Raw genomic sequence first — 54463 nt, forward strand, 5'->3', positions numbered from 1 at the left:
CAATCTATATTAAAACTTTATAACAAACCGGAATTGGAACCCTAGCGAATTCAATACGGACAACAGCTCATGAGGGTAATGGAAATATTTCTACGAACTTAGTGATAGCTTGATAGTGAAACGCGTATACAAAGGATACCACAATGCGGGCAACATGCCGCAAGCTCTAAGTCACAAAAGGCCACTGAGCTGCAAAATTTTGCCACTACCCGATAGATCTAAATAAAAGATGTAAAGTGATTTAAACATCATTCTGTCCGATAACCATAATATTCCTTAGGACCACTTGTTCCAAAACCACGTGCCTAAGAACAAATTGTTGTTCTTAGGTATGTGTAGATTGTAGAATGTTTTAAAATAACCGTTTATAAACGGTTATGATATGGGGCAAGCCAGAAACGCGCATACTTACTTTACCGTTCTATCTATCATCAGAAGACGTTAAGAAGTTAAGAAGTTAAGACCGCCAAACGGTGCCCGCGGGGCAGCCACGCCCATATTTGGTCCAAATTAGGCCCAATTTAGCCAAATACCCTCAACATGCCCGAAACCCAGGTATTAGGTGCTCTACTTGTAGCTAGTGGTCCCCTGAACTCGTATATGTCTTTTCATTAAGATTGGACAAAAAATGACCGAGTTATGAGCCAAAAACCGTATGACCATATTTTGGCATACGCATCAAATTTGATCGATTTTGGCCCATAAATTGGTCAAATATCAATATTTTTGAATGAAACCAACTTTATATGGAAGGTAAGCCTATACTACACATCCTCTATGATTATCAGCTCAGTATCTACCTAACCGTGGATTCTGTGTTCAAATAATCGCAAATGAGCGATTTTGTTCATTTTTTGCAATTATTTGATTACAGAATCCACAGTTAGGTAGATACTGAGCTGATAATCATAGATTAACTCATCAGCAACAACAGTGAAATCATTGAATTAATCACGAACGAAAGTCAAGTCCACCTCACGAGAGTCGTTGCTAGATTTGCCACTACGTGTTTTAACAACCGCAAGAAATTCGTCGACTCTCTGGCCAGTACATGAATAATAAACATCACTGTACCAGCGCTGTTTCTTTTCGCGCAACAATGAGTGCAGAGTGACCTGGCTCAAGCATTACAGCATTACCAAGGCGACTGTAAACAAAATATTTATTGTCAAAATCTTTATTTTTCACTTTGGTTTAAGTTATATAATATAATAAATTTAAATCATATGATATTGTTATTATCTTAACAGTTACTATTGTAACTAAAGATTTTAAATTTGTATTCCTTGTATTCCTTGTATTCCTTGTATTCCTTGTATTCCTATTCCTAGAGGATGTGTAGTATAGGCTTACCTTCCATATAAAGTTGGTTTCATTCAAAAATATTGATATTTGACCAATTTATGGGCCAAAATCGATCAAATTTGATGCGTATGCCCAAATATGGTCATACGGTTTTTGGCTCATAACTCGGTCATTTTTTGTCCAATCTTAATAAAAAAAGTCATATACGAGTTAAGGGGACCACTAGCTACAAGTAGAGTACCTAAAATCTGGTTTTTGGGCATGTTCAGGCTATTTGGCTGAATTGGGCCTAATTTGGACCAAATATGGGTGTGGCTGCCCCGCGGGCACCGTTTGGCGGTTGGGGTCCCGGACCCCCTCAAAAGTTCGGTCACCGGTCCTAGTTTGTTGGTCAACTGCTATCTCGAAACCAAGTTTCACAAAAAAATCAGGGCGAACCCCCCCCCCCCCCCCCCCTTAAGAAGTTAAGAAGTTAAGAAGTTAAGAAGTTAAGAAGTTAAGAAGTTAAGAAGTTAAGAAGTTAAGAAGTTAAGAAGTTAAGAAGTTAAGAAGTTAGGAAGTTAAGAAGTTAAGAAGTTAAGAAGTTAAGAAGTTAAGAAGTTAAGAAGTTAAGAAGTTAAGAAGTTAAGAAGTTGAGAAGTTAAGAAGTTAAGAAGTTAAGAAGTTAAGAAGTTAAGAAGTTAAGAAGTTAAGAAGTTAAAAAGTTAAGAAGTTAAGAAGTTAAGAAGTTAAGAAGTTAAGAAGTTAAGAAGTTAAGAAGTTAAGAAGTTAAGAAGTTAAGAAGTTAAGAAGTTAAGAAGTTAAGAAGTTAAGAAGTTAAGAAGTTAAGAAGTTAAGATAAGAAGTTAAGAAGTTAAGAAGTTAAGAAGTTAAGAAGTTAAGAAGTTAAGAAGTTAAGAAGTTCAGAAGTTAAGAAGTTAAGAAGTTAAGAAGTTAAGAAGTTAAGAAGTTAAGAAGTTAAGAAGTTAAGAAATTAAGAAGTTAAGAAGTTAAGAAGTTAAGAAGTTAAGAAGTTAAGAAGTTAAGAAGTTCAGAAGTTAAGAAGTTAAGAAGTTAAGAAGTTAAGAAGTTAAGAAGTTAAGAAGTTAAGAAGTTAAGAAGTTAAGAAATTAAGAAGTTAAGAAGTTAAGAAGTTAAGAAGTTAAGAAGTTAGGAAGTTAAGAAGTTAAGAAGTTAAGAAGTTAAGAAGTTAAGAAGTTAAGAAGTTAAGAAGTTAAGAAGTTAAGAAGTTGAGAAGTTAAGAAGTTAAGAAGTTAAGAAGTTAAGAAGTTAAGAAGTTAAGATAAGAAGTTAAGAAGTTAAGAAGTTAAGAAGTTAAGAAGTTAAGAAGTTAAGAAGTTAAGAAGTTAAGAAGTTCAGAAGTTAAGAAGTTAAGAAGTTAAGAAGTTAAGAAGTTAAGAAGTTAAGAAGTTAAGAAATTAAGAAGTTAAGAAGTTAAGAAGTTAAGAAGTTAAGAAGTTAGGAAGTTAAGAAGTTAAAAAGTTAAGAAGTTAAGAAGTAAAACTGCACAGAAAAGTATTGAAGAGACGGGTGTGATGGTTATTTATTCTATCAGTATCCACAAGTATTATAGACATACAATGGATAGACTATTGTGGAATTGTGCAGTAGGTGAAATCAGTGTTATTATTGATTGCCACTTCTCAGATCTTCAGATACTTGTCACAAACGTTGTCGGATCTATAGTTATTGATTTGTGATTAGCTTGTTATTGAACTATTTATACTATTGAATGGACTGCTTTCTGGAACGTCCTGGAACGTCCTGGAACGTCCTGCGAACAAATTGCCGGGACCTTCGTATAGTAAACGGTCGGCCGTTTCAAAACAGTGCAATGAGACTGCTTCCGTTCGAGTGGCCATGAATTTGGGAAAGCGACGTTCTACACAGATAATGGGAATTTTAGATATAGCATAGAAGTTTTGATTGATGGAAAAATTTGATAATATGTCATATCTTGTTATTATGGACCCCCATCAGCATTCAGCCTGTGTCGGATGTTATAATTTGAGATCACATCATCATGGCCGGGGACATGAGCCGATAAAATTGAATATTTAACGAATATATTTCATTTAACTTAGCTCTGCAAAAATATTGTCTTTCGCCGTGATTTTCATGAGTGTTAAATCACTCTACATACAGTCGATTTTAGAAATTTTTCTAAAAGGGCCCCGACATATGGACTCTGATTCCGAATCACCCCCTATGACATAGGGTTAAAATGCTCCCCTGGCAAGATATTGGCGAAAAACTATCTCGATCACGTGATATGACCGTATAAATAATGAAGTTGGTCTAATTTCTCGTTAGGGTTAGGGTTTCAGTATATGCTTTTGTTAAAGACTGGGTTTGGGTTAGGGTTAGGATCAGATAAGAGGACTAGGATTTCGATCAGTCATTCAGAGCCATCAAGAGAACGTGTTTTAAAAGTCACGTGACAGTCGAGTGTAGAGTGATTAATCATCATCCCGTGATTTTCGTGATTTGGTGCCACTGGTGGAGTGGTGGTGCACGTTTCTGCGGGCGCCAGCACTGGGATCGGATTAAGGAATATTAATTATTAATATTAGTGTATCGGACTAATTATATTTGGAACATTAACTTTGTCATCAGTAAGGTATGTGCAAAAATCGGCTATTTCTTGCTCTGAGCTGAGTTCGACCCATGAAGAACCTTCGAACCGTAAAGTGGAAATTATAACCATTACATAGTTATACCACATCAAAAAATTCCAAAAACAAAATTAGAAGCAAGATATCAACCAGCTGATATACAGCTCCAATCCGGGAGTTGGTATAGAAGCATTGTAATAAACACGTCAATATCCCTATCACTATCAGAGTCATTTCACAAGAACTATCAACAATTTGAGTGCGAGTGTCTTAGTTATACTTAGTAACATTCGGTTTATTATATTTATAGTTGTATAATATTAATAAGTTATAATAATAGCAGTCGATTATCCACCTATTCACTGCATTACATGAAAAACTACTAATACTATACAAGTTGTATAATAGTTTCCCATGTAATTGTAATGGCAATGCAGTGAATATGTGGAGAATCGACTGCTATTATTATAACTTATAAATATTATTATTAATATTATTATTATATTATTTTGTGAAATGATGATTGATTTTCAATGATTATTGTTGCATCAAGTTACCCAATCAGTGACGATTAGTTGGTGATGTGGGTGACTCATAGATAGAATCTGATTGAACTAAACGTTAGCTAAATCTAGGTGAGAGTTCACATGACAACTAGGATTAAACAGGATTAAACAGGATTAAACATAAATTCGTCAATGACAGCCCTAACACTCACGTCTTAGTTAGTTAAACTTGCCTTATTATTTGGACGGACATAAATTGAACGCTGGAGGCCCTATAAACGTTCATCTTAATGTCCGTTCAAATAAAGTCCGTTTAAAATTTTTTTCCACTTCGAACTTTTTTTCCAAAATATGACAATTCTATGAGAACTTTATTGTGCCGTAAGTTAACGACGGAAAGGTCTCCTTGGTCTACCGGAGGCACAGAAAACTTTACTAGTATATGATGTTTTCAAGGGTCACTTGGCGGAAAAAGTCAACGAAATTATGGCACTCAACAACATAGTTCATGAGCTAGTCCCCGCCAACATAACAAACTTGTTCCAGCCTCTAGATATTACGGTAAATCGTGTTGCCAAGGACATTGTCCGACGTTGTTATAGTTCATTTTACTCAGGGGAGGTAATGGAACATGAGTGCTAGGAAAGCTCCACGTGATGTTAAGGTTAACCTTAAGTTGTCTAAGATAAAACCACTTCACGCCGAATGGCTTGTAAAAGTTAACACTGAAATGCAGGACCGGGGTAGTTTGATAAAAAAAGGTTTCCATAAATCTAGAAATCACTGATGCTTTAAGCATAAACTATTTCATGCACGAAAACCCTTCTTTTTTATGAAGATGATATGTAATATTAGACACTGATCATGTACACATATTTTAACATTTTTACTGCTTAACGACTGTTTTTCTTACTTACTGTATAAAAAACGGATTTAAAAATCATTTGCTGAAATAAAATAACGTCAAAAAAAAGAAAAAAGTTCAGATTTTTGATGGTTTTGAATGCCTTCTAGCGTTCATATTAATGTCCGTTCATAATTATGTCCGTTCATTTAATGTTCGTCCAAATAAGGTCCGATAAGGTAGTCAAAGCTAGCCGAGTTTCGTGTGTACGATAAAGTAGTCACTAGTCTGATTGTACTACTACTCATTATAGCATTAAGCATTGTTGGAAAATTATCTCTTATCACTAATTATACGTTATCTTCTGTGTTAAGCGATAAGTTTATTTGTGTATCACCATCCGGGGATGTAAAATATGGACCAGTGATAGAAGATGTGAGATAAGCTGCAATACAATCGCTTGTCGATGACATTCGTATGGTACTGGAAGTCTTAAGATATGATAATGTTTGCAACTTGCACAAGCAGCAGCTGAATAAGGATATAATACGTGCAATTTAACGAGTTAAACACTGATGATTTTAAAATTGCAGCTAGTTGTATTCTAATTTAAATTTTTGAGTCACAGTACAAGATCAGTCAGAGCTTTTAGGCTATAACTGTAAGAAGGAAAAGGTTGAAATCTTAAGTATTTCGGTCAAGACACCAGTTGAGGATTCAATTCAAGTTCGATTAAGACGTATAGTTCAGCTCTGAAGGATAATGTTAATGGTTCGCAGAATCATCTATTGGATCAGATTAAGATATGAAGAAAGTTCTTCAGACTGATTTTTGGAATGCCCAAGGAGCTCGACGAGGACCTTGATGCTAAAGTAAGCCACTCGTTTCAAGCGATGGTATAAGAGAAATCTAAAGTAGAGGCCCACAGAGTAGGCAGAAAGAACGCTATGAAATCATAAAAAGTTGTCACTTCTTGTTCCACAGTGGTTGACCAGATATTTTCGAAAGCAAGAAAGTTGAAACTCGTTAAGAACTACAAAACTGTTTTCATTAGCCCAGACCGCTCCCCCGAACAGAGAGACGAGCAGCGAGATTTGGTCGATATAATCTGAAGAGTCTTATAACTAAGAAACTGGATAAAAGAGACAATTATTAACAAGAATTGTGCCCGTTAGGCGGACGCTAGATTTCCATCCGCTGCACCTGGCGGCTGGCTCCGCCCTTTGAAATTGAATATTAAAATTACCGATTATTTCAAGTTCTACTCAGTCATACTCATAATACCTAGCTTGTTCAGAAATAAAGGGTTGCAATGTACTGTGTAGTGGTTGTACAGCTCAGCTGCGTCGTCCTAATTTTGAACCTACTCTAAGTCTTCGCACGTAATATAATAAGCATGATGACAGGTTGATTTATTCACAATTTATAACATTCTCCCTCAAATAACAAAAGCAGAGGCAACATATAAGTGCGGTGGGTGCGGAATCGCAATTCACACTTTGGCCTGATACCGCAAGAATAAGTATAACTATAAGTATATTATTATAAGCTGATAGAATACACTGCAATTACATTAGAGCTTTAAGAATTAAAATTGTCTGACTCTAATCAGACAAATAAAACAATAGAATGGAGTGAAATGGAGTGAAATTACTCCAGTTGTTAATCAAGTAATAAGCTCGGCGGGTGTACTATTAATCATAAGCTGACTTCAGGCGTTACATTGACGACGGAGCAGGTTTGTTTGAAGGAACTACAGATGAGTTCAAAATTTCGATTACAGATGTTAACTAAGCACTCCTCCCCCATGGCCTAATCATTGATGAATACCAAATAGAAGATCCTCGTAAATACGTATCTTTCCTTGATATAATGTTCACCTGCGCTTCCTTAGGCTCCCTCCAAACGGATTTGTTCATGAAGAAAATGGACTCTCGTTCATACCTACACTTTAAAAGCTCCCACCCTACCATATCTATTCCGGTATCGTGTACTCTCAAGTCTCAATGCCTTAGACTCAGAAGGATCATCAACTGCCAAGAACGCCTGAAAGAACACCTCACCAACCTCAAAAAAGCCTTCCTTGCCGCGTGTTACCCTAGGAAAATGATTGAGAACATTAGTAATAAAGTTCTCAATTCAGCAAGATCACTGTCACGCAAAGTTCAGGCTCCTGATGACCAGACACCATTACATCTTCCAATCAGGGTCATATCTACTTATGGTAGTGATGATGATCTGGTGTATGTGACTTAGAAGTATGAAGAACACCTCTCAAGAACAAGGAGTTTCAGTGAAAGTGACACTGCTGAAACATCCCAAGAGACCTCCTCAACAGCTGCCACGCCTAGGAAGAAAATATTCAGTTACACAAAGAAGACAGGGCCAAGCCTAAAATCTCGACTCGTCAAATTGAAAGAACTTGCTTTAGGAGCTAAAGGAACTTGCTTTAGGAGTACAACCAGCAAATGCCATATGCCAAGATGCAAATGCTGTGAACTTGTCAAAGGCACCCATGAATTCAAAGTGAACGGCAAGAAGGTTAAAGCTTCTCCTGGAAACTGCCAGAGTTACAACATCATTTATCTGTTCCAATGTAGTGTCTGTGGAAAGGCTTACGTCGGTCGCACTACTCGCTCTCTACGGCCGTTAGGACTGGAGAACATAGTGTCAAATATTATAAACTTTTAAATGGTGATAAGGTAGATGAAACAAGTGATGAATATAGTTTGGGCTTACATTTGTTGGATCATGGTTTTAGACAAATTAAAGGGAGGATTTTAACAAAAATTTTAATGTGTCAATTATTGATAATTCTAGTCCTAAAATTTTGGATGTCCGTGAACATAAATATACTCAACTACTCAAGACTTTAAAACCTTTGGGATTAAACACTATAAATTTTTTTGGCCTTCCTTTACTCCTAACATCTTAATTTTAATTTTATAACCGTTTTAAGACTGTCCAGGTTTTTAAAGGAATTTTGGGTTTTACTAACTATTTACAATTTTTAGGGCTTATGTCACTGAAGATGACGCCTTGCAACATGTTTGACGATAGCCTGTAAATTGATAGTTTGATCTCAGTATTTACAACAAATCATCTAGCTTGATTGATTCAAAGGGAGACAAAAATTCCTCTCAAGCTGACTTCAGACTTGATGTTTTGAGATTGTACAGTGTACACGTGTCCTGTTTCCTGTTCCCATGCTACACTTCCTAGTATTGCGCATCCTGTGATTGAAGTTATATTAATAATTAAACAATATTTTATACATGAAAAACGCTTCTCTTGGATCATATGATGATGGAGTCTCTTCGGCCTACAATCTATATAATTGAATAACAGTCATGTTACATCTTTCTGTTACTAAAAGTAAAACGTTAACAATATCAAATAAAAAGCTTGTAGTTGTAAATACAGATACAAATTAAACAATCATGATAAGCAGAAACTTCTTAGATCCTTCCGATTGAGGAATGAAAAAGTTGTTATCAACATAATATGTTGATAACAACTTTTTCATTCCTCAATGATTATTATATCTTAGAATGTGGTTGGGCTGTGATTTATCGACCATGAGTACCAAGAAAGCAGATATTTGAATTGACTAGATTTCCACTGGTAAGCGACTCGGAAAATCATGGGCCGGCATAGTGCCGGGGCGGGTATGATCCGCCAACCTCCGAGTTACATGCCTGGTGCTCTACCAATTGAGCTACCGGCCCTATTCAGCTCAGGAATTTCTTGCACGCCTATCAGTAAGCAATCGTGTTGTTATCTCATATCTGCTGCTATTAGTATACTGCATTATATGCAGCTGGGATACTCACTGCCATATTTGTGAGTGTGCATACTGCGTGTAATGTTTTTAATTTGCCCATGATTTTCCGAATCGCTTACCAGTGGAAATCTAGTCAATTCAAATATCTGCTTGCTTGGTACTCATGGTCGATAAATCACAGCCTAACCAGTAACCACATTCTTGATCAGACATGTGCATACGCCATCTGGGAGCCGTCAGTTGAGCTTGCTCTCTGACTCGTGGGTTGAAAACATCGTGTACAGTACTTCGTGAGTAGTACAGTACTTCACAACGATAATCCGCCTCCCCAATCTCAAATTAAAATCATTACACACAGTATGCACACTCACAAATATGGCAGTGAGTATCCCAGCTGCATATAATGCAGTGTACTAATAGCAGCAGATATGAGATAACAACACGATTGCTTACTGATATGCGTGCAAGAAATTCCTGAGCTGAATAGGGCCGGTAGCTCAATTGGTAGAGCACCAGGCATGTAACTCGGAGGTTGGTGGATCATACCCGCCCCGGCACTATGCCGGCCCATGATTTTCCGAATCGCTTACCAGTGGAAATCTAGTCAATTCAAATATCTGCTTGCTTGGTACTCATGGTCGATAAATCACAGCCCAACCACATTCTTGATCAGACATGTGCATACGCCATTTGGGAGCCGTCAGTTGAGCTTGCTCTCTGACTCGTGGGTTGAAAACATCGTGTACAGTACTTCGTGAGTAGTACAGTACTTCACAACGATAATCCGCCTTCCCAATCTCAAAATATTATATCTTAGTAAATATATAGACTATAGTGGGGAAAAATAAGTACTGAGACTGACGTCTACTTCCTAAAATGGGATTTTGTCAAATGCAGCGCCTTTGGAAAAGGGCATGTGATTATAAAATCTTACCTCTAGCGTTCATACAAAGACACCATTTATTCCCATATTTTCGTTGGGAACGGTTAAATCAGTGCACCTTCAAAACTTGTGTAATAATTAATGAGGCTTAGGATTACCACTACCAGGGGCTAGCAAATAGTATAACTATTACTTACTCCCATTTGTGATTGTCTATTTCAAGACACGCTCTTTAAATATATTACATCATTTTATTCAAGTTCCAGATGAACCCCCATCGTGCAAAGAAATCAGCTTCGCGATATAAAATCGGTAAATTTGTCTGTAACCATGATTTCATCGAAACTAAAATAGTTTTAATTTAAGGTTTGGTACCATAATGGACTTTATCGGAGCGGAAAACGTTTAAAAAAGGAGCCAATAGTTAGCGAGGAAATCGTCGTCATCATTGATATGTTCCGAGACCGGAACAAGGCACGTCATGACAACGTACATGGCAAGGCTTGCCACGTGACTTCTTTATTAAAGTACCAATGGAGATAACGCGGCTCATAAACTACTACCTTAACTCACAGATATAAGCGGAGCAGCTGAGTGGGTTAAAACATATGATCTCAATTTCTCTGCTTAGTGTTTATACTCTTATAGTTATACACAATGACAAAACTCACTATAAGCCACTGTGCTGCACTTATATGTTGCTATTTTGCATAGGCATACCACTAATCCGGTATTTTGAATTTTAATAATTAAAGTATAATTAATATAATATATTAAATAAATCGCACGTGTCATTAACATAACACATAAGTTTTCATAGATATTGTACAACAAGCATGCACATATTTCATAACAATATTCACATATTAGATAACAACTATAGGTAACTTAATATTTAACAAATATTCACATATTTAACAAATGTTTAACAGATATTCACGTATTCAACAAATAATTATCAAATATTCGCATATTTGACAAATATTCACATATCTAACAAATATTCGCATATTTGACAAATATTCACATATTTAGCAAGTCATGGTACTCTCTTCCTTCCTAAGTTCGTCTGCTGACCGGCTACTGGGAGTAATCTTCTGTGTTATTGCTTTCACCGGGTAAGTGGCAATACTGAAGTGAATAAATAGATAAATAAGTAAATTAATTTACTTATTTATTTAGTGATAAAACTCGAGTAAATATAACTGTTAACCTCCCTCAGTGTTACATCTAACTTCGCTAACTGTTAACCTCCCGCAGTGTCACATCTAACTTCACTAACTGTTAACCTCCCTCAGTGTTATATCTAACTTCACTAACTGTTAACCTCCCTCAGTGTTATATCTAACTTCACTAACTGTTAAGCTCCCTCAGTGTCACATCTAACTTCACTAACTGTTAACCTCCCTCAGTGTCACATCTAACTTCACTAACTGTTAACCTCCCTCAGTGTCACATCTAACTTCACTAACTGTTAAGCTCCCTCAGTGTCACATCTAACTTCACTAACTGTTAACCTCCCTCAGTGTTATATCTAACTTTGCTAACTGTTAACCTCCCTCAGTGTTACATCTAACTTCACTAACTGTTAACCTCCCTCAGTGTCACATTTAACTTCACTAACTGTTAACCTCCCTCAGTGTCATATCTAACTTCACTAACTGTTAACCTCCCTCAGTGTCACATCTAACTTCACTAACTGTTAACCTCCCTCAGTGTTACATCTAACTTCACTAACTGTTAACCATCCTCAGTGTCACATCTAACTTCACTAACTGTTAACCATCCTCAGTGTTACATCTAACTTTACTAACTGTTAACCATCCTCAGTGTCACATCTAACTTCACTAACTGTTAACCATCCTCAGTGTTACATCTAACTTTACTAACTGTTAACCTCCCTCAGTGTCACATCTAACTTCACTTACTGTTAACCTCCCTCAGTGTCACATCTAACTTTACTAACTGTTAACCTCCCTCAGTGTCACATCTAACTTTTCTAACTGTTAACCTCCCTCAGTGTTATATCTAACTTTGCTAACTGTTAACCTCCCTCAGTGTCACATCTAACTTCACTAACTGTTAACCATCCTCAGTGTCACATCTAACTTCACTAACTGTTAACCATCCTCAGTGTCACATCTAACTTCACTAACTGTTAACCTCCCTCAGTGTCACATCTAACTTTTCTAACTGTTAACCTCCCTCAGTGTTACATTTAACTTCACTAACTGTTAACCTCCCTCAGTGTCACATCTAACTTCACTAACTGTTAACCTCCCTCAGTGTCACATCTAACCTTACTAACTGTTAACCTCCCTCAGTGTTACATCTAACTTCACCAACTGTTAACCTCCCTCAGTGTCACATCTAACTTCACTAACTGTTAACCATCCTCAGTGTCACATCAAACTTCACTAACTGTTAACCTCCCTCAGTGTCACATCTAACCTTACTAACTGTTAACCTCCCTCAGTGTCACATCTAACTTCACTAACTGTTAACCTCCCTCAGTATCACATCTAACTTCACTAACTGTTAACCTCCCTCAGTGTCACATCTAACTTCACTAACTGTTAACCTCCCTCAGTGTCACATCTAACTTTTCTAACTGTTAACCTCCCTCAGTGTCACATCTAACTTCACTAACTGTTAACCATCCTCAGTGTCACATCTAACTTCGCTAACTGTTAACCTCCCTCAGTGTCACATCTAACTTCACTAACTGTTAACCATCCTCAGTGTCACATCTAACTTTTCTAACTGTTAACCTCCCTCAGTGTCACATCTAACCTTACTAACTGTTAACCATCCTCAGTGTCACATCTAACTTCACTAACTGTTAACCTCCCTCAGTGTCACATCTAACTTTACTAACTGTTAACCTCCCTCAGTGTCACATCTAACTTCACTAACTGTTAACCTCCCTCAGTGTCACATCTAACTTCACTAACTGTTAACCTCCCTCAGTGTCACATCTAACTTTTCTAACTGTTAACCTCCCTCAGTGTCACATCTAACTTCACTAACTGTTAACCTCCCTCAGTGTCACATCTAACTTCACTAACTGTTAACCTCCCTCAGTGTTACATCTAACTTCGCTAACTGTTAACCTCCCTCAGTGTCATATCTAACTTCACTAACTGTTAACCTCCCTCAGTGTCATATCTAACTTCACTAACTGTTAACCTCCCTCAGTGTCACATCTAACTTCACTAACTGTTAACCTCCCTCAGTGTCACATCTAACTTCACTAACTGTTAACCTCCCTCAGTGTCACATCTAACTTCACTAACTGTTAACCTCCCTCAGTGTCACATCTAACTTCACTAACTGTTAACCTCCCTCATTGTCACATCAAACTTCACTAACTGTTAACCTCCCTCAGTGTCACATCTAACTTCACTAACTGTTAACCTCCCTCAGTGTCACATCTAACTTCACTAACTGTTAACCTCCCTCAGTGTTATATCTAACTTCACTAACTGTTAACCTCCCTCATTGTCACATCTAACTTCACTAACTGTTAACCTCCCTCAGTGTCACATCTAACTTCACTAACTGTTAACCTCCCTCAGTGTTATATCTAACTTCACTAACTGTTAACCTCCCTCAGTGTCACATCTAACTTCACTAACTGTTAACCTCCCTCAGTGTTATATCTAACTTCACTAACTGTTAACCTCCCTCATTGTCACATCAAACTTCACTAACTGTTAACCTCCCTCAGTGTCACATCTAACTTTACTAACTGTTAACCTCCCTCAGTGTCACATCTAACTTCACTAACTGTTAACCTCCCTCAGTGTCACATCTAACTTCACTAACTGTTAACCATCCTCAGTGTCGTGGGCCCATACTTGTGCCGTGGGCCCATACTTGTGCAGGAGGTGCATTTTGCTCTCAACATCTGTGTTTTGGTGACCCTCAGGTCTTTTGATTACATACATTTTGTCGTAGAATTGTGTAAATTTGTATGTAATTGATCGATTTGAAAGATTTCAATAAAAACAAAACTTCACTAACTGTTAACCTCCCTCAGTGTCTCATCTAACTTCACTAACTGTTAACCTCCCTCAGTGTTATATCTAACGCTGTCATGACAGTTCACCTCTCCACCCTTTCCAAGCACCTGAGAACCCGGACCACCTCAATGCTCATTCAGATCTCTACAGCAGACTTTCTTACTTGTCTTACAGTGGCTCCTGTCGTTGCAGGTCAGTATTTTTTGTGTGATATTTTTAGAATTTAGATAATTACTTTACTCCGGTCTATCCAACAGCTGCAATCTGCATGGTTACATAGTTACTGGCAATTACAAATTTAGTTTAAACGTGTGATATTCAAATAGTGAATAGTCTTCAATATTTTTGCATGAAATTTTCGGAATCGAATTTTCTAAATCGCATTTCCACCTTATTGTAGGAAGCCGATTTTTAATTTAGGCCTCCACAAAATTTTGGCGGCCAAATTCCAAAATTTTCCCGGCAAAATTCAAGTTTGGTCACTGGTGTCCTAGTTTATTGGTCAACTGCTATCTCGAAATCAAGTTTCACAAAAAAATACCCATTGAAAATACTGATCTGATGTCTACCAATTCTCCCTCTCATATTCTCCATACTCTCAACAGTAAAACTCAATGCTAGTTGGGATGGGGAGTTCCAATCACTTCTAAGGATATGACCGAGCATTTTCCAGCGAGACTTAGCAACCCTCTCTGTTAATGGAGTCACCCCACAACGAGCATAAAGGTCTCGGTTACTGATGATTCGGGGATAAGTGGAGTTCATGATCCGCCTCAAATGTTTGCACTGACACACATCCACTTTCTGAAGGATTTTCTCTGGAGCGGCCAAGCTATTGCAGTTGTACAGCAGTACTGGCCACTGGGGTAACAAGGGCCTCGTATAACTTCACTTTGGTGTCCAGTGAAATTCGGGACTTTTCCAGCCAAACTTTGTTGTACTTTTCGAAAGCAACATTAGCTAGGATACAGCGGTGAAGTATGTCAGATTTGCTGCAAAGCCTGGATCCCAGTGACACACTCTTCCTCCATGGCTCTCTACCTCTTAATGGCTCTCCTTTCTCGTCGACATCTGTTTTGTCTGCTATATACTTATATAGAAACAGAAAAATTCAGTCTTGTCTTCGTTAACAAGTAGATCTCATTCAGCCAAAATCTCTCTGCAAATAGGCAGCATTTCACGCAGATTTTATTCGTCTTCATCACCGAAATCTGCATCATCTGCATACTCCCATTCTATTGGCAAGAGAGAGTCTGGGTCAAAAGGAGGGTTTGGACGCAGGTAGTGAAATGATAACACTACTCTTAGGTGGTACAGTGCGCCAGCAAAGTATAGAGTATAAGTAAAACATGCCCCTGAAGCTGCATCACATTGGAAAGATCTGTTGGAGGTTTCAAACTCCAAAGAGATGGTTTAGTCAATATTAATTCTGAGCTTGGTATTTGACAACAAATACCTTGCTAACCTGATGTCATCGTCACAGCAACCAGCTTCCTTTAGCAAGTCAAGAATTACTGGTCGCTTTATGGTGTCAAAAGCTGAGCTCCTATCGATGCCCGTTTTGGAGAATTCCCATCTTTTCCCCTTCATTACAGATATATATGGCGTTGGGTCCATACAATATTCGCACAACTGTGACCTGCCTTGTACGCATTTTGCCAGGGTCCAGTATACTCAGCTATCTGTCTCCTGACCCTGTGAAGTGTTATAAGGGACAAGAGCTTCCTAGTACCGTTGAGTAGACATAGGGGCCTGAGACTTTTAACTGGGCCTTTGGGTTTGCCAGGTTTCTGCAGCAGTGGTGCCAAATATCCCTCTGTAAAAGATGGAACATGTTCATTACGCTCAAAAGATCGGTTAATGAGGGTAGCATATTGTCTCTAGAAATTTTCAGGAGCATATTTTAGGAGTTCATTGGGGATCTGATCTGGGCCTACTGCCTTACCATTCTTCAACTTTGAGGCTGTATACTGTACTTCTTCACAGGTTATAGGAGTCTGAAGGGGTCTAGGAGGTCCTATGAAGGGTTGCAAAGGGGGTTCTGGACTGGCATAGTGTTGCAAGAACCATTCTCGGAAATGGCAGCCTTCTCTTCATCGTTTCCAACGAGCTGATTGTCTGCGTTGAACACTGATATTGGTTCTGCTTGTTTATCAGTGGCAAGGGCACGTGTGGCTTCAAACTTACGCTTCGTGTCATCAGCGTTATTGATAGCATCTGCTATCTTGTTAGCATGTTCTGTCTCAAGTTCTTTGAGGCGTTTGTTGATGTTGTTCTTGAGTTTGTTAATGTTTCGTCGCAATTCAGTCCTATCACGCAGCATGTTGTCATTCAGTTGAAGTATCAGCTTGTGTCTTTCATCTGACATGCAACATACTTGAGGGTCTGATGAATGTTGAGTTTTTCTTTTTTTCTGTCTCATACCCACTGTGTTAGACGCAGCAGTTTTAACAGTTCCAAATAACTGCTCAAAGCCTGCTTTAACGTTAGGGGGAGTGGGTAGGCTGTCTATTTGCTGTGTGACAGCTTGGTGAAACTGGTTCAGTGGTTCTGTAACTCCTTGATGCAGACCAGGGACGTTGTGTTGTACTTTACGGTCTGAGTTTTTCTGCTTTTGTAGAGCTTAGTTTTCTGCCTGAGATCTATGGTAGCTTTCACGATTTTTTGATCTGAGTGTAGTTTTGCACCACCATAAGCCCTGGCATCACTCAAAAATCAATCTGTGAAAACTTTTCTTGGTCTTTTTATCTTTGACCCAACCAGTTCTGGTAATGATGTGACGACTGAAATGGCGGAATGCAGTATTTGCAGCAAATAAGTTATTGAACACAAGAAAGTTCAACAACCTCTCGCCGTTTTCATTCCTCCCACCAACGCCGTACCTTCTTAAGGGGGGGGGGGGGGGGGTTCACCCTGATTTTTTTGTGAAACTTGGTTTCGAGATAGCAGTTGACCAACAAACTAGGACCAGTGACCGAACTTTTGCGGGGTACCCGGACCCCAACCGCCAAACGGTGCCCGCGGGGCAGCCTCGCCCATATTTGGTCCAAATTAGGCCCAATTTAGCCAAATACCCTGAACATGCCCAAAATCCAGATTTTAGGTGCTCTACTTGTAGCTAGTGGTCCCCTGAACTCGTATATGAATTTTCATCAAGATTGGACAAAAAATGACTGAGTTATGAGCCAAAAACCATATGACCATATTTGGGCATACGCACTAAATTTGATCGATTTTGGCCCATAAATTAGTCAAATATCAATATTTTTGAATGAAACCAACTTTATATGGAGGGTAAGCCTATACTACACATTATCTATGATTATCAGCTCAGTATCTACCTAACTGTGGATTCTGTGGTCAAATAATCGCAAAAAATGAACAAAATCGCCCATATCTCAGTTCGCGATAATTGCAAAACTGACTTCGCTCAAAACAATAGAACTCAATAGGGTTTCAATATTTTTACATGAAATTTTCAGAATCAACGTAGAATCGCATTTCGACCTTCAGTTTTGTATTGGAATTTTGAGTTAGGCCTTTAAAAAAATTTGGCGGCCAAATTCCAAAATTTGCAATGCAAAATTCAGAATTTGGCCGCCAAATTCTGAATTTGGCGGCCAAATTCTTAAGTTCTTATGAAGGCCACTGTTGTAGTCTTGATCTGACTGTTTACCAAGTTTTGCATTAAAATCCCCCAGTATCCAGAGTTCATAACGTGCGGGTACATCCACTGCTACTTGAAGTTCACGGTAAAACTGGTCTGTAGCTGCAGGGTTTGAAATTGTCTTTGGGTTGGTTGGGCTGTAACAGCAGATTTTGAAGGAACAAAAAACTCCATGTAAACAACACGATCGCTAATCTGATGAAATGAACGGAAGTAATGATTAACACGAGTATTGATAAGAAACCCCAGTCCACCATGATTTCCCGGAAGTCTCGAATCTGAAAACTGACGTACTTTAGTCTCTTGTAATCCAATAACGTCTAAATCATATCTGTCACAGTCCTGGGCAAGCAGATGTTGCTTGTCCGTTTTTGTCAAACCTCGAACATTCCGTGTAGCAAAGCCGAGTAGAGCAATGGTGACAAGGAGCGTAGTGATCTGTCCTACAGTGATCTTCCACGTAGCAGTAGATATTCTGGTTGTAGTAACCATGTGTGTCCATCACGACATCACGCCATCCTAAGAACTTGTATAAAGCTTTAAATTTATCCGAAAAATGCTCAGACTAATAACTAAGATCAATATAAAATCGTTATGAACTAATATAAGTGATTTAGAAATCTCCAATCGATGTGATAAATTAACTTCTTCCATTTCAGCGGGATTATTACAAGATCGGTATCTGCCCATTGAGATTGGTGGCGACTACGATGTTAACTCACCTTTAGCTAATATCATAGGTAACAATCGTTAACCGCAACTTATATTTAGTTATAAACTTAGTTCAACATTCCAGATCTGTTACATTTATTAAGTAAATGTGTTTGAAAGGTTGGATATATTTTAGCCTTGCTTTAGTCAGTTCAAATCCTGGCTCAGTGCCTCTCTTTGTCATGAAGAAAACAAATAGGCGAAATTTTAACCACAGACCAAATTCAGTTCAAATAAAAAAAAGCGGAGTAAGGATTGATCAAAATTGAACGTTTATAAAAGTAATCCGAAACCCTGATTTTCCAAGATTTTTGATTTACCAAAAAGATGAGCCCAAATGCGCCTCCCCGAAGAATCCTGGTAAATCAAGGTTTTATCGTATCATACTTTCTTTAATATCATACTACCACACCTCTCAGGTTTAATATCAACTGCCATGAACTCCTCCTCGCTTCTACTGATATTCGTGTTCAGTATCGACAGGTTTGTCGCTGTCTTCTTTCCTCTCCAACGTACCCGGATCCTCACCGCTAAAAGTTTCACTCTTCTCTGCTCTGTGGCCTGGATCCTACCCATAACGTCCAGCTTATACCCCATCTTCAAGTCCGGGCACTATTACTACTTCCCTGCTTTGGGTTACTACCTAGCCTACCTGGAGATTGACACCCACCTGGAACAGCAACTCCTCTACGCCACCAGTAACCTGATGGTGCTGGCTCCTTTCTTCCTTACCATAGGGATCAGCATTGCAACTGTGGTTAGACTGCAGAGGGGCTCGAGGAAAGGGAAGGATACCAGTTTGAAGAGGAACATGTGGTGGTCTGGCAACAGGGGAACAACTGGAGTGAGCACGTGCAACAGGAGTGGAACAACAGGAGTGCAGAGCACGTGCACCACAGGAGTGACCACGTGCACCACATCCCAGACTGATAAAGAGTCTTCAAGACGTGTCAACCCGCTGAATCTACTATCTAAACAGACCCAGCCGGACATCGTCAAGTCTCCGGACCTGAGATCGTCCTCTCAGACTCTCGGTACCAGAGAGAGTTTGACTGTGCTAAACAGCTCCAAGAACTCTGATTGTTTGGTGACCAAAAAGCGGGTAAAGGCTCCTAAATCTCGGCAAAACAAAACTAATGTTGTCGTGTTGAAGATAATTGGACTTTACATCCTGTGCCTGCTCCCTGGCAATTTGATGAACATTTATGACATGCTTGACACGCTTGATGCTCTTCCAGCTTCTGTTTCTTTTGAATATCTGTCACAAAAAGATAGTGTGCTGACTGCTTATCTTTACATGTGTTTGATATTTTCTACGCTGCTGTATACAGTGAACTCTTGTATTAACCCTTATGTTTATTGTTTTAGATCACAATATCAGCGCAAAATTATTTCTGAAAAGTTTTTGAGTAGTTTTAGAAATATTTTTGGTAGATCTTGATATAAAAATGATCGTTTTTGATGTCAGCTTGATGATTGATCAATTCAATTACTTATCTTAGAAATTTCAATTTTCCTTTAGTATTTTTTTCCGGACGAAGTGGTTTGTTATTGTTTTGAAATTTTATTGTTACTAAATTTCCATTTAAATATTGTACAAAGTGTAAAATGATTTATAAAAGTACATAGTCAATTAGTGCAAATATAAATAAAAACAGCAGAATTAACAACAACAAAAAAGCAACAACAACAGAAAAAAAAATGCTAAAAATCAATGTTCTTACTTATAATTGAATTTCGGAATAGTTGTTGTAATAAATACTTTGTTTCGTTGGTGGTAAAATATACTACTTGTTTTCTTCTTTAATAATATGGTCTGCTCATCCAAGTCAATTCATTGGTTTAGTCTGTATTATAACTGCTAATAATTCGTTGTCATAAACAGTGACCTGGTCAACGCTTATAAGAAACATTAATTTTGAAATTGACAGCCGATGACCAAGAGTGTTGGTTGTAAAATGATCAAATAGTTTGAGTAAAACTCAACAGTTAGTAGATAAAGGCATTGCAAAAGATTTAAAATTAAATATAGATCCATGTGATAATATTTGGCACAAGATAATAACTAATATGTAACAGTACGCAATAGCACGCCCCACATTGCCACAAACAAGGGCGTGGCAAGGATATTTCCAAGGTGGGGAGGCCCGCCGTGAGACAAGCAATAATAATAATTAAAAAACCGAAATTTGTGTCATCTTTTTGGGCGTTTTTATTAAGTAATAATTTTTTAATCGATTTTTAATACAGTAAGCAAGAAAAGTAGTCGTTAAGAAGTAAAATGTTAATAATATTTAGTCATATCCTGGACAATAAGTTCGTAGTGGAATACTTTTTGGAAAATTTTTTTACAAACTTTGACTTTGATGGACTTTATTTAAACGGACATTAAAATGAACGACAGGGCCTTCAGCGTTCAATTAATATCCGTTCAAATAATTATAAAGTCCGATAAGATACAAAATAAAAAAAATAAAATATACACAAATTTAGTATTTGAGTTCAAAGTGTAAAACTGTTTCTAATTGAATCAGGTTCGTGTCCTTTTGTAATGCTTATTAAATTTCACATCCATTAATATTTTACTTGACTGAAACTTCTGAAAAGAACGTGACTATCAGGAGAGCACTGAGCAGTGATGATGGCTGAGCTGCTAGTTAGGATAGCAACTTGTAAATATTCACAGCTAAATGTTGCTGAACAGTCGTCGTCATGACCATCAATACCATCATCGTTACCATCGTTACCACCATCGTTACCATCGTTACCATCATCGTTACCATCATCGTTACCATCATCGTTACCATCATCGTTACCATCATCGTTACCATCGTTACCATCATCGTTACCATTAGGCATTATCGTTACCATCGTTACCATCGTTACCACCATCGTTACCATCATCGTTACCATCATTACCATCATCGTTACCATTGTTACCATCGTTACCATCGTTACCATCATTACCATCATCGTTACCATCGTTACCATCGTTACCATCGTTACCATCATCGTTGTCATCGTTACCATCGTTACCACCATCGTTACCATCGTTACCATCGTTACCATCGTTACCAGCATCGTTACCATCGTTACCATCGTTACCATCATCGTTACCATCATCGTTACCATCATCGTTACCATCATCGTTACCATCATCGTTACCATCGACTTCTGGCTCAACTCCTAGCTCTGTAAATTAGATGCTAAATAATTAAACACCTGTGGAACTACCAATCGTTTGAAATCGTTCGAAACAAAAATGTATCTTATAAATCTTAGATTGAATCTTAGATTGAAAGAGGACGGGGAAATGTTTAGCCTACCAAAACTCCCGGTGCCCATCAAGATATTTTCACACGCAAGATGACAAATAAGATCATTTCTCTGTAACAAGACGTCTAACTATTTCGACCATTAAGTTCTCTCATTGTTTCTTACACGCTGACATAACTCACTAGCTGAAGTAGCTCTGATACGTCGGATTAGAACCTGTATAAGACTGGACTCCAGCTCGCCATTTTTGATATTCAAGCAAATCAAATATGTTCAAAGGGTGCAGGTTGTTCAGCTTGATAAAATACCAGTAGAAATAACTCACTAGCTGAAGTAACTCTGATACGTCAGATTAGAACCTGTAAGACTGGCCTCCAGCTCACCATTTTTGAGATTCAAGCAAATCGAGGATTTTCAAAGGCTGCAGGATGTTCAGATCGACAAAATATTGATGGAAATTATTTCGTCGGCCATAAAATGACTCCTGCAGATCCAGTCTTAACCTTAATTTGGACATAACTCACTTATAGCTGAAGTAGCTCTGATACATCGGATTAGAACCTGTAAGACTGGACTCCAGCTCGCCATTTTTGATATTCAAGCAAATCAAGGATGTTCAAAGGATGCAGGAAGTTCAGCTCGACAAATTACCGATGGAAATTATTTCGTAGGTGCAGATTTCAATATTACTAAACACCCTGGTCGATTAGGAAAGTTCGCACGAGATGGACCACGTTTTTCCCAATTTAACTTTAGAAGATTGTCACAGGAAGAACTTTTAAGATGGGCATATGATATTTCACATGTCTATAGTTCAACTAAGTGAGTTTCGTTTAATAAAATTTTTGAAGCATTTAGTCGAGGGCAAACTGAGGCTAACGAGTCATTTTACATTTTGTTTTCTAATGACAGCTTCCAAGCATGCAATTAAAGTTTAAACGTGTTTAATCGATTCATCAGATCGAACTCTTTCAGAATCCGAAGAGAAGAGGGAAATGTTTTCGCTAATTGAGGGAAAAATGAGGCCAACAAGTCATTTCTAATTTTTGAATTATGTTTGAACAATAACGTCCTTTAAACTATCCTTTGGCTTGGTATACATTATATGGATACTTTAGGTCGATGGTAGACTCCACCTACCCTTTCTGTCTTTTGATGGAGGGTAAAATAAGGCTAACTATCATGGTTTTGTTCATTACTTGTTCTACTGCTTCTTTGGACTAGCCCTTCAAATTGTTTCTGTCTAACCTGTATTCATGAATAGTCGACGATCATGTACTATAACCTGACATGAGTTTTGGGAGGGGAGATTGATGCTAACTCCTATCACGCTTCGGCTTATTGTGATATTTAACAAGTGATAGTTTTAATGTTGAATGCTTTTATTTACAGTAAGATTTAATTTTTGCTTTGACCAAAGATCAATAAGGTTATGGTTCCTCAGTTCAATGAGGTCAAAATGAGGCTAACTTGCTGACACTCTATAAAACATGCCTTTTATATTGGTATCTGGTCAACCATATTCTAACACTACATTTGATTGCGACACAAGTTACTCGATGGTTTGAAAAATATTATTCAGTGGTAGCTAATCAGCTGTTAGCCCCAATTTCGCCTCCTGGAGAGAGGTAGCCTCAATCCAACCTTACATAAATTATGATAAAGTCTCAATAACCTGCGGGCTACAATAACAAGTTTATTAGTGGGTCTATAACATGTTTCCGTACATTAAAGTAAAAATGCGGTCAAAACTCGAATTCTTTATTAGCCTCATTTTATTAGCCTCCTACAAGTAGACTCGGCGATTTCTGAAATGTTGAGCCTGAAGAGGATGAATCAATCTTTATTGTTGACACATTAAAAATAGTCACAATACCGAACCTGCTCGAAAATATACACAAAAGTATACTTGTTAGACTCATTTCACCCTCTCAAAAGGTGGTTAGCCTCATTTTCAACTCGAATCGGAATATTAAAAGCTTAGATCTCGATCAAGTATATTCACTATGGATTATACTTTCAACTTATATATATCATGGACGTAACATGAGAAAGTTCTTTATTTTAAAGTGATGAGGCTAATTCGTTACCTCAATTGTCCCTCGCAGTTCAATCACTCCTACTGAGTCTAGTGAGTAAGCTAGGAGGTCGCCGAACATCTCATTTTAAAGCCGTATCGATTTTCTATACGCATACCAAAAATAAAATGCGTAACTAAAACAGAAATAAAATTACAGAAGTTTTACATTTTTGTCAAAAAACGAACTTTTAGGGGTGTTTCTAATGACCAGGATGCCTCCAGCGTCTCCTAATACTCTAATAGTTACGCGGGTGCCAAATAAGCTATAGTACCAGTGCTGCATATTTTAATTTGGTGCCGCTAGTGCCCCTAAAGTGGTACTTCAAATGCCACAAATTGGTGCCTCATAAGTGCCTCAATGCCGCAAAAGTGTAACAAGGTCATCTCTTAATTTACCGTCAACGATTTCCATATTACGGCTACATTTAAACAACTCTAATCACGGCAGCAACTGAAGCCCTCCCCGGTCCCAAAGCTGAAGTTTCTGTCTGATATTAAATTGGATTCAGATCCTTTGTCATCATTTAACCCATTTTCTAATTTTCTGCTCGGACCGTAATTGGCTGCAGATAATGATACCGATACTAATACTATTTCTCTACTCCGTAATCCGTGACGTTTATGAGAATAACATTTACATTATCATTATCAGATACCGCTGGAGTAATTAGCAATTAACTAATTAACTGGGGATTAGTATGCCAGTATTTCTGCACAACATGTATTATATGTAAACGGTATACTCCTCTCACTGATCTTGGTATGGACATGTGGGTGGTATATACGTTGGGCTGGGCAGGAGAGGAGGAGAAGACGAGCACACAAAGGAGTAATCAAGGAGCAAGAGGAGAAGAGAACGGTCCCAAGTACGCAGGCCCTTCGTTCTAGCATTGTTTAGGACTGGACTGCTTGCTGACCGCCCTGCCATCTTCAAGCCCCAAGCTCTTCAGCCCTCGCTTTTAATTACCCATTAAAGTTACAAGAATAAACATCCTAAGATAATGGCGGTCATTAGGATCATTTACAGCACCCACGTGGTACAGGTTGGTGGTCATGGCAACACACACGTGCTTAGAGTAGTAACCCTATGAAAGGCCACGTGACCACGGGGAATGGTCACGTGCCCCAAAATAAGTCTGAGTTTACCCCTAATGACAACGCTTGATTGGGACTTGTAACCAGCAAGCGAGCAGTTCAAAATAGAGAAATTTGTTTGATCAGCAAATCTAAGCTTGCCTCCCTTGCATACATTTGCTGTAGTGCCGGATAGTACTCCATATTTCCATCCTCTACACTTCCCCTCTATTTCCCCCTTTACTTTTGTTTATTGATTCTCAAAAAATAGTCATCCGCTGCGGTTAATTTAACGTAAAGTATTAGTAAGTGAGGAGTGATTATCCTTTTTGTAGAGGTCACTAATTGCGGGCTAATTGTACTTATGATTGTCACCAGAAATGTGTTTATTTTGCTCTATTTTGTTGCATATATCTTCCATAAGATCCCTTTACGTCTCCTCCGGTCTCTGATTTTGTTAGCCTATTTAAGAGCTAGTCAAGCACGCACGCCACACTGACATGCTTTAGAATAGTCCGAAAGTGCGGGTTAGTCTCACTCCAATCAGTAGAAATGGTGAAGTCGTGGGAGAGTTTTTCACTGAAACGACACTGAAATTGAGATTAACAATCAATTTACGCTCTTGTCCTGTCTCTGGTAATAAGCCGGATTGTGGGTTTATTTGCATTTCAGTTGTTTATTTTCTCACTTCCTAGACCATCGCTTCCGGCATTTACCGTCTAACTCAACCTACCCGGGTTGCAATTATTACTGCCATCACCCTGACAACCCCCAGTAACCATGGCAACATCACCCAATTTTCCCGGCAGTTAAGGTCGTTGCTGACAAAAAGGACGTCTCATAAGTACCAGGTGGTGCTAGGAAGATTTAAAGTTGAGACCTGCCGGTTTTTGGAGTTTTCACCATGTTTATTGGCCGACTTAGGGTCATAATCACGTTAGGAGAGATCAGTGGAATTTCTCTATCTTTGCTTTTGTCTCTTGGAAGTGATAATCATGTTAGAGATCAGTGAGATTTCTTTGTGAGACTCGGAGTTTTTGTCAGCTCTTCCTATAAAACTAACAGTTGTTAGATGGGGAGTTGTTGGTTGTTGTATGTCATGAGCTGCTCTCTTTGATCAATATAACTAATACCTAAGTTATGGCCGGGTACTGCTATTATAGCCATAGTATAAGTTATAAGATACTTAATTTCTATTGAAGCTGGTCTGGAACAGGTATCTGTATTTATAGAACAGGTATCTAGAGTTGATGGAAATATAACCCTCTTTTTCATGGCTACTAAATCTACCGGCCGTTATAGAAATGGACCGTTCATCCTTGTAATATGTACTGTACTACCATCATTTCACTATAAAATCAGTGCATTTGGAAACTTACCGTGGCTAACTCTCAATATGAATATTTTCGTCCGAATCCCTTTTTGTGCTAAGCAGTGAAAGGTTGAATATCTAGGGAAAATGATTAGCTTTAAAAGACCTTTACACACTATGTTCCGGATTTTGAACGTAGGTTTACGGTCCTGATGATAAGGCTGTCGGAAATAAATACTCTGTGTATTTGCAATGTCTGTGTATTTTTAATGTCGTACGGTAAGTCTGGAATTAAGCTAGTCCGGTTACAGTTTGATCCGGAATTTGTGGCAGAGTATTTCACAATGTTTCACTATGCGACCATTAACTCTGGATCTAAAACCTATTCGTGCACAAACCATTACTCTAATCCGGAAAATTAATCGTAAAACATAATTCTAAATTTTCTCCAAAATAGTACATGAAATGTAAAACGACGTGAAAGACAAGTAAAATCCAGAGGGGTAAATAATTCCGTGTGCCATAGCAAATGCTGAAGTTCATACCCAATTTATATCAAACGTTTTCCGGCCGAATATCTATTCCGGTATGAAGATTCCGTCAATACACAAACGGAGCTCTTACCTCATTGTCAATTAGGACCACTTTTAATTCTTTCTTCTTGAAACTAACTTGCTCTAACTAGTTTTACACGATTTGTAAACGACTTACCAAAACTTATGACGACTTTTTGTGCTGCGGCAGCTGGCGCAGGTCTGTGTATTTAAACATTTGTCAAGCAGCCATTGGAGAACATAGTCTCATAGTATTCGATTGTAGGAAATACTTCCTTCTTCCGGTATAACTAACTGTAAACTAATATTATGCCGAATATAAATATATTTTAAACTCGGTGTAAATGTTAAACACCGTTTCAATTGTGTTTGGCTGAATTATTAAAATCTTCTTCTCTCTCTCTCTCTCTCTCTCTCTCTCTCTCTCTCTCTCTCTCTCTCTCTCTCTCTCTCTCTCTCTCTCTCTCTCTCTCTCTCTCTCTCTCTCTCTCTCTCTCTCTCCTCTCTCTCTCTCTCTCTCTCTCTCTCTCTCTCTCTCTCTCTCTCTCTCTCTCTCTCTCTCTCTCTCTCTCTCTCTCTCTCTCTCTCTCTCTCTCTCTCTCTCTCTCTCTCTCTCTCTCTCTCTCTCTCTCTCTCTCTCTCTCTCTCTCTCTCTCTCTCTCTCTCTCTCTCTCTCTCTCTCTCTCTCTCTCTCTCTCTCTCTCTCTCTCTCTCTCTCTCTCTCTCTCTCTCTCTCTCTCTATCTGTGAGGATCGTCTGAATGTATAATGTTAAAATGTTGTATATTGGGGCCCTTATCTGAAATATTTGTGTTCTGTAGGTTGATAATTTTCAGATAGCCCATTTTCGAACATTTTTCTTTCAATGTTACATAGTTTCCAGCAAACATTCCGTTGTAGGGTGCTAACTATATTGTCGCGCTGTTAAATCATATTGTTACCAATAGATCAGATTTAAGAATGATTAAATGTAAGCTGTAATGAATGTAAACCTGTTCCGACTATCAAATTGCTTGCAGTATTTTTTTCGCATTCTTTATTTCAGTAAAAATAAAGTTTAAATTTCGAATTTGCTTGAATTTGATAACCTGGGGATTGGGGTTGGCATTTCTCGCCTTTTTCTCGACATAAAACTGCTTTGCTGTTCACATAGAAGAGGACAACGAGAGATGGTCGAATGTGGTTGGGGTAGAGGCAAATGGGATTTGGGATAAATTCTTTCTTCTCCGTTAACCGTATGAACCATTCAGGAAGGGAGCGCAACATGGCTGCAGTGATAGCACCAATGACTGGATCACTCTCCGAGGACAAAAAGTTCAGCACCAGAGCAGCACTTCAAGACAAACAAAACGGCTCTGATAACCTTGGTAAGTGGTGGTATTTTTAATTGGTAGTTTTAATTAGTTACTATTAGTTAGTTGTAGTTAGAGTTTAATATTTTCAAAATAATAGGATTAATATCTTCATTTATAGTTTATTGGCGAAGATGTACGTTTGAGATTTTCATCCTCTTGCGCCTGCCAAAACATATAAAATTCATTTAAAATTATGTAGTTCGATTACGGGAGATATTCCAAGCCAAATGTGGCTACCTCTAACTTGTTATGTAGCAACGTTTTCCATCAATCTACCACATTTTTAAACGTATGAATCTACACAGTGCAAATCGTTTTATGGCGTGGTTTCCCGCCATATTAAGACCATATATTACTGGTTATATAGTCACTATACTCATTTGACTCCATTTTCTGCTTCTAAACAGCCACATTTGTAGTTAGGGTAGTTAGCCAGTAAAAACAGTGCAGTTTTTAAATTCTCAAAAACATCGTCATCAATCTACCCAAAATCAAGTCGGTTACAATTAATAAACAATTTCACGAAATTTCACGATTTCTTTGCAAAGAAATCGTGAAATTTCGTGGCTGCTCTAACCATTGACAGTCATGACAGTCAATGGTTAGAGCAGCCATAACCTTGTTTATTTAGCGAACTTTTATTCATACAAATCGTGTTTCAGTTTGTGTTATCGAAGAGTTCATAAAGCAAAAAGCTAGAGAAGTCCTCAAATCAGAGCCGGTAATTCCTTAATGTATATTTTGTAAACCTCTGGAGATTTGAAATACGATATCTTCATCAAGGACTCTTCTTGGAAATGGTTTATTCTTGGACCCATTCAAAAAGGGAAATAATAAACCCATCCCTGGATTTGATGAATGATTAAATTTCAGGATGATGGTTTTACTAGTATAAAAGAAGATTTTACAGTTCCTAAACAGGAAGACTTGCCTAATAAGAGACAGAAAGTGGAACTGAAGGATGAAATCGAGGGTAAGTCATGATCCTCACACTTTCCATTATAATCATAATGTATATCATTATATATCATGATATATAATTGTATTGTATATGATATATAATATAATATATAATAGAATCCCTTATCGTTATTCTTAGCCTCGAACGTTAAATTGTAAGCTCAAAAGCAAAACCCTGGCTTTCTACCAGCGGTAGGGGTATACGTGTGTTTTAGGTTTTAATCTTAACTTCAGCTTTACCCAAAAACGCAAAAGATCATCTTTCGTAACATCTCTGTAATAACACTCTACATCACTTAGTATAAATGTCCGATGATCGACACGCTTTGTTATTGTTTATCTACACTCGTGTTTAGCTGCGTACACTTACTCAAACGTGCGGTTTACTACACCTTTTTATACTATGTCTGTGTGAAAACGTGGTGCTGGGTTTTCTAGCGTATTTATTCAATTTTCTTCGTATTTTTCAGGGTTCTTTTCAGTTCACCTTTTTTAAATTCGCACATTTTCTCCTCTTTTTTTTGGTATTCTTCTATTACTCACGGAATATCACATTGTATTTTATTATCGATGTTTGTTTGGTAGTTCTGCGGTATCCATCATTAAACTATTACACAATAAACATGAAGCTGTTTGTCACGTGATAGTGATTATCAAATTATCTCCTCCAAGTTGCTTTTTAGAAACTCTAAACTAGTGTCTCCATTCAGTAGTTTCGTTAATTCTGTCAGCTCATCTCCTCAAGCACTCAAGCAGAGTGTTAAGAAATTTTCTGAGAATTTAGCAAGATCCTGAAAATCCTGAAAACATTGCATGATCCTGGTCATTCCTCTTGCTTGAAAATCAGCCATGAGCTTCTTTACAATCACGTTTTTTTCGCAAAAGCAAATCATCTCTTTAATTGATAATATGTTCCATTTAGAATTAGTATTAAACTTAAAGCCATAAAGGTTAAATCGAATTTTAACATATCTTACGTTTTATTGAATTTTAACTTGGAGAATTAGATGAAACCTGTGCGCTATTATAGCAGGGGCACCTAAGCGTAGCTGCAGAAATTATCTTATCTTAGTATAAATGTTATGTGTTATATATCTTATTTGTATCTTATCTTAGTATAAATGTTATGTGTTCTATATCTTATTTGTATAAATGCAGCTCTCCGGGGCTTTATATATACTTCTAAGAAATATATAAGAAATTCTAAGAATTCAACGAATGTACTAATCGATCAATATGATTTGATAGACTTTATGAGAAACAGCTTTTTTTTGTAAATATTCCAAGAAAATAGCGATCGAATGGTTCAGTAAAAATGAACAACTGTAAAAGTGTAAAGCTTGCTAAAGTCATCAGTAGTACAGACGTTCGAAGGATCATCTATATGCCCATAAAAGGCATATATATAACATAATAACTTATTTGCACCATCTATTTAGTTTTTGGATGTTGCCTCGCTGGACTCATTATATTAATAATAATTAATTTCAACTGCAGGTCGAACATAATGCGTAATGTGGTGGTTGTTTTCGAGGTCATACCCCGTAATATATAGTGGGTATAATGTAGGGTTTCCACTTTCCAACTTTCATTGAAGAGCTTAGGTAATGATTTTTATTTTTATTAGTAATACGTTGACACACGCTGCAACCCCTTTTGATCGCGCGCAAAAGGCCGGCCGAGAGGTGCAACGTGTAGTGTAGCAAGTAATAAGGTATTATGACTTATGTTGTGGCAAGACGTTCTGATTGAATGGGCTTACAACTACAAAACTTTTCGGGAGAACTTAAAATTAATTATTAAAAATTGAAATCCCTTGCAAATAGTCGTAAATGATTAAGTACGTTAATGATGAAATTGAGCTTGGATATCTATGACTTGTATCACAATTGCAGAATGTGATTGTGCACTACTTTCAATCTGTACACAGAGTGCATAGTTGATACAGCGTGCAAGCGCAGCAGCTATAACTCGCAACTTAGTTTGTTAAATCATAATCTAAAAACATTTTTTGCTATTCAAATCTTGCGATGAGTCGAACGTGCTGATTTGGTTGGTTGTTTAGTGATCACGTGACCTCGTTTCAAGATGTTCACAGGTGAGTTACATGAACGTTACATTTTTATGTTTCATCGTTTCATTTCACAGTTTCATGTGTCATTTCATCTTTGTAGTTCGAACTTTATCGAGATAGACCTTTACTGACCCTGACTAGCATTCTGTCAATTTTAGATCTAGTCGATTCTTTATATTTAGACCAAGCAGCATTTAGTCCAGATCCTGTCTTTTCGTTTTTTGATTAAAGAACGAATGCCGCCACTTTAACGAGCACGTTGGCACATGGGGCGGCCGAAAAGGTTCAAAGAGGTTCTTTCGCCTAATCAGAAACGATGAGTGGCACGTTTTACTGTTTTAGAGAAACTAAAAATAAATAACCAACCCACTTTCCCATATCTTCTACGCAAATTTCTTTCCCTAGTTTCTGCCTTTCCCGAAAAGTCGCAACTTTTGTTAAATTGTGAAAGCAATTACCAATTAGGAACCAGCAGCGACCAAATCTAAGAATGGATGTCACGTTTCTAAACATATATTTTACCTCCCCACCAGTATCTAACTCATGTGTGTGACGCAATGTAACGTGGTTTTTCATAACAAGGGCAGCAGGATCTAGCTGAAAAAGTCTTCTTAATGCCTTATTATTTACACTACGATAATGCATGACCGGCTATTGTTTATCATATTATTACCTGCTTCATAAGTTTTATAAATATAGTTGACTTTTTTCTCTATTCATTTCTTCTCGTGATTTTTTCATGTTCATACCTTAAATTCTGCAGAATAAATCGATCAGAAAAGTTATTGAAGCTTTAATTAATATTTCCAGAGGATGAAGTTTTTCTTGCACTAATATTCTCTGCCAGGAAATTAAATTTTACGCTATGGAAACAAGCCCAGCACAAACTTTATATATGTCTGTGCTGGAACACAAGGAAACATATCCCCGCTTCTAAATGTCATCATGCAGTCAGGTGAAAGACAGTAGGGTTATTACTTATTTGTTAGCACAGCGTGAAATATTGGAGTGTACAGTTTATGGCAGAAATAATAAATTAATCCCTTTCTAAAACTGGCTACGATCCTCCAACTGCACCGTTTAATGAGCTTTCTGAACAACTTTCCAACTTCGTACATATTACAGTTTGCGTCGCCCGGACACGATGTCTGCTCATCAGCTTAGAAAACGATTGGTAAAAATAGTGGCAGATCATGAAACGCAAATAAATAGTTTAAAATAGAGTTAGAAAACTGAACAAATGGTTTAAAATGGCCGTTTAGGCGTGGCCCACAATACCGTGTCACGTGACGCAGTCGGTGAGTGTGTTTTGCAATGTCTGCATTGCTTAGTACCAACTGATTTTTGCTATTTTTACCCGGAACTTACATCCCATTAATTTCAGACCGATTACCGAGATAATTTTAAGGTTTTAGTACACTGTCAGTTTGTGTTTCATATGTAGGAAACGATTGCTAGCCGTTTGACCAATACAGGCTATTAAAGTCCCTAAGGGGACCACATCGTGACAGAATACGTCCCTTAGATTACAAGATACACTCTGAACCGGATATGAGACTGAGAGTCAGGGTGATGTGTAGTGAGTGGACAAGTTGAGGCAAGATCTCCGGCGCTGTCCCTTCTAGTATCCCTAAAGTCCCTCCTATAATTCTCCCCAACTTATCTTGAGCCCATACCTCTTCTGTTCCGTCCATCCCATCTCCATCTTCACTTCAGTATATTTAATCCAGTAGTAATGGCCAGAAATGTTAACAATAACATGTGATAATATAAAAGTGCACTTCTGGAGCCTTTTCAGCGATTTAAGAGCACTAAGCAACTACTAAGCACCATGCAGCTACTAAGCACTAAGCACCATGCAGCTACTAAGTTTATTTTCTCAGGCGTGGGTCCCTTGAGCCGGAACTAACACAGTAAAAACTTCTTCACAGACATGATGATGTTTGTAAAACTGTGGTTATTTGTGAAATTCGGCTAAAATAACATCGCTTAGTGTTAACCGAAAAGTATGAACAGGCCATTGGTATTGAATGGGAAAATCTTAAAACCCTCCGGAATCGGAAATCATTGGCGTGATTCAAGGCTTAGAACAACTATTTTTGGGCCATGTGCTGTGAATTTAAGAACATTTTATTTTTAAGCTCTGCCATAATTCTACCTGTTCGGTGAGCATAACTATTAACTAGTTATCTTTCATTTGTGTTTTTTTTGCTGTGCATAACTATTAACCAGTTATGTTTTGCTTTTATTATTTAATGTCGTCAAATTATGCCAGAAAAGTGTGATCGTTCTCATCGTAAACGTTATAAAATTGTTTATTACCTGTTTTGCGATTCCCCTAACCTCCATTTTTATCACTTTAAATAATTCGCGAGAAATGATCACATCACCTAAATAAAGGCCGATTACTTGATTTACAAAAAGCTTTTTCTCAGAGGTACCACAAGGCACAATTCAAGCTGGATCATGAGTCCAATCTTTCTTGGATCCTGGATCTTGGGCAGGGTTCTTAGCTAGCAAGTTTCCCTTACTTAAAGGTTCATAAATTTATCGTACTCGCAGATTTATAAATCTGTGCTACTATTACTAAGGGATCTCGATTAAGATCTGAATAACAAATATTCTAATTTCTAAGACCAAGGCTTGTTACATTATACCTAACTTTTCACAGCATGTTCACGGTAAAATATGACGTGCAGGATTGTTTAATCTCCTTTTCTCAGATTTAAACACCTTATAAGCAAGCTTAATTACATTGACATCCGCTTCCTCGTCAATCTGTAATTAATTGTGAGCGCTGAGAAGTAACTTCGTTAAATTAAGGGTGAGAGGGTTGAGGCTCTCGGCCGTCAGGTCCAACCAATAAGAAAAGGTGCTGTTCCGGGGAACCAATGAGGGGATGTATTTTGCCCACGTGATTCGCTCGACCAGCAGTGCATATACCAGGTGCACGGTCGGGTGTGGGTATATTTATAGCTCAATTCAGTGTGTCTAAGCAAGTACCTTTATAACGGTGCCAGATCTGCAACTAGCCAACATTTCCAGACAGCACGTGCGACTGGGTAACCAGTAGCAACCACCAGCCCTCACGTGCAACCAGGACAGCCAATCAGCTGGCCGGGATTCCCCACGTGACGCGAGGGTATTGCAACGGTCAGACCGGATGTTGCATCCTAGCCAGACAGACGTTATATGTACCCGAGCTATGTAGCAGTTACACGGGAGGGGAGCACCACGTGGTCCTGGAGATCACGTGACAGCAACCCCACCAAGGGACACTAACCTAGTGCCAACAATTCTAACAGCATACACCTCTGAATCTTAGCAAGGGCCACTGTACAGGTGCACCTGACCACTTCTGATGGTTCTGATCATAATATATGGGTAAAGGATGAACCATTGACGTTGAAAAATGGGAGGCTAAAAAGCTAAAAGATGCAAGAGGTCAACAAATGCTGGGTGCTTAAAGTTAACAAGCAGAAGACGAAGGGTCAATTCGAGACGAGAGAATGAACCATTCATTAGGATGGTTAAGACTTAACCAGGTTCTAAGTACTCATCTCTGATCTCAATGAGATGACGAATTTATAATTGGGTATCAATCATCCTTTCGTATCTAAATTGGCCTTAAAATATTTGTGTCCAGTTCGATAGAAAGCAATTTGTGGCCTTTTTATTCCAGTTTGACCATTTGCTTCATCGTCCGTATCTCGCCAGAGCTTGATCTTCTTTTTCAATAAACTGAATTTAGGGAAGATAGCAAATAATAATTAAGTTTTGAGTAGCCATTTACATTTTCATTCATCACCAAGTAGTGCATAATTTAATTAATAATACCAATATAGTTCTAACAAATAACGACTTTCGTCGGGAACAATTTTGTAGATCAAATTATTTGAAAATCTTCTCCATAAAACCTTACTTTAATGCAAAAACTTGGGCAAATAACATAACGAAGAAAGAAATATTAAATAACATATCTTCAAGGCCGGGGGCGTGACACATAACTATTGTTGAAACGAAGTTCATTAAACTTAATTAGTGACGAAGGTTGGGTCAATTATCGCCTTCCTAAAATTAACAACAACTGAAATCATGTTCGCGCAGGTAGATATGAACACGAAATCATTAACATCTTACTATACAGTATAGATACCTATAGTTGTGGAATGTGGATGACTACATCTTGCTTCAAAACCCCATACCTTAATACTTTAATAGTAAATACTTCGTAGCCTATATTTTCGCGCGTCTGACTTTGTTTTCGGGTCGGAATCAAGATACAACAACAGATACAAGGGCAGGTCTCTCCCACAAGTTGGGATGGCCTGAGGTACTTATCTCCTTTTCGGTAACCTTAAGCCACTCTGTGCCGGGGTACTATACTAGCTGTAGGGGGTTAGTCCTACGAGCCAGAGAGTGTGTATCACCAGCCGAAGCTGTACCAAATCACAGCTTGGTAACTGGCCGACTTGTATCCGACCGGATTTGAACCCGGGCGTTCTGCTTGGGAGGCGATCGTGTTACCACTACACCACCCGGCCGACAAAAGAGATATAAATAGTAGTTTCGGAGGGGATTTATAATGTTGGACTATAGTTTGGGTTAAGGTTATGTTTGCGTTATTGAGATTTCAGTTATAAACAAAATAGTCATGTCCTATAAACATATCGATAAAATATAATATTGAAAAACTCTTATTTTGAGATCTTTAAATTAGATTTCATGGTTTGAAAAGAGACTGCACTTTTATCGTTGTGCATTATGGGTCATGACTTTTCTCCATATTAAAACATTAGTTGTTGTAATACCAAAGCCTCTCCACATTTGACAACCTCAGCTCAAATGACGAGGAATCAAAACACAAACTGGTAAAATCTCTCGCACTTTAATAATAATCACTGATCGTCCTCGCTATGACGCTTCCGAAAACAAAACAGATACAAAATCATCTTAAAGCGCTCCTAAAGATGGGGTGTACAGAGAACGATTCCATTAGTTACCAAACAAAGTGACACGTACAGTAAAATGTGCTTTAGCCACCACCAACCTACACTCTACAGGCTGTGTTAAGGAAAGGGAAATATACGTCCAATTGTTTTCCTACCACCAGAGACTCCCCCACACCATGTCGCACTTAAGGCCGCTGTCGGACGGTTCCTGCTGTCTGTCCTGTGATCCCTTAACCGGGGGTTTGTTCCTTAAATTAGGGGGTTCAACCCCCGGGATGTCCCCCGTACATCCCCCTCACCATCCTTGTTCCTTGTCCACTACTTCTTGAACGTTTGAATTACATTCTCCCGCGCTCAGCAACCAACGAACGTGAGATAGCAGCTGGTTGGTCGGCTTGCTTTGCACGTGGCGTCAACTTCCTGCTCTCATTGGTCGCCTGGTAGCCCACGTGAAACTTGGTCCGGCCAATAGGAAACAAGTGCTGGGTAGTAGAGCAAGCAGCTCGGCAAGGTATCCTAATGTAAATTGAAGAGTACTCGAGCTGCTGTGGTATTAGCGGTATGATCTCTCCAGGGGACTTTCTCGACTAACATTTTGTAATTTTTTTCTTTTTAGCTTTAATCAACACAATATCTTAAACGGAATTTTCGCTTTTAGAGTAGCTTGTTTTTTTCTTTCTGACGGCCACTTTTCCTTATTTTGGGTCACCGATTTATCAGCTAACCTCGTATTTGGTACAAAATTCACGTCTCATGAATATCAGATGGACCTATAATATTTTTAAAAAAATAGATTTCACCTTTTGGAAGTTTTAACTTAGGTCCACCACAGTATCATATGGCTGTAGAACTGTATTTGATGTTACAAATTATACTACCGAATATAACATTATATAACCTCAATTCTGACGAATCGATTTTAAAACTGATCTCCCAAAAAAATGGGCTGCGCGTCGAAAAACTACATCGCCAATTTCAGTTGAAAATTGTGCAAAGTTTATTAAATTTGGAAACTATCTCTATAACCACGAACTGATTTTTACTTTGTTGCAGATATGAACGAAGGTCTACAGATAAATGGAATAACGTTGGGAGGTAATTGGGATACAGAATCTACCCTCCAAAAAGAACTTAACATCGGTTTTGACGGTTGGTACTTTTTTCGGTTTATTTCTTTTTAAATTGTAGATATTAATTTGTTTATAATCTCCCGAGTTTTGCCGCACATAAAGCTGTATTACGGTTCTGCTGTTCCCAATTCTTTCATCAACTCAACATAATATATCGGTAATTTAGAGGTTATTTGTACTTTGCCAGTATTAATGATGAATGTCCCAACTCTAATCTCTTTCTAGAAGATTCTTGATCTTCTCAAAATCAATTTCAATTTATAAGTTCATACTCTAATAATAATGCTGTAGCTTTGTATCGCAAAAAACTCGTTTGCAAACATTTTATCGTTCACATGTCTTAATTCTCAATATTATAAAGTTTTTCTAGCTGACATCATAATCGACTCCTACAAATAACTTCATTGAATTTAACTCTGATAAGATTTTACATTTTGACTCAGACTCCCGTTGAATTTAATAGTGAGGATATGCAGGAAGACTTTGTTGCACACTAAAATGCAGACTAGTGTATATTTTTGTGTGTACACTGAGAATATAAGCCAACTACTTCAAATATGGCTGCCAGCCCCGACAAAACCATGACTAGATCTGACCTTCACATCTATCCCTTTTCTTTCTACTTTTTTAAAGAGTGAAGCGATTTGAAATCAGGGTGATAGGAGCACCCAACCGAAGAGTTTACCATGTATGGCTTATAATGTTTGGAGTGTTTTTATTGAACCCAGAGGACTGTTCAAATTTCTACTCCTTGTCACCAATAAAGAGTGTTAAGTGTCCGAATAGTTGCTGGATTAATCAGTTTGGAAACAGACCTTAATCAGATTATTTTCGTCCCGACGAGTTTTTTCGTTCTCAAACTTTTAAGGGCTCTTAGTTTTAACCTTTAAATTAGGATACTAGACGTAAAGAAGCTAACAAATATAAACGAAATATAAGAATAGGTAAAGATAATTGAATGGCTAATAACCTCGGGTGATTGACGTGGCACCTTGTTTTTCTTAACTACTTCTTTAAACAATTTGATGTGTTTTGATTGCTCCTAACAGGCCAAAACACCTTATCTCAACAAGGCTCAAACAATGCTGAAATCTAATCTAATTCCAGTTCAGTGCCCGAACATCCCTTTGATTGGTAACCAGTCATTCTAACCCGATCAGCAAGCATTAAAACAAGTACCCCAGTCATTCCACCCAATCAGCAAGCACTAGAACAAGTATCTTGTCACCTAGAGCCCTGTCTTGTTCCCCTGCCAGGATCACAATTGAGTCGGCACAACCCAATTGGGTCCTGAATTGAGTTTCAGCACGTGAACTTGGTCGCTGATTTGTGTACAAGCTTCTGAAGAAGTGATGTGAGACTTGACAGACCTGTCTTAACTACTGCAGACTAGTCAGAGTGCCCTGTCCTGAATTTGAGAGGTGGTGGGATTGGGTTGCTTGTTTTCGTTCTCACTACTATCTGCTGATTTTTGAAAGTTCAATCAGAATATTATTTCCCTCTTGTCGGAGTTGCTGGTTTATCGTAATAGATTTGTAAAGACTGTGCAATGTCTACTTTAATATTGTTCAATCTGTCTCTCCTGGGCTAAAATCTATCTGTTTTCCGACGTGAGCCATCATTCACAGAATATTATAAAACCACATATTCCATTTAAACCGCCGCAGGCAAAAATCACCCTTTTTTACATCCAGCATTTAGTTATTTGAGGCGAGGCCCAGTCCTTGAATCACGTTCAATACTGTCATTCTGTCATCTACTGTTTCCCAGCAACTTCCTCCTAGCTAACCAGGTCACCTTATTGGTCGGTTCGGGTCAGGTGGTTAAAATCCTATACTTTCATTGGCTAATAGTCTAGTTAGAGGGCCTGCATATGTGGTTTTCCCAAGGCTTTTATTAAGAGGTGTGTTTTACGGATGTGGACCAGTTATTTGTTTTGGTCTATACTTACATTACTAGTGTGCTGTCTGACCTTGGCTTCAGGAAAATGCACTTATTTGTTTCCTATTACTTAAAATAAGTGTTAGACTCGCTCATATTTGGGCGTTGAGTACTTAATTCGGATGTAATGATTAATTTATTGATTTATTTTGGTAGAGGATTAGCTGACTTCATTGAAAAGGTTCAGCTTGAGAATAGGACACACTAAAAAGTTCCATCTGATTTACTGGATTCACGTTAAATTTAAGTTACTTCATAACTTAGAATTCCAATCTTAGATCGAATATCAAAATAATGAGAACATTTTATAGGCAATAACCAGGTAAATAATTGGACTGCATTGTGTTCACGTGACAGATAATTACCTATTTTAAGAATAATTGGGTGTTTCAATTGATATTTAAAATCTATATTTATCGAGATCTGTGGACAAAGGATTTCATTTTCCAAAAATAGGCTCGACTTCAATCATTGTGAAACGTAATAACGGAGTTTTCATCTTATTACTCCAAGCAGGACCAACCGGTATAATTAAGTTGAATAAACACTGAGCCCGTAAATTAGATTTCTGTAGAGGATTTTAATTTGCAGGACAAATTCCTTTTCTTCTTGGATATCCAGGGATTATTTCTGCTTCTCAAAGTATTTTTACGTAAGAAAAAAAGACTCCCAAATATGCAGACCCAAAAAACTATCCAACTTAAAAACTTTACTTAGCTCACCCATCACTTCCAGACGTTTTATGAACGTTTTGCGAATGCTTTTGATATTTACTAATGAATGAAATATGATGGCCGAGTTTCACATATCATGACCGAGTGTGACATACTATGACCGAGTGTGACGTTCACACTTATTTAACACCCCCTTCTCTCTCTCACGTGCCCTCTCACCATGGTCATGTTTTCTCGATCCTCACAGTCTGTCCCTTACTTCAGAGTCTGTGCCAGCAAGCCCGACTCCCTCCATTTACACCTTATTAAATCTAATCCAGTCTACTGTGAAGCGATGTTGCAACCTTTGTCCTCTTCTGGGAACCCCAGCTCTGAAATTAGTAACAAGATTCCAGCTCTCAATTTAGGGGATGATTTGCACTTTGGCAAATTGAACAAGGGGATGAGTAGTGATTATGTCATGGTTTAAGGAGGCTGATCAACCTTCATCGCATGGGCAGTGGAGCTGCGTGAAAACGTGTTGGACTAAAAAATGGGATATCCTTTTAAAGTTAAAGTTGTCGGACAAATGTTGGGGATCAGTTAAATTTGGTTTCTTTGGTTTCGGCTAGACATGAGTAATGTTGGTTTTTAAAGTTAAACAGTTAACTAGTACAGTACCTTCCTACTGACATCTTTCTGATGTATGACAGTGGTTTCGTGATAAATTAGCGCTACAGTTAACAAGATCTCAGTAGCGTTTGTAAAATGTCACAGTCAACTTCCAGCCCCCTTAAATTTAGTGGTTTGTTAACCATTGGTCCTCCCTTTCAGTCCCACTCTGACAAATGCGCCCCTCCCCTCCTCTGACAGCTAGCCTCGTTCTTATTGGTCCAGCCTGACCACGCGGGACAGATTCTGTCCTCCGATTGGTGGGATATTTTTGGAGTCTCGCCGTCTGGGACTTTGAATTATATTTCAGTTTAGTTTGAAAATATTATACTATAAGTTGCGAAGTTTGAGAACATCAACTCGCTTGTCAATTTTTTAGATTCACTGGGAATGTATCCCGCTTGGTTGAATTTTGAGAACGAATGACTGAGTGAAAGTCTAACGAAACAGTAATACTAATCTTCGGCAATATCGTCAGATATCTTAAGTTCAGTTGTCTCATTTATAATTTAAATAAAATCCTCCGATCGAGTACTACGACGAGTGTCAGATCTCAAATAAACCAATATCGGATCAAATCACTTCTAACCTCAATAATTGCACATCGCTAATCACGTGATCCTTACCCCTAAATCACTTCTCATGACTATCCTCATTAACTACAAGCTACTTTTTCACGACCTAACAACATCAACATTAACCATGATCAGATAACCAGAAAACCATATCCTAAATACCTTAAATACCCTGACAACACTAGCTCACTGTACTGATCACGTGACTCTTAAAGCGAATGACTGGACGAACCTAATTTATAAAAGGTGCCTTAACTTTGATTGTTTACTTTAGGTAATCTCATTGATAGTGCGAGCACCGTCACACACACTTCTTTTTGTTTATGATTTGTAGTAATTGTAATTCAAGATCATTAAAGGAAGCGTTGCTGCCACTTGTACCGGAATAGATTTTGCTTCCAATCTTTAGTTGAACCCTTTACCTCAGTTATATTGTGGGTGGAGATAAATTTTGATATTTTCGTCAAAAGTTTGTTCTGAATCGCGTCACTTTTATAAACGATAATAGTTTCAATTTTGCGATGTATTAGTTAACCGCCTAACGACTTGTGTCTCAGCAATTCATCTCGAAGTAACTATAACTGTGACTACTGGAATTAGTCCTGGTGAGGTGCTGTGTTTGTCAGCCGTCACTCAGGCAGTCTGACAAACGGTGCCCCATTATCTACTTTTAGTATCAACTTTTACTTTCTCTCGTAACCTGTCAAGTTTTAGTTACTTTTACCTGTGTTTCCTGACCGTGTCCAGACTTTGTATTTGTCAGGTGATGTGACATCACCTCCATTATTCTGCCCTTGATTGGGTAATGGGTCACTGACTTTACAGTTACTTCACCGAGTTGAGGTAACTTCACTGCTATAACAGTCGGAGTAAATCATTCTTTTGATTCCCACAAAAGAGGCCGCGCGACTGTTCTCCAGTCTTATAGTTGCTACAAATTAGAAACGTGCCTTTTATATAGTAGGATGGTGGATGCTATTTCATTCAGTAACTGATTTTGTGATTCATCTTCCTTTATCTGTTTCTAATGGTCGTAGGTTCCAGCTTGCCATGGGTGTAGTTAGGCAGGAGGACCAAAAGATCATACAAATTTATCGAGGGAACTGTTTCTTGGCTAGCACCCATAAAGAAATATAACTCGGTACAGCCCTGCCCTTTGTCCATGAAAACATAAATCTCCATCAATTGTCAACACAGCTATTCTGTCTACCCCTAACTTGAACAATACTTCCTATTATCCCGATACTGAGTAACAAACCCACAGTTCCACCACGTCTGTCCCAGAGTCACGTCTGTCCAGTCTAAAAGTGACAAGTTACCAACCAGGCGTGGCCACCTCCCTCACTCCTCTCTTCAGCTGTCCGCCTGTTTGTTGTTTTAGGAGGAGTGGTATTGGTTTCTGATCCATGTTGTTTATCTTATGATAAGGGTTGCGCGCTGTGTTGAGAGGTAGTTAACATTGTTAGGATTGTTTCTAGTTCACTGTTCAATCTAGGATTCGATTAAATCCTGGCTTCTATGCGTATTGATTTCTGATTCGGTTTTGATTTCTGCAGTAAGTTGGTTTTTACTTATGATGAAGATAATGACCTCGATTTGAAAACTGGTCATTCAATCATCCTGATGTATATTGTTAATAACCGTCACTTTCATCTCGTTACTGATGTCTTACTTTCTAAAATATGGGTAGCCGGTAATGGAACCTTGCAAGTATCTCCATCGTTTAGTTTAATCCTTTCTTTAGGACCTTTTACCTTAATCAGGTTATTTCCTCCCTACCACAACTAATTCGTATAGTATGAATTCTCCTATTCATCTGAATGCATTCCCCTCTAATTTTACCAATAAATTTAGTACATAAATTTATCAATTAGCAAATATTATCATTCGAAAAGAGCAGGCATCTGTTTTAACACGTGACTTAAATAACTGATTTTTATTGGCTTACGTTAGCACGAATCAATTGACTAAAACCTCAGCCGGGGCTCGTTGAGAAATATACGTACTTTTACAACAGAGGTTGTGATAGTTTTCTTAATTTTCTTCTCGCCAATTAGACTCTTTCCTAACTGCTTTTGTTGCGCTGAAATGAAATTTCATTTTAGCATATTTCAATTCTCTGACTTTCCAATCGTGAAAATATATGCCGTACGTTTCGGATCTTGGTGTTTGAGAAAATATTTTGGGTCCCCGTTCCCTCCACAGATAAAACTCTCAGGCTTGTTATAACTGTCCATTACAAGTTCCCTCCTCGACTTCTCTTCTCACATCTCCCCATTACACCTCCGTGGGTCCCCCAACTTTCTCATACCCACACCAGCTGTAGATTAACGGACATCCGGGAACCCTAATTAGGACTGAAATCCAACAGTTGCAAACTAGTCGCAAGCTAATTAACAGGGCGACTCTCATGTTTCATCCGGCACGAGCATATAGCTGTATAAATAGGGTAAATATAGAAATACGGTTAATGAACATCACGTTAATCGGTAAATATTTTAGGTTCAGTCAGTGTGGCTTGGTCATTATTTTGGTCTTCAGGATATTTTCCGTTTTTAAAACGTTTAGGTTTAGTGTCCTGACGGCGCGGTCATTGTAAACCACGACGTCAAAATTGCCTGATTCTGTCCGGACAGGGTCTGAACAGTGATCAGATGCTGATTTACCTGGGCTACGGCACTGCCAATTATCGGATTTGCTAGATTTTATTACTTTTAATTACCCTCGTGAAACACGCCTAGTGCAGAGTTTTCCTTGTATTTTATACTCACGACTCACCTGGTATTCTTGGTATTCCGACTTGTGCTGCGACGTTTCAGGGATCCGTTTTATTTCCCTGCCGTAAATAGCTTTCATTGTTTAAAAGTTGATATTTTGTTTGTTTGTCCATGCAGGATTATGAAAGTGTTGGTAGCTATGTACTCAACCGTCCAAACCTTCTTAATCGCCGAGTAAACCAAATTTAACTTCCACTAGTTGTGACCAGATGTTGTGATTATAATACATCGTATAGACCCTAGTTGTATCCGGATGTAGATAATAACAGCCTGCCTCCCCACTTCTAATCCCCACATGCACACATCACGTTGTCGGCCCGGGCCCTGTACCACTAGCAGGAAATGACTGCTCCTCCGGTAGACGCTTTGGAGCCCCGTCCCTGCGTTTGCACCTCCCTTTATTCTCCATCACGTGGTGTTTTAATCGTGCCACGTGGTGCATTTGGTTAAAGAGTTTGTTTCGTGTTCATGTGATTGAGTTAGGTCATATTGGGCACATGTCGTCCTAGTGTTAATAGTCACTAATTTAGGTTAACTTGTGAGTGAAAATTAACAAGTTTCACAACTCCCACTACTTGGCCTAATTTCTGCTCCAAGTACGGAACTATTGCTTGCGTCTAGACTTTTTAATTATTAACCACCTTCATTTGTTGCGAGATCGCCAGTTAGGGCATTCATTTTTATTTGTTCTCTTTGAATTCGATCTTGGTTTTTTTTGTTCCCAACATTTTCCATAAACTAAGTTTTATTTTAAGGGTTATTCATCTAACTGTCAGGTTCATCCAGTCTCTTTAGACTTTGATACAAATTGTAGAGAAATATTTAGTAAGAGTCTTTTGATCTTTATTCTACAAAATATCTAATCCCCTTCTGTCTACTAGTAAACAATGACAGTATTATTCAATACTATGCCTCCCAGCCTTTCATCATTTTGCGGTAAGTTCCTATGTAAGGGTACCAAACACAATAGTTCCCAACATCTATTTAGTATTATTTCTACCTCACTTGAACATTAACAGAGAGGCTGCCTCCGGAAGACAACCAGAATGGTTATTCTCACCTTTTAGCCTAAACAATAAAATATTTCCTTGTGTTTGACATATCACTATATTTCAGATAACAAGTTGATGAATGGCTCCAGTTCAAGTTCCCCAACATCAGACAACAACACCAGCAGTGTCAGCACCATGTTGGAGTCTCTCCGCTCCAATCTCTCCCAGATATACTCAGGTTATTTGAAATTTTATCTTTTAAACATATAAAAGCAGATTAAAACCCTATAAATTGGTAATATAAACACTGCTACTCCAGCCAGCTTTCCTAATAATTCCCATATCTAACCCTGAAATTTCCCACCAGGTGAGTCCCCAATGGAAACCCCGGCATACGTAAAAACAGAGACATACGTTAAGACAGAGAGCCCGCAACGAGGAGCGGATTTCTGTAACGATGAGAACAGTTTCAACCACCAACGAGATCAGGCTCTAAATGGAGGAGGTGAACAACAGTTCGATAACATCTACAACCCTGCAGTCACTTCTCTATCGTAAGTTATCAGATTCCGTTTTCTAATTATATTCTGACTACGGCGTTCAATGAAACTCAATTTATCGTTATTCGACCTGTGAACTTTGATTTATATCATTGTGATTGGGATTGGGATTTCATTACTTTAAGTCGTCCGTCTATTGCTACGATTGTTTTTATTTTTTATAAGTGCCAGTGGTTATCAGTTGTCAGTTTAAACAATAATTGATGTGTTATTAGAAGTTTCTGATTGGACGACAAGACACCCTCATGACACTTAAATTGATTTCCATACATCAACTATTTGGGCAGCTTGCCAAGGGTGAAGGTGTACCGGATGTAAATGGGTGCTGTAACGGACTCGTTAATGTCACTTAAAGTGGTGCAAGGTGGTAATGGGTGGTAGTTGTACGCGATATGTAGTACAGTTCAGTGGTGGTATCCTCAGAGGGAATATTAACGGTGTGGTGGAGCCATGTTGATCATTATTGTCTTGGCAACCATGAAGACCTGGTCAGTTGGTTCAGGTTAGGTGACAAGTGAAAATATTGGATCGGTTAAGGACCGAAGATGTTTCCTTGTGGTACACCATAATTCCCCATTTGCTTGTATATTGTATTCAGTTGATCTGCAGTTATTTAATGGTAACACTCAACTTAAGAAATCTGGGGAACATTCATATCTTTTATCGAACAGACTGCAAAAATTGCACATTATAGCCGTGCACATCTAATTGTATAACCCTATCTGTGTGACTGTTATCTATAGTACATTATACAGTGTATAACACACGTAATAGTACATTATACAGTGTATAACACACGTAATAGTTACGCGTTACATAACTGAGACATCCTAGTTTTTTACGCTCTGTGACATCAAATGTTGTTAAGGTCAATAGCAGCAGGTTGCATATAATATCTTTCTCGCTGGGCCGTTTCCTAATACGGCCCTGCTGTCGCAATTTCCTACCTACGGTGTATGGAAAGCTAGCTCGAGGATTTGTCTCCTGCATTAATTTAGCTGTTAAAAATAGTTCACTCTTGTTGCTCTCACTCTCTTTCTCTCTCTGCAGACGTTTGAGACAGTTGTTTTTAATCCTGCAATTTTATTGGATGACGTCTGGTTTTCCTGCGTTCTGATTGGATGCCCAGTATGGTCGTGGTGTCGTGATTGGTGGACCAGATTGCATGTGACAGTTGCTTGGTAACGTGACTGCTCACGTGCAGTTTGTGATAGACATACACTGTTGGTATGGTCACGTGGTAATGCCAATACTTCCTGGTTTACACATATAGCCACTTTATAAGATGTTGCTTGTCCCGAACACACCAATAGCTGCACTCAACAAACCCACGTGATTTAATGTCCACCAATGAGAACTCTCCATTCCAAAACACGTGAGCGGTCACGTGTCTCTCCAAAGTTTTATTCGACATAGTGCGTCTCCATTGTAAACCAGCGCACCAATCCCACATCTCCTCAAAACTGCGTGTCTCCTGCTCAACCAATGGGGGCCTTACTTGATAGTCATGTGACGCACAGCTCCAGAGGATTCCTCGAGAATATTGCTGTGCTGATCGTTCACAAATAGAATGGGAGCTCGTCTGTTATTGGACCAAATAGTGGAGAAATATTGTCCTAGCCGTACAGTCAAATAGTGGGACGGGTAACAATAACATTCTAGGGAGAATGACATTCTAGGGAGTCATATGAGCGTGCTCACGGGCTCTCTATCAACCAGATGATGATGAGTTTCATAGTAACCACCCCTGATCCATGCATGCTAATTAAAGTAACAATATCAGCAACCTGGTTCATGAAACCTTCATAACACTCCTTGATCACATGATCTTATCAGATATCAGCTGACCCAATCAGTTGACCACACGACCACTCTCCCACCCCATACAGACCCATTTCTAGCCGTCTTAACGACCTTACTTCTAGCCGTCTCAAAGAAGACCAGCCCACATGAACTAGCTTGTTGTTGAGGACTCATTGTAGGGTTAGCCCGGGAGTACGATGTCTGGGTATAAAAGTGTGTTTGGGGATCAAGTAACAACTTACGTCTGCACTTGTCTGGTTTATTGTTCATTGAAGGTTGTGTTTGTAAAGAAAACATTGATAGTCTCAGTTGTGTCTCTCCAAGAAAACATCCCTTTTAACGAGTGCCTCATGGTTGAGCTCATTATCCGGTGAGAGAGAATTTTAATTTTATAGAAATTTCTACAGAAAGAAATTTTGATATAGGTAAATTTTAGTATAGGTTTTTTTAACCTGTGCAAAAATTCAAATTATAATGAACAGTTTAACAATTAACGCCTTGGTCTGAAGAATTTAATTTTAAACTGACATAACAGTTAGTCTTGAAAAAATGTTTGATTCATTCCATGTTTGGATCAAGATCCCACAATCAATAATATCTCCAAGGCTCCAAACCTACCCCAACGGCATTTTCTCACATCTCCTATCTAGGCCTCTGACAGGAAATAGTTATCAGTAAGCAGGCGTACTTTAGAGGGTGCTTAAAAGCTTTAAACTTTTAAACAATAGAGCCTACCCCGAGTAATAGTTCCTGGTTGCAAATCATTACTGCCTGAGTTAAGGGGTTTTTGAATCGCATAATCCACGTACTTGTTTCCGTGCATTTGTTACTCTCCGTGTTCCCGCTATTTGTTTGTATTCGATCTTTTGATGGAGAATGAGTTATTAAGATGAGCTTCACTGGAATGGACTACAGATTGTTGAGTCATGTAGCGGCCGGTTTGAACCAGTCTGCGTATCCTAGTTGTGCGAAAACGGCCAGTTTCACCAACTGTGCTTTTGGTGGCGTACAGGCTTTCAAAACACAACAGAATAGCCCCGATACAAATGAAGTTTTAGATGTTGTCTCTGATCACAAGTGGTGAGGACTAATGGGAAGAGTTTGTTGCTGTAATCATGTTGTTGATCGGTTTGGTTTGGTTTTATATCATGCCCTCACCCCCAATACTTTAATATCAGGTTTTAATCTTTTCCATCCCCCAGGTCATCAACAATGCAGAGACAGTTCTCCAGTAATCCCTACGACACGAACAACGTCAATATGATCAACAACGCACTATTCTCCCAGCAACATTCCCCCTATCCGACATACCCTCTGCCAGTAAAACCAGAACCCTCGTCCCCTAACTCACCTTACCAGCTCAACCCTTATTACCTGTCAAACACCCAGGGTATTTACCCCCCTTCCTCCATGAACCTCAATCAGATCGACTACCAGGGATACAGGTACGAGAATTTGCCAATTAAATGATTAATTAATTAATTAAATTATGTTTTATTTTGGTGTTCATTGTTAAATGCGTACGATGTAATGAGTGAAGTTTTTCACATGTTAGGATATCTCATTTGACTATCACTCTTTTGAAACGCAAGGAAATATTTTATAACGTTAATATTTTCAGGTTATCAGACATGATGCTGCCCTCCTTCGGTAACCATGGTAACCACGACCAGTTAATAAAGCAGGAGAAATATCCCGCACTGTAAGTACAGTTGTTCGTTTTTTAATGTTTGTTGTAGGAATGTTGTAATAGTAATGTTGTGGTGTGATGTGTCATGTTGTTTTAAGCACCAGTGTGGTTTGCAGTGGTTTTGTAGTGGTTTGCCAATGATAATCCTGGTGATTTTTTGACTGCTGGCTTTCATTTTGTGAAATATTTTTGCTCAAAATAGCATAATATAAGATTTAAAACAGCTTTTTGGCCTCGGCTCCATCATTTGTTCATTTGCTATCGACCATGTTGATAATTTTTCAAAACGAATAAAAAAGGATGTTGAGTGAATTCACTCCTGAATAGGTCCTTTATGGCAATCTAATTCCGTGTTGATGATACATATATAGGTTTTGATCTTGCTAAGTTAGATTTCTGCCCAAATGCTCTCAGCGATCGCATAGTTTGTCCCTAGTTGTTGTCGTCTGTTTTATATTTCGATGTTTATTATTTATTGTATCATTACCGTTGACATAAACAAATACAATCTACACACCTGACAATACTCTGACAACTACGAAAACACGACAAAAATGTCCGTTGTCATGACAACACTCTGGATATCTTGTAACATTTTACATCGGCTGAACCAAAAATTTGGACAAATTTAGTGGAGGAATTTGAAGTGTGAACATGTGTGTGTGTGTGAAGCTGACCGGCGCGCGGCGCAGTGTATTGTCATGGCAACAAACATAATCACACCCTCTCATGTAATAGTACTGACACTACCTTGCGTTTCAGCACGCCGGAAAGTGACCCGGTGTTGACTCACCAGCTTCTCGGCCTCAATCCCGCTGTGGAGACCGACAAGATCGACTATCCTGCCCAGACCGATGTTACCGGGCCTATGAGGATCAGAAGGATAAAACGACCCATTCCTGCAGGTTCGTAACCAGTTTCACCCCTTCATTTCACCCTTCATTTTCATATACATTCGCGGGTGTGAACGACCGAAATTCTGGGAAATGCCAATTTTTTCTAAAGTTAAAAAAGACGGAGTCAGCCGATGTTTATGTTATGATTTATCCGCAGGTCCCACCTACCCCGTGCATTTGTGGCAGTTTATTTTGGAACTGTTGGGCGATCACGCGTGTAAGGACATCATCGCATGGACTGGCAATGATCTGGAGTTCAAGGTCCTGAACTCTCGGGAACTGGCTAGGAAGTGGGGAAAACGGAAAAACAAACCGCGAATGAACTTCGACAAGTTGTCACGTGCCATGCGGTATTACTACGAGAAAAACATTATCAAGCACATTCCCGGACAGAGACTGGTCTATCGGTTCTGTAGGAATCCTGATGATATCGTGTTTACTCAGTTGTTAAAAACTGCAATGGGAACTTTGCCTCCAGAGGCCAGATTAACGGCCCCTGTCACAACAAATCCTTGCTTTGCTTCACCTGTAGACCAAACTCCGACCATACCCGACGGGTACTTTAACCCACAAAACTCTCAGACAATGACCCACCCTTTTACTGTGAAGCAGATTGTGTACTGAGCGTGCGCGTGAGGAGTGTTGAAGTTGCGTGAGAAATTGCGTGAGAATTTGCGTGATATGGCGCGGGAAGGCGCGTGAGGGATCACGCAAATCTCCCAACAGAGTTATTTTATTGTGCAGTGTTTTGACAATTTCAACCAACTTTTAATTCTGAGCGGGAATGAGGAGGGGAAATAATTTATACTCGTGATATATCAGAGTTAATTTACACTAAAAGCCTTGTAAAATATGATAAGGTCATTTGGATAACAGTTTTAGTTTATTTATTGATTTGTAACATGGATTTACTTATTTATTCCATTTTCAGCCATAAAACAGATTAACAATAATGTCGCCTTGACACTAACTCATCTAAGGCTATGTCTAATATCCGACCGATGTTTTAAACTTTTTAACCTAAAAAAATGGGTAGGCATGTTTTAAGGAAATTGGGAGGGCAAATATATTTTACCAGATTTCTATGGTCGCCCCCTGAAACCCTTGTGGTGCTACTTTTTACCTGTTTAAGGGGCTGAGCCCCAGATTGAAATGTCAAAGTATTTTTACTAAATCGTTAATTATCACTCCACTTATTTACATATGATTTGTCAATATTATGTAAAAATTTATACAAAGTGCATATAATCTATTGAGAATGCAGAGAAATTGTTCGTTAGTTTTATGAGAATATCCCAGTTGTATGCATGCGCAGAGGCCAAAAGGACATAACTTTTAGAAAAGCTTGATGTAAAATAAGTAACATAGAAAATAGGGAAGCATATCTCGAGTTTCGTGTCCGTATAGGGCAATCTTTAAATGTGTCCCTTTCGGCCTCTGGTTTTTGGTTTAAGTTGTTGAAATATTAACTTTAATAGCTTCGCGATTGTATGGTTTAATTGATAATCAGGATAAAGATAAAAATTGAGGGATTTTCAATGTCCACATTATGTTATTTTCTTCTTCAAATCTTTCATTGATTTCTAGAAATCAAATGTATCATTTTGAAATATTACAAAACAGAAAATCCAACAAAATTTATTAAAAAATACGCGAACTCATTAATTTTGAACTTGCCATCACCCTCTCCACAATCATGAAGATACCACAATACAATTCTTAAATTCGTAAATATCTATTATAACTAACATTATCCTTACAAATTTTCGTAAATGTTTCTATAATCTATATGACTCCACCTCAATCTTACCAAAGTTTCCCCTTAGGTCCCTCCTACCCAGTTCACCTGTGGCAGTTCATCTTGGAACTACTTGGAGATCACAGCTGCAAGGACTTCATCGCCTGGACGGGAAATGACCTGGAGTTCAAAGTTATTAACAGCAGAGAGCTTGCACGAAGGTGGGGAAGGAGGAAAAACAACGCCAGAATGAACTTCGACAAGTTGTCACGTGCCATGCGGTATTACTACGAGAAAAACATTATCAAGCACATTCCCGGACAGAGACTGGTGTACAGGTATTGCAGGAATCCTGATGATATCGTGTTCACCCAGCTTCTGAAGACTGCCATGGGAACCCTGCCCCCAGAGACCAGACTAATAGCCCCCGTGACCACTAACCCCCACTTCAACAACACTCACTCTCTGGGAGGGGGGTTTAATCCCCTTTCTAACGGAGCCCCCCGCTCTCTCTCCTTCAGCTCAGCCAGCTCGTCCTGTTCCTCCCTCCTACAACAGTCCTCACCTCTCCAGACCCACAGTAGTCTTCAACACTCCTCTCTGGGTAACCTCTCCAATGGCAATATGTCCAATATATCTCTGGGTTCAGGATCTCTCGCCACAGGATCTCTCGGCTCAGGATCTTTAGGAACCAGCAATTTGGGGTCAGGAAGCCTGGGGTCAGGAAATGTGGGCTCCGGAACTAATGGACAGACTTCCGGCCTGGTATCCTCCACTGGGCTCCTGTCAGGACCCCGACCTTCAGACAACAACATGACTGAATATATGTTCAGTGCAAACTGTCTCACCCAGGTGCAGCAACATCTCCAGTCCAACGGAGAGGGTGTCAAACAACATCATATGATGGCTAGTTAGAAACATTTCCTTGTGTTTTATGAAACTATAATTTGTTCATAGTTCGGGGTTTATGAGATGTTCAAGGTCGAGCGAGAGGAAAGACTTGCAATTCTGTATTTAAAGAATAAGGATGACCATTTAAGTTTGCCAACATCAATTTGACGTTTTTGATGATTAAGATAGGCATCTTTTATTGATGACAGTCTTGATGACTGACTTACATTTGGAAGCGTTCTGTGTGAGTTACATTTTATTTGATTTTCTCTGCCGGGAAACTGAAAGCTTGAAGATACAACTTTTGCTCCAACATTATCATATTGGTGGTACTACTACAGTTTTATTTATATTTATATTTTTATGACAACGTTAATTTATAAGCATATTTAATATGGTTGTAATTTATATCTCATGTTTTTAATTTTTGCACGTTCAGTAGGGTGAAATTGTTACCCCCCTGCACGTTATTTTCTACTTGTATCTGGGTATGCATTGCGCGGTGGGCAGTTCTCATGTGCTGCCTACGGTAAGATTTCACGCTCTTATAAACTGGTTTTTGTCCATAAGTATCGAGGCAACTATAATAAGATTTATTAAAGTTTTGTGTATTAGAGTAATTCAAGTTGGTCACTGGGAATAAAACTAAAAGTCCCAGGTGTGCATCATGCTGGACATTCTGTTGATCTGACAATATAATTATTAGGATTTAAAGCTTTTAAAAAATCAAATCATTAATCTAAAGCATTGACCATGGGACCGATATTAATATTCCTAAACTTTTTGAATGTTTTATAAATTTTGAACGTTTTACGCTTTTAAAACTGAAATTTTATCTTCAAAGTTGGTAGCTATCTAGGTCAATACATAGTAGGACTTCAATTTGTTTTGGAGTCGAGTTGATGATTGTATGGTATTGATGTACTGTTGACGCTTGCTTCATGCAGCATATTTTAAGTCGAGTGTGTTGTATATGTTTTAAAGTTCATTATTTATATTCCGTGTTTACCTTGTTGTTTTACCAATACAAACCTCGGCTGCACGGGTATCTGGCTCAGTCACTCGCCACTAGTGTTAGTAATACTACGTATGTTGTATAATTATATACTTTTAGTATTACTATTACTAAATAGTCACACAGTAAACTTGATACTAAAAGTAAAACAGCCGATTTAGTCAACGTTCGAACGTACATCTATTATTTTGTAATTTGTTGAAGAACATGGATAGCTTTCAGGAAATTTATATTCACCAGATGCAGCACACGTTATAAAACACAAAAACAATTAAAATTTATCAGTAAACTCATGTGAGTAAGAAAAGGAGGAATAGTTGTGGACACAACAAGAAAATTGAGAATAATCTTGTGCGAGGGTAGGGACCCAGATGTCGTTTCTAACCCAAATAAACTTTAAGGAGGTTTCTCATCAGTAGCCGCACCTCCTTACTCGGTTTCTGAACTGGAATTCTATGGGCTTCCAGACGGCCAGACCGAGTATTACCATCCCATCCTTCTAGAGTTCATCACAAGTAGCACCCACCTTGAAGATCTTTGACACCCAGACACACCCCATTGGCGAACAAACTTTGGATATAATCTTACATGCTCCCGAAGGAATCCCTGGTTTATGGTCTTTCTCATCGTCACCAGCACTTTCACTAGGTCACCAGCTCTTTCACTGAAGTCATCAGCCCTTTCACTGAAGTCATCAGATGTGACTCTGATCAACGGTATAGTTGTGGACACAACAAGAAAATTGAGAATAATCTTGTGCGAGGGTAGGGACCCAGATGTCGTTTCTAACCCAAATAAACTTTAAGGAGGTTTCTCATCAGTAGCCGCACCTCCTTACTCGGTTTCTGAACTGGAATTCTATGGGCTTCCAGACGGCCAGACCGAGTATTACCATCCCATCCTTCTAGAGTTCATCACAAGTAGCACCCACCTTGAAGATCTTTGACACCCAGACACACCCCATTGGCGAACAAACTTTGGATATAATCTTACATGCTCCCGAAGGAATCCCTGGTTTATGGTCTTTCTCATCGTCACCAGCACTTTCACTAGGTCACCAGCTCTTTCACTGAAGTCATCAGCCCTTTCACTGAAGTCATCAGATGTGACTCTGATCAACGGTATAGTTGTGGACACAACAAGAAAATTGAGAA

At 38.6% G+C, this 54463-nt stretch overlaps 3 protein-coding genes across 5 annotated transcripts; 2 read left to right on the forward strand and 1 right to left on the reverse strand.

Annotated features, from left to right (window-relative positions):
• The first annotated feature begins 10972 nt into the window (after window positions 1–10972).
• On the forward strand, window positions 10973–19936 carry LOC134813692 (uncharacterized). Its single transcript, XM_063821536.1, has 4 exons — window positions 10973–11055; window positions 14018–14154; window positions 18289–18369; window positions 18760–19936. Exons 1-4 carry the CDS (start codon window positions 10979–10981, stop codon window positions 19779–19781), a joined length of 1317 nt encoding a protein of 438 aa, XP_063677606.1. The 5' UTR covers window positions 10973–10978; the 3' UTR covers window positions 19782–19936.
• A 1255-nt stretch (window positions 19937–21191) lies between these two features.
• Window positions 21192–22204, reverse strand: LOC134813785 (N66 matrix protein-like). Its single transcript, XM_063821666.1, has 2 exons — window positions 22141–22204; window positions 21192–21532 (listed from the first exon to the last, which is right to left on the reverse strand). The coding sequence occupies exons 1-2, from the start codon at window positions 22202–22204 to the stop codon at window positions 21192–21194; spliced, it is 405 nt and encodes a 134-aa protein (XP_063677736.1).
• Window positions 22205–27748: 5544 nt separating this feature from the next.
• Window positions 27749–53350, forward strand: LOC134813711 (uncharacterized). Of its 3 annotated transcripts, none has more exons than XM_063821565.1 (10): window positions 27749–28002; window positions 28653–28711; window positions 28864–28963; window positions 37030–37125; window positions 44841–44954; window positions 45084–45270; window positions 48282–48524; window positions 48701–48781; window positions 49532–49674; window positions 51492–53290. In XM_063821565.1, exons 1-10 carry the CDS (start codon window positions 27834–27836, stop codon window positions 52316–52318), a joined length of 2019 nt encoding a protein of 672 aa, XP_063677635.1. In that variant the 5' UTR covers window positions 27749–27833; the 3' UTR covers window positions 52319–53290. The 3 variants fall into 3 exon arrangements, with proteins under 3 accessions (XP_063677635.1, XP_063677637.1, XP_063677636.1); XM_063821567.1 differs by having other exon boundaries at window positions 27887–28002; window positions 49823–53287; XM_063821566.1 differs by lacking the exons at window positions 27749–28002; window positions 28653–28711; window positions 28864–28963; window positions 37030–37125 and adding an exon at window positions 44610–44660 and having other exon boundaries at window positions 51492–53350.
• Window positions 53351–54463: the final 1113 nt, after the last annotated feature.

This window comes from Bolinopsis microptera, chromosome 4 (genome assembly GCF_026151205.1).
Source record: "Bolinopsis microptera isolate Bmic1 chromosome 4, MBARI_Bmic_1.0, whole genome shotgun sequence".
Taxonomy (NCBI): Eukaryota; Metazoa; Ctenophora; class Tentaculata; order Lobata; family Bolinopsidae; genus Bolinopsis; species Bolinopsis microptera.

Bases quoted from the DNA above. Each gene is read 5' to 3' on its own strand.
- LOC134813692 (XM_063821536.1), top strand. From the start codon at position 10,979: ATGGTACTCTCTTCCTTCCTAAGTTCGTCTGCTGACCGGCTACTGGGA. The intron at 11,056-14,017 runs GTAAGTGGCAAT...AACCTCCCTCAG, and splicing joins TGTGTTATTGCTTTCACCGG to TGTTATATCTAACGCTGTCA. The intron at 14,155-18,288 runs GTCAGTATTTTT...CTTCCATTTCAG, and splicing joins AGTGGCTCCTGTCGTTGCAG to CGGGATTATTACAAGATCGG.
- LOC134813785 (XM_063821666.1), bottom strand. From the start codon at position 22,204: ATGGCGAGCTGGAGTCCAGTCTTACAGGTTCTAATCCGATGTATCAGA. The intron at 21,533-22,140 runs GTGAGTTATGTC...TCTAATTTACAG, and splicing joins CAGAGCTACTTCAGCTATAA to AGCTAGGAGTTGAGCCAGAA.
- LOC134813711 (XM_063821565.1), top strand. From the start codon at position 27,834: ATGGGATTTGGGATAAATTCTTTCTTCTCCGTTAACCGTATGAACCAT. The intron at 48,525-48,700 runs GTACGAGAATTT...TAATATTTTCAG, and splicing joins ATCGACTACCAGGGATACAG to GTTATCAGACATGATGCTGC. The intron at 48,782-49,531 runs GTAAGTACAGTT...CTTGCGTTTCAG, and splicing joins CAGGAGAAATATCCCGCACT to CACGCCGGAAAGTGACCCGG.